This window comes from Lissotriton helveticus, chromosome 6 (assembly GCF_964261635.1).
Source record: "Lissotriton helveticus chromosome 6, aLisHel1.1, whole genome shotgun sequence".
Classification (NCBI taxonomy): Eukaryota; Metazoa; Chordata; class Amphibia; order Caudata; family Salamandridae; genus Lissotriton; species Lissotriton helveticus.
In genome coordinates, this window is record NC_136067.1 from 928,583,575 (window position 1) to 928,655,663 (window position 72,089).

The window sequence follows — 72,089 nt, forward strand, 5'->3', positions numbered from 1 at the left end:
AAAGTCCATTTACACTGAAAACCTGGGGTACTCCGCAACGTTAGAACGCGGGATCAATCTGCTGGCAAGATTGGCGGTGGGACTCGGGGCAACAACTACCACTGCCTGAAATAACTGGAAATGGAACTATACCGGCATTCCCGCCATGCTACAGGTACAGAGACATAGCTGCACATGCCCTGTGCTGAGTTTCACTGTATAGTGCGCAGTGATTTGGTGAACCGGCGCGGGACAGTCTATCCCAGGCCACATCGGATACAGCCAAAACAACAGAGAAACAGAGATGAGGTTGTGAGCAGTTGATGCTTGGCATACCGTCTACTACACTCCACCGCAAACGCACACAGGAGGTAACCGGCGTACTGCCTGATACACCTGCGTAGCCACCTGACTTTGCATTGATGGAGAGAGTATCCAGGGTTGCCTTGAGGCCGTGTTCAACTGGTTCCATCTGAACGGCCTCAAGTGCAACTCGGATAAATCTGAGGTACTCTTTTTTGGATGTAGTGCGGATCCAGAGTGGCAGGAATGGTGGCCAAAGAATATGTTTCCACCTTCAGGTTCATCTCAGGTGGCCAAGAACCTGGGTATTAAGATTGACAAGGACTTGTCTTTGCGTCCTCAGGTAATTGGGCTCACTGGCACCTGTTTCGGTCTGCTTCGGATGCTCCACAAGTTTCTGCCCATCCTTTCAGAAGATCATAGGAAGGTAACGGTACAGGCGATAATCGGTTCTAGACTAGATTACGCCAACATCTTGTACCTTGGCCTACCGGAGTATCTGCTACAACGATTACAGGTGGTCCAGAATTCGGCAGCCCGGGCCATTTTTGGTCTGTCAGGCCGGGCACGAACCTCTGGTCTCCTGCAAGCTCTGCACTGGCTCCCTATTCAGAAGCGAATAACTTTCAAGGCCCTGACCTTGGCTCATAAAGCTCTATATGGGTCAGGAGCCAAATACCTCCGGAAAAGGGTAGCTTTTTATCACCCTCCAAGATCTTTAAGGTCTGGATCTCTGTTTCTTACGGCGGTCCCTCGGATTTAGAGGGCCCGCATAGGTGGCCGCTCTTTCAGACTGCTGGCACCCCAGCTCTGGAATTCTTTACCACTGGCGCTGCGCAGTACATCCAATTTGTTGATGTTCAGGAAGGGCCTCAAAACTTGGCTTTTTTCTATCTAGCTTCGGTTTCTTAGGCGAGTCTGTATCTTTCTGCTGTTCTCTTCTCTTTGCCCTGTTTTTTTTAACTGTGTTATGTTTTCAGTATTTAGTGAAAAGCGCCGGGACACTCTTTGAGTAGCCGTGCGCTATATAAAACAATTATAACATAACATTATAACATAACATTGTCGTTACAAGGCACAGCACAATGGGGAAACCAGATAGGCAACAACCCAAACTTACGTTTGAAGCGAAGAAGACAAATAAAAGCCAAACTGAACAGGTGGACGAGGAACAAGACACGGAATCCACGGAAAGCAGTGTTATGGATAATATTCTCAAGGCTGTGCAGGAGTCGAGGCAGGAAATCAATGCTAAACTGGACCTATTGACGGGAAGGGTGGATAGCCTGGCGTCGAAGATAGACAAACATGGCGAAAGGCTGGATGCGGCTGAAAACAGGATTTCCACCGTTGAAGACGAATCACGTACCACGACAACCAAATGCGCTGGTATGGAGAAAGTCATGGAAGTTATTAAGGCCAAGTCGGAGGAGTTGGAAGCGAGGTCCAGAAGGAACAACATACGTATAGCGGGGCTGCCGGAGTCCACAAACACGGGATGCATGGAGCCGTATGTGGAAAATCTATGCAAAGACCTGTTTGGTGCCGAAAATCTGTCGCCCATTTTCATAGTGGAACGTGCTCACCGCTCATTAGCTCCGCAACCAAAACCAGGCGCCCCTCCTAGACTGATAATAGCGAGAGTCCTAAATTACCGTGACAGGGACACGGTCTTACGACTGGCGAGGGAGAAAGGAGTGATCCATCATCAGGGGAATAAACTGGAGTTCTACCCGGATTTCACAGTAGCAGTACAGCAAGCGCGCAAAGAGTTTAATGATGTCAAGGCCAAACTGCGGGAACTCCAAATACCATACGCCATGTTGTATCCTGCACGGTTAAAGATTACCTGGGATGATAAACCAGTGTTTTTGGCGACGCCCAAAGCTGCCATGGACTTCATAAAATCAACGGCTGGTAAAGGTAAAAGAAATAATCGCAAGGATAGACAGCAGGAATCGGAATGAAGGTAAGACTGTATGATGTCGCAGGTGATGACTTTGACCTCATGACTGCAATTACTGTTCTAGAGTCGAAAGTAGCTATCCTGTAGTGACTGAACGACCGCTGCCCACGCGAGGCGTCTTGCGGATGGCTGGGGGTGTTCTGCTTTGCCCTCCCCTGTATGCACGAACTTTGGACATGGGGCACTAATGGGCTTTCTCCCCGAGAAATAGAGGATGTTTAAATGGTTGACGATGCAGTAATGACTTTGCCAATCACTGTGAGCGGTCCCAGGTAGACACTTACTGCGTTGATGTGGAATGTTGATTATTACACCCTCATGGCCGTCAAACCCATGCATGTGAACTGCTATACGTTGAACCTGAATGGGGGATAGACGCTTATCTGTGGCACTGTGTGATTTGAACACAGTATATGGATCCGCCCCCATCCCACTGTGAGGATGGACTGTTGCACCCTCAGCGGACCTCTACTAGGGCAGTCCCCACATAAATATGTTGATTGCTGAAGTTTTCGGGGCACAATGTCTTCGGCAGGATTGGGTTGCTGAAGTGGGTGGGAAATGGGGCAGTTGGGGGTTGTTGTTTTTTGTACCAAGGGAGCAATTGAGATACACTGCTGAATGCCATAACACCGTACATGACAAGCGCAGAGATACTGGTGCCGTAAAATTATGTGATATTGTGCTGAGAACAAGTGATTTGAAATGTATTCCATTATGCACTTAGGTAGGCCTTAACTATGCTACTGACAGTCGGGAGGAGTCAAGAATGATCCAATTGTGCTGTGCTCTGCTGGGGAGGCGGGGGATGAAATGGGGTACATCATTCGCTAAGATGGTAGTACTGGACCAATGAACAGCCGTGACCTAAATCTGATAACGTGGAATGTGAGAGGACTTACTAATCCCAAGAAAGTTTGACAAATCTTTGCCAGCCTTGATAGACACCATATAGATATTGCTCTAATTCAGGAAACACACATGGACCCTGCCACTCGTAGATCTATAGGTGCACGCTGGGCGGAATCAGTTTATTCAGCTGCCTACTCTTCCTATTCTAGGGGGGTTATGATCCTGGTTAATAAAGGGACTAACTACAACATCGCGCACATGGTTATTGATACCAATGGTAGATGTGTTATTGTATCGGGAGTACTGAGAGGGCAAAGAATAACAATAGTGAACGTGTATGGCCCAAATGTTGATGCTCCGGAGTTTTATCAGGAAATATGGGACCATCTGCTGGGATTCACCGACACAACTTTGATCTGGGGAGGTGATTTTAATGTAGCCCTGTGTAATGCAGTAGATCGATCACAGTCCTCCATAGAACCACACAAAAGGGCCAAGGAAAAAATACGCGATCTGATGGTAGAATTGGCACTTAAGGATATTTGGAGAGAACAGCAACCCACAGAGCCTGGCGCGACCCACGTAAATTTAGCACACGGGAGCTGGTCGAGAATAGATTATTGGTTGGGAACCGACAATGCCATTTTATGGACTACAAACATTGCACCACTCCCGCGCACGCTATCTGACCACAACCCGGTAGCACTGTCACTACGAATACCTCATTACACCCCTCTGCCTTTTAGCTGGCGGTTTAATGCGAAGGCGTTACTAGACCCATTGTACCTCAAAGCCATAACTGAGGCCATTAGGGATTACTTTCGATTGAACGTAGATTCAGTAGACTACGCCTGTGTATTGTGGGAAGCATTCAAAGCGACACTCAGGGGAGTATGTATCAGCACATCAGCAGGTATACTCAGGGACATAAGGGCCCAGATAACTAGGCTAGAACGAGATATGACAGCCCTAGAACAAGAATACGCCCGAACAGGAAATGTAGACCTACTGGGGGAACTCAAGACTAAACTTACTGAACATCAGACATTTGCGGATGACTAACTAAAATATGTCACCAAACGACCCTTAGCTAGGCAACTTGGCAAAGGAGGCAGACCGGGTAGAGTATTAGCGAGGAAAATATGCACAAGGAGAGACTCGCAGGCAATCACACAAATAAAAGACAAGGATGGTACACTACATACGCACCTTGAGGGGATCCTTAACAGCTTTGTTGGTAACTATGCAGATCTGTACACATCTCGTAACCCAGCACCACCACAAGAAACGTTCAGATACCTACAAGATGTGACACTAGCGTGGTTGTCAGACTCAACGGGAATACCTGGCTCAGCCCATTACGGTAGAGGAGGTTACGACGATCATCCATGCACTCCCCAACGGGAAGACACCTGGACCGGATGGTTACTCTTGTGAATTTTATAAACAATTTGCTGATATGCTTGCGCCTCACCTGGTCGAGATGTATGGCGCGTTCGAACAGACAACACTGCCACCGTCACTACGGGAGGCGGTGATTGTTACCCTCCTAAAACCAGGCAAAGAGCCGGACCTCTGTGACTCTTATCGTCCATTGTCACTATTAAACGTAGATTCAAAATTCCTGGCCAAACTGCTGGCGGAGAGATTAAAACCCCTGATGACGCACCTGATACTACCCGATCAGGCGGGGTTCATCCCCACGAGAGCTACGTCGCACAATACAAGAACGCTATTCGCACTATCTCACTACCTCAAACCACATACCAAGACAGCGGCCGTAATGTTGGATGCTGCTAAAGCATTTGACTCAATTGAATGGTCCTTCATCCGCACGATCCTGCAGAGAATGTGATTCCCAGTGCGATTTATTACATGGGTCACACTACTGTACACGCATCCCGTGGCACGGGTGAGAGTAAATGGATACATTTCGGACCCCTTTGAAATAGCGAGAGGAACAAGACAAGGGTGCCCATTGTCGCCTTTGATCTTTGCCCTGGCGCTGGAGCCCCTCGCATGTATAGTCAGGCAGTCTCATAATCATTCAGCCTTGCACTTCCCTGGTAGGCCTCTGCATATCTCGCTATACGCGGATGACATGCTTTTATATGTGCGAGACCCTGAACAGAACCTAAGCCCGCTATTGCGGGAATACGTGCGCTTTGGGCGGCACTCAGGGCTGCAAATTAACTGGGACAAATCGTCAATAATTCCACTTACTGACTCAACCACTCCTTTTACCCCTGATTTCCCTCTAGACTGGCAGACGGAACCTACTAGATACCTGGGAATATGGTATAGCCGAGACCCAGAAGAGGTCATTAGGACTAACTATGGTAGGCTATGCGCGGAACTGGAAGACAAAGTAGTCCGATGGATACAGCTACCGCTATCGCTGGCGGACCGCATAGCAATAGTTAAAATGAATATACTGCCCAAATTTCTATATTTATTCAATAATATACCGATCATACCTCCCAAGGCGATCTTCACAAATATAACTTCTTTAGTGTTAAAACTTATATGGGCAGGTAAACAAGCTCGCATTGACCTTCACACATTGACGCTGCCCTACGAGAGGGGGGTATTTTGTGTGCCCGACTTTAAGCTCTACTACTTGTGTGCACAAGCCCAAATACGCATCACACTGGTACCACCCCACGACATACCTAACACACACAGCGGTTGAGGAGGGAGACGCGTCACCAATTCCACTGACCTCGATAGTAACACATAGGAGGCCGCCCCTTCACTCGAGGGATATAAACACGATAGATACCACAACTCATGCATTGAAGACATTGGGGAGGATGGCACACAAGTTACCGCTGTATGCACCAGCGCTTCCACTACAATATCATCAGGAGGTGTCAGTGACGAACGAACAAGTGGGTATGGATCTGCTGAAGAGCATAGGTATAGCCACATTCCGGGATTTGTATCACGAAGGAATATTCCGCACGGCAGACGATCTAACGTATGTAAGTAACCCTACGCTCCTATATAGATTCACACACTACAGACTGCAGAGGGCGATACGAGATCTTTACCCAGACTACCCAAATGAACGACCCACCTTACAATCCTTACAATTTATTATTACATCATCAAACACATCACACTTGGTGTCCAGATTATACAGGCTAGCCCAAAGCGAAATCCCGCATAGTTCAGAGAAAGCTATGCTGAGGTGGAATGAGTCTCTGCTGAAGCGCTGATGGAGAAGGAATGGTCAATAGCCTGCACATTACTTAAATTGCTCACCCCAAATGGAAATCTACGCATCACGCATCTGAAATATTTGCACCAAACATACCATACGCCAAAAAGACTACATAAATATGGGTTGCGGGATAACGCAAGGTGTAAAAGGTGTGGCCACGATGACGCGGATTTTGTTCACCTAGCTTGGTACTGCCCGAGGATACACGAATATTGGGTGAAGATGACGGCCGTACTGGGCAAAATGGTAGGACTGGACATAGAATGTACTGTTAAGGTATGCCTACTGGGCCTTCTGTCCAATGTCAGGGCGGGGAAGGGAAAATTCTGTGCGATTGCTCTGCTGATAGCTAAGAGACAGATCTCCAAATGCTGGGAGGGGAAGAATGTGCCTACTGTCACGACGTGGCTCAAGGACATGACATACTGCAAAGATAATCTGCTTACATATGAAGAGGAACTTCCCGGTGGCTCACGCCCAAAAGACTTCTGGTGTTATTTGCCTTGTGAGAAGGAGTCAGAGTAATTTACTTGAGCTGAGACAGCGGCCTATACTGAAGTGAGCTGTGGGAGTACTCAGCACAACTAGAAACATGGTAACTTAAGCTGGTACACCAAGGTTATCATACGCACCAATGGCTGAAGAGTGTGGAATTGCCCTAAGGTTCTCAATGTTACTGTTTGTAATGTTATGTTTAAATAACCTCAAACGAGTCGAAAACTGAAGCTTCTTGTAATAACGCAGACAGGTGGGTCCAAGTTCCGCGTTACATCACTATGGAATGGTTCAAAACATGCCGCTGGACCCATGGGTTGTCGCTAAATGGCTGTGTGCGAAGGAATGATGTGCTACTGCCACATTCCGCCGGCCTCCGGGTTGTAGGCCAATGGCGGTGAAAACTGTGATAATTTTATGCCAATAAAGATTTTGTTGAACTTCAACAAAAAAAAAAAAAAAAAAAAAGTATATAGGATTGAGAAGGCGGGATTTTCATTCTAGAGCCTGCTTGCCACTTTCCAAAATCCCGTCACAGGTAGACTGGACCTTTTTATCTGTCATAGAGTGAATTAGGCAATCTATTTACCAATAATCAATACTTTCAACAATTCCCGTTTGCCTCCCCAAAGAACCACTGACTAAGAACTAAGTTTGAAGATTTATCACAGAAACGAAAACAGCTGAAGATACAAACACCTCAACACGAGGTTCAGAAGATACACAGGCACTAATACAAACATAATCCTACGGAAAAGTCTTAGACGACTTATGAATAATACGAGAATCAATTCCAGAATCATCAGGCTAACAAAAATTGCTGTAACTTGAGTTCTGGTATGCATTGGAAAGAAAAACCAGGTTAATCTATCCCTACTCTATACTATGTGACATCCCTACTCAGCAATAGCCCATCCTAGCAAAAAGGTGTCAGCCGTGGTGACTTCCAAAGAAGCTCACTCACGTTCTCTTTAGTCTAGAGAAATCCTCAGTCCTAGCCAAACTCTTTGCCCATCCAACCACTCTCTCTAGCTCCTCAGCCCATCTGCTCTACCTCCACCCTCGGGGTGCTGTCCCTAATACAAAACCCCACCATACTGGCGACACGCCTTCAGGTACGCCCCTCTCGAAGGTGTTGGTTTCCAGAATTTTCCATTATGGCACCTTTCCATCCTTGTCTGTTAAAACGTCCTTGGGTCCCAGACTCTCCGTCGCTTCAAGTTGTATCTTTAAATTCCTCGGCTACTCCTCCATGTCTGAGTCTAGCATCCTAACACTCATACACAATGGGCCCTTCTAGTCTACTCTCTACTTGGTCCGGCACCTGCAAGGAAATACATGAAATCGGCTCACACATTCTTTAACATTGATTAATTTTAGCCAAAGGCCGCTTTTACAAAACATTTCTACCATTTAATGCTAAGCAAACATTTCCAGTCAGGCCTATACGATTTCCATGGACTGGACCTCTGCACGTTTTATAGGCCCAACATCCTACATGAACAATCCCTTTGTTCTTTAGGCCTCCTACTTTAAAGCAAAATACAATTATTACTTGATGCAAGCTTATCGCGTATATATATATAGAGGCAAATATGAATTTTAATAAAGCAGACCTAAACATACAATGATAATCTATTAAAAACAGCATCATTAGTGTTTCAAAACCCTTAACATTTGCTCTGCATGTAGGTCTAACATCAAATACTTCAGTTCACAACCCTACATTGCATTTGAACATGATTAATAAACCCTTTACATATGCGGGTGCTGACTACTTGTACATATGACGCATCCCTACAATTTTTCACTTCTGGGTAGCGCTCTCTCAGTTCCCCCCTTTGATGACCTGTGTCATCACCACCACCACACCATCCCTCAGGGTAAGAACCGAGCTAAACAGAACTTGTGGCTACTTGCCCTCGCTTAAGCATCTCCAATGCTCTCAGGCTGCGATATTGATCGTCCTGCAGTCTTTCCATTCTTCGCTCTTGCACTCTCATCGATCTTTGCAATCTGGTGGACCTATACCACTTGTACAGTCTCACCAAACCACACAGCCCAATCACATATGCCACAGCTATGATGAGGGGTTTCAGTACAAACCCAAGGAAACTCCTTCCCAGATTTGCAAACCAGTTTCCCACATTTCCAAATCCCTTGCCAACCTTCTCCTACACGTTCTCTTGTGTCAAATCCTCGATTTCATAATGAGTGGCAGTAATGTTACTGATATACTTCTCCAGATCCTTAGAATTATCTGGAATATATGTGCAACATTCCTGGACCTTCAAACGTTTACGGACTCCTCCCTCTTTCGCTAGAAGGACGTCCAAAGCAAGACGGTTTTGTAAAACCATTGTCCTTATCGACAACATCTCACCCTCAACCAACACTAGTGACTTTGCTGTATTCATTGACAGTTCATCCACAACAGTTGCCAACCGCCGTATCTTCACGTCATTCAGAATGACTCCCAACATGGGTATCACTGCTCCAAACACATCTCCCACTATCGCACCCGCACCTTCACCTCGCTTTACCCTCGTCTGATGTCCTCCCTCCAGGAGAGCAAAATCCTCGGTATGATAAATTTTGGGAAAAATGATCGCTAGGTAGCACGTCCCGTACCACTTTTCCGGCAACCTTACGTACGCATTCCTTCCACAGACAAAATACACAGTTGGAATCACCTGCACCACATTCTTCAAGAAATCTTTCGTATAATACTCCAGTGTGAAAGTATGTTCACACGTAGTATGACCCACATACACATTTTCATAATACGTCTGTGGTCTGTGAAGGCATAACTTCCCTTTCTACACTTCATCTAGAGCTATCGGACCATAACTCCCTTTTGACTTGTGCTGCTTCTCCTCATCCGTCCAATCAACCTTACCTTGCCCTGAATCTCGCAACTGTTTTTGCTTCGTGTATCTGTCCTCAACCTGTTCGATGAACCTTTTCTCTGTCTCTGATAACAAGCACGTCAAATTGTGTCGGTGAGCATATGCGGTGTCTATCTCTTGTGTCGGAATGAAAAAATATCCAAGTCTGTCCTCTGACTTATAATAGTCAAACTTATTCAAGTGTTTATAAGCAGGGTCTTCTGGTAACACAGCATCATAATTCGAAAAGAAATACTCAAAATGGTTACGCCCATAAAGTATGCTAAGCAGTATACTACACGAAATTCCATATGTCAATGGAAGGTAATGATATCTAATACCCTCATCTACTGAAGCCGGCAATTGCATACACACATAGCAGTCTTTCGCATCCATCGCATCAATGTATTCATACAACAATTTTGCATACGCATTCTGTCCAAAATTGCCCTTAGACAGATCTGCGTGTAACCTACGACTTTCTTCTGCTAGCAAAGCTTTTTCTACTCCTACTTTGACCTCTTTCTTGCTAGGAGTGATGGGTGTCGGTGTTCCCTCAACCTTCACTGCCTGCTCACGTGGTACTAAATAGGAAACTGCAACTACTATGACTATAAGGAGTATCACTCCTCCTAAAAGGGTACCTATTATACACTTAGCTCTACGAGTCGAGTTTCCAGCCTCCATGGTCTCAGAACAAGGTAGTTCGTTCCCAACAACGATTCAAAGTCTCTTTTCTTGGTTATTTGAGTCTCTCGAACCACACCTCTGAAAGCAGAAATCCCCGTTCAGCCCTTCTTTTTTCAGCAACAATAGGCAACCCTAACCTTCTCCGTTCTCTGTGGAAAGTCCCTAAATTTCTTCTTCTTCCACTCGGCTCTAGGTTATTCTCAACAGCTATTTACAAGTCTTTAATAATCAATGATGATATTTGCTCCAACTGCACAAAGCACATAATCCAACAGTTCCATGCGAAGGACTACCGCTTCATAAGATGGTATTTCTGGACCAAACGTAGGAAAAATCAGTCTATCCAGGATTAAATCACGTATCGTGCTTAGGTAAGGGGGATTTGGAATGGTAAGTGTCAGTACGCCTTCAATCTCAAGTCCAGGTACCAACAGTATCACTTCCAACTTAACATTTGGGATTGTACTGGTCACTGCCACTGACCTCACCCTCCCTGATCTCAGTACACCTGGCATTTGTCAGAGGGTAGATCCACTCGGGAGTGGCGTATCTTCGACAAGGTACTCTCACCCTCCTTGACCTCCTCGGACCTCTTTGCTCCGTTTCCTGTTCTCCCTCTTCCTGTTCGGAATCTTCAGACACAGGAGCAAGATCCCTTTCTGAGACCAATCGCACGTTCATACGCCTCCGTCTTTCAGGCCAATGAGCCTCTGCACTCTTCGCTCTTCTGCTTCTTGTTCGCACACCCTGTTCGTCACCACTTTCAGCTTGATCTGCGCTCAGATCACCTTCACAGCCACTTCCCTCTTCAGAGGCCGATTCAGTGTCACTGTTGTCGTGATCTCCTTCAGCTCTATCGGAGGAGTTACTAGCTTCTTCAGACACCCCCACAGCTTGACTTGTCCCCTCTTGCAGATCTTCCTCTTCGTCAGGATTTTCCTCTACAAGAGGAGCTGTTTCTTCCAAGGGTGTTGGCACTCGTCGGGTGTGAGAAGCATGGACCCAGTTTGGCAACCCTCCACACTTCACAGCAGTATTCGTCACCAAAATAACTTGGAAAGGTCCCCTCCAGCGCATATCCAGGCAGCTTTTTCTGACGTGCTTCCGCACCAGGACCCAGTCACCCGGGAACAGGTCGTGACAAAGGTCTCTGGAAGCCGGAATTTCAGCAGCCCGCACCTGAAGGGACACAGAATGGATGACATCAGAAAGTCCCTTGCAGTAATCAAGGATCAGATCATCTGTGATATTTAGCAAGACGGTTGTAGGAATAGATGGCAGTCTCATAGCCCTCCCCATCAATACTTCGTGAGGCGAGAGTCCTGTCCTCCTGTCTGGTGTACTACGCATGCTCATTAGTACCAACGGCAAAGCATCTGGCCATTTCAGGGACGTAGATGAGCACACCTTTGCCATTCGGGCCTTGAGTGTTCCGTTTATTTGCTCCACTATGCCAGAAGCCTCTGGTCGGTAACTACAATGCAGTCTTTGGTCAATGTTCAGTGCAGAGCAGAGCATTTTCACAACTTCGCTGTTAAAGTGTGTCCCTCTGTCCGATTCCAAAGAGGTCGGAACCCCGAAACGTGGCACTAGTTCCCTCAACAACAACTTTGCTACTGTGAGTGTATCGCACCTACGAGTTGGGTATGCCTCCACCCACCTGGAAAACACACACACAATCACCAGGACGTACCTAAGGCGATTACACCTCGGCATCTCAATGAAATCCAGTTGCATCCTATAGAAAGGTCCGCCGGACCTCCCAATGTGACCCATAGTAACTGGCGTTCTTTTCCCAACGTTCATTTGTTGACATGTAACACACCTTTGACACACTGCTTCCGCAGCCGTCCTGAATTTCGGGTTGTACCAAGTTTGTCTGAATACACGCATCATGGCATCTCTCCCCAGATGTACAGGACCATGTATCTGTCGTGCCATCGGACTCACCAGTTCATTCGGCAACACAGCTCTCCCATCAGCCGAAACCCATAAGTCCAACTCTCCTTTGACACAACCAGCCATTTCCCACACTCTTTTCTCGTAGTCAGACACCTGCTCCTGCATGCTCTTCAATTTTTCCCAGGTATCTGCCACCTCAAGCATCATGCTTAACTCTGTTCTTTCCTGCGCTCCCTCAACTGTTTGTTCAGTAAATGAGTATCCCTGCTCGGCACAATAACGTGCGACTTCATCAGCATAACGATTAACCATGGACACAAAATCAGTACTCTTTGTATGGGCAGTGCATTTCACGACGGCAATTTCGGCTGGACCTTGCAGAGCCTCCAGCAACAACCTGATAAATTCTCCATTCCTGATAGGGGAACCTGATGATGTCATGTAACCCCTTTGAGACCACAATTGACCGAAATCATGAACCACACCGAACCCGTATTGGCTGTCAGTGTATATGGTGATCCTAATCTTGTTGGCTGCCAGGCAGGCACGCGTCAATGCAATTATCTCAGCCACCTGTGCGGAGTGTACTCCTTCCAGGCAGGCCGCTTCGACTATTCCAGAAATAGTACAGACAGCAAACACTGCTCTCAACTGACCAGTATTGTCCCTTACACATGAGCCATCCACAAAGAAAACTTCGTCTGGGTCTACCAGTGGCTCATCGACAATATCCGGTCTGGGTTTGGTGCACAGCTCAGTCACATCAAGGCAATCATGGTCTTCCCAATCATCGTCATCCAAGTCATTTGGTAATGGCATCAAAGTAGCAGGATTCAAGACCGAACACCTCCTAAGGGTCACATTCTCCGCAGCAAGTATAACCTGCTCGTAGCGTGTGAGCCTGTTATTGGTCAGGTGTTGTGTCTTGGTCCTGGTCATCAACAATTCCACTGAGTGGGGCACATGTATGTGTAGTGGGTGACCCATCACAATGCTTTCACACCTCTCAATGCTGACACCTGTTGCAGCAACGGATTTAAGACATCCGGGCAATGCTGCGGCTACTGGATCAAAGGTAGCCGAGAAGTAAGCAACTGGTCTACGGACTCCTCCACGATCTTGTACTAAAACTGCCAAAGCACACCCTTCCCTCTCACAACAGAACAGTGAAAATGATTTGGTGTAATCGGGCATTCCCAGAGCCGGAGCGCGACACAAGTCCTCTCTCAACTCAAGAAAAGCCATCATACAATCTTTGTCCACTTACGTCCTTGTGCGTCAGTTTCTGCAATGGTTTCGCCTTCAGGGAAAAATTGGCAATTCACTGGCGGCAGAAGCCAACCATACCCAGGAACATCCTAACCTCTCTCTGGGTCGAAGGCACCATCATTTTCATGATCGCCTCAATCCTGTCTGGTGACACTTTCCTCTTTCCCTTTTCTATCCTGTGACCCAGATACTGTACTTCAGACAAACAGTACTGTAACTTGTTAGGGGATACTTTATGTCCATTCTCGGCCAAATGGTTCAACAAAGCAATGGTGTCAATTCTACACGCATCTTCTGTGTCTGACGCAACAAGGAGATCATCTATGTACTGTACCAGAACCGAGTTCTGTGGCAGCACCAGATTCTCAAGATTCCTCTTCAGTAACTGATTAAAGAACGATGGGCTCTCTGTATACCCTTGAGGGATACGACACCATGTTAAGACGCGGTTCTCCATTTTGAACGCAAAAAGAAATTGGCTTTCCTCATGCAATGGGATCGAAAAGAAAGCCTGACACAAATCTATCACCGAAAACCATTCAGCTTGGAACGGTATCTGAAACAATATTACTGATGGATTCGGTACCACTGGACAGCATGGAACAACTATGTTGTTCACCTTTCGCAAATCCTGCACAATCCTGAACTTCCCGCTAGGCTTCTGCAAGCCCATGATCGGGGAGTTGCATGGACTGCCCACGACTTCCTTCAAAATTCCCTGTCTAATCATGGATTCGATCACAGGTCTTATGCCTGCAAATGTCTCTGGGGTCAACTTGTATTGAGGTGTTCTTGGGAACTCAGCATTCGGTCTTACTTGAATCTTAACTGGCTCTACCCCTTTGATCAACCCGATCTCCTCTCCTGTAAAGTCCCACACTTCCGGCGAGACTGCATCCCTCAATTCCCAAGGGAGTTCCTCCACAGTTAAAGCAGGGTACAATTCTATACACACATGTGTATTTGCAACCTTGAAGGCAGCATCATCATCATTCGTTTGTAATTCTACTCCCTGTGGGGTACAGTAAATGGTACAATTGAGTTTACACAGGAGATCCCTCCCTAACAGACACACGGGACTGGAATCACACACCACAAATTGATGGTTATCCCTGAAACTCCCGATCTTGACTGGGACTGGTTCAGTCAGAGGGTTTGTCATTCTTCTGTTTGCAACCCCTACCACTTGGATAGTCTGTCCTGAAAGGGGCAAGTTAGGGACAACTGCGGACCGTACAGTAGAACGGGAAATACCCGTGTCAACCAAAAAGGTGGTGGGGTGTCCAGCTACATCGGCCTCTACAAATGGTCCCCTCTGATCTACCTCCAGCACTGCCCCGAGGGTGCAGTCCTCCTCCCCACTCAGGCACCGTCCTGTCACTGGATCAAAGTAATAATACTCATCCCCTTCCACTATGAAGGGCATCTGCTTGTAAACCCTGTTCCCTGTTGTAATCTTCGGTGGCTGGGGAACCGAAGCCCCCCCCTTTTGTCGTCTTGAATTTTGCTACTGTTACTCTCGGTTCCGGAGGGGCTTGGACTTCCTCCTCCTCCTCTTCTTGTACTTGATTGTCTGGGTTATGGGGACACTCGCGTCTCCAATGTCCGACCTCGTGACACTGGTGACACCTTGTCGTCTTTTTCAGAGTCACCAGGTCTATCCTTGGCCTTGGGCCCTCCTCGTTGTCCCTTTTCTGTCCCCCTGATTTTCTCCCCATTGTGCCATTGCCTGACTGACCCTGTCCTCCCGATTGCATTTGCACTAACATCAGTTTATCCTTAAGCTTCCTTGTCTTGGAGTCTATCTCGTCACTGCAATACCTCGCGTACCTCAAGATCTCGTCCAGAGGCTTGTTCTGCCAGCAAATTAAATGTTGCTGTATTATGAGACAGATATCAGGTCTCAGTCCCAGAACAAACTTGGACACAAACTGTCCCATGTCCTTTGGATCCATCACGTCCAATCCACTGTACTGCTTAAAAATCTACAAGAGCCGTTCATAATACTCATGGACTGTCTCCTTTGGTTCCTGTCTAGTCCGATCTATCTTCACCCAGTCAATGTCCTGTGGCGGTACCTTAGTCTTTAACCACGTGATCACCTGCTCATATTTTATCATCACCTTGGGTGAGGGTCCATTCGTGCTAGTGTCTCGATCTGGCTCCTCTGTGGGCCATTCGACACTGACCTTGCATGCTATCCACAGGTCCCCTGGAACTACAATGTCAAACAGTGTGTTTAGATCAATCCACAGTACCTTTGAGATCTTAACAAACCTCTCTACCTGTTTGTACCATTCCACTGGACTCTCTCGCAACTTTGGAAATGAGTTCGTAAAGGCAGCCAAATCTCCCCTACTCCAGGGTACATGTACATATCCCCCGGGAGCCACCTCCCGTAAGGGGTACGCTTCCGCATGCATCAACCCTCCTCCCGGAGATGTCTCGATAGCGCTTCATCTAACGCTCTTTCTTTTTGACCACCTTTCCTCCCATTTGTCCAATTGGGTCCAGGTTCGGATTCCCACAATCAGTTCCCTGATGTGGGTTTTTTTTTGTTATTTTTTTTTTTTTTTTTTTGTTCAAAAACCTTTATTTGAGCAAGCATAGAAAAATACAAGAATGGGCCTACAACCTCACGGGCTGGCCGCTAATAATAAGGCACAAGGCACAAATCAGAAGTGTACACCCGTGGTCAGGCACAAATCCAGCACAAAGCATTACTCCCAACATGTCACAGAGCATATTGAATTTTTATTTATACAAAAAGAAAAACAAACACTAAAAAGGCGAATGCACGGTGATCAAGGTCAGCCCAAAGAACGGAGGGGATGGTCTACAGTCAGGAGAACCTACCAAGAGCCCTGAGGCTCCAACAAGGTCGGGGGGGGGGGGGAGCAGCGGGGAGAATCGGAAATTCAAAAAAACAGTATGAAAGGGTTCCGGGAACGCTCGCCTAGGGAGATAGGACAACATCAGTAGTGCCCACAAGGGGAGGTGTGCAGATATCTCCACGATATTCATTCCACTGGCCCCAAATCCTCGTCCACGCCCTGGGTCTGCCCCTGGCCACATAAACCGTCTTTTCCCGAAACATGGACCAGTCCATGTTGTCCTCCCATTTCGAGACCTCAGGGGGCCTGGATGCGCCCCAGAGTTGCGCAATATCACGTTTCGCAATCATGTAGCCCAAGGTAGCCCACCTGGTCTGGGCCACAGAATAGTCAGTGGGCTCCCACACATTCAACAGACATCGTCGAGGCTCAGGCCGCAGGGCAACCCCAGTCACCTCAGTCATCACCTCATGCACAGCAGTCCAGTAAGCCACCACAACCGGGCATTCCCAAAGAATGTGTAAAAAAGTAGCACTCAACCCACAACCACGCTTACATAACCCATCCAAAGAAAAGCCCATCGTTACCAGACGCGGACCAGTGACATACACTCGATGAAGGATTTTAAGTTGCACCAAACGGAGACGGGCAGGAATGGCTACCTCCTTGGGAGAAGAGAGTGCCGACTGCCAATCCTCGTCGTCCAGTTCCAACCCATCGCCGACCCAAGCCTCCCGAAGTCGGACCAATAAGTCCGCCCGATTATTGATCAGCTTCTTATAGATCAGGGAAATAGTGCTATCAGGCAGGTGCCCATCAAGGACACGATCTTCGAGGGGGGAAGACTCAGGCAGGGCCATATCAGGAGTCAAGACTGAGGCGAGGGCGTGCCGGACCTGCAGATAACGAAAAAATTCCCTACCATTCAAACCATATTCCTCCTGGAGGGCCTGGAACGATTTCACACTACCTTTCGAACATACATCACCCACCTTACTTATACCAATCATATCCCAGCGGTCGAAGCCCTTAGTAGACCAGAGACACCCCAAACGTTCCGAGGCATAAAGCGGCGTCGCCAGCGTCATTCGATCTTCCCATCCCAAACTCACATTCGCGGCTCGCCACACAGTTACTGCACTCCTGGACGGGCCCACAAGATGGCGCCCGGCTGATCGGGAATAAAGCGCTCTATTAAAGTCCCCACCCGGCAGCTGGAGTCTATCCATCTCGAATGCAGGATTTCGACCCGGTGAAAACATCACGTGATTAATAGCAGATAGCTGGGAAGCCCAATAATATCGCTTGATATCGGGGAGCGCCATGCCCCCGTCGTACCAAGGGATGGTGAGTTTCGCGAGGGCAATACGTGGACGCCCGTCCCAAATCAATTGTCTTTGAAGACTCTCGATCTCTCGGAAATAGGTCTTGGGGATAGCGTCATAGGAGTTCTGGAGCGCGTAGAGGAACCGCGGCAAGGACATCATTTTAAACAGGGCCGCCCTGCCCAGAGGAGACAAAGGAAGCTTACGCCAGCGGGCCACGTCTAGTCGCAACCGAAGCAACGGGGGGAGGAGGTTACGCTCAAACCGGAGCGAGGAGTCCAACGTAATAAAAATCCCTAAATGTTTGAAGCCAGACTGGACCACCTGGATGGGAAGTCTGCTCGGCAAAGGGGGTAAAACACCCGAAAGAACATACACGCAGGACTTGGCCCAGTTAATAACGAGGCCCGAGTTGGCACCAAAGGAAGTGAGAACGTCAAACAAAACTGTCAGAGATTTACGCGGGGAGGTGAGATATAAAAGAATGTCGTCCGCATAAAGCGAAACGCAGTCCTCAAAATCCGGAGACCAGTGAATCCCCTTGAGCGAAGGCTCCCACCGAAGCCAAGCAGCCAATGGTTCCAAGGCGAGCGCAAAAAGCAACGGAGACAAGGTGCATCCCTGACGGGTACCTCTACCAAGGGTGAAAGGGGCCGAAACTCTACCATTTACCACTACTTGTGCCAGAGGTTCCGCATATAATAACTTGATCCAACCAATAAACTCAGGCCCGAAACCAAATTTCTCAAGAGCCGCCCAAAGATAAGGCCACTCCACAGTGTCAAAAGCCATTGAGGCATCCAACGACGCCAAAATGGCCGGCTCCATCAGAAGCCCCGCCCTCGCAATCGCGCCGTGGAGACGACGCAGGTTCAGAGCCGTGTTGCGATGCGGGATAAATCCGGATTGATCTGGATGGACCAAGCCACTAATGACCGTCAGGAGGCGGGACGCCAGGAGTTTCGCCAACACCTTGGGTTCAACATTTAGGAGGGATATGGGCCTATAGGATGAACAAAGGTCTCGCGGTTTGCCATCCTTGGGGATGACAACTATCGTGGCCAGTCGCTGATCATAAGGGAGAACACCCCGTTCCCGGGACTCCAGAAACATGGCGCGAAGATATGGCGCCACTCTGTCGGGACGTAACTTGTACAGTTCAATTGGCAACCCGTTCGGGCCCAATGCTTTGCCCGAACGGAGGGAACGGATGGCAGTGGCTATCTCATCAACTGTAAAGGGGGAGTCCAACGCTACACGATCCAAATCAGTGACACTGGGCAGAGCTATATCACGCAATAGAAGGTGAGAGTCAGCCACATCTCTCACAGACACAGGGGTATACACCACACGGAAGTACTCAGCAAAACGGTCAACTATTCCAATCGGGTCCGTCACACTCACACCACTCGAAGACTGAATCACGGGTACCACACGATTAACTCTCTCCTTCTTATCCAGCCATGCCAGCAATTTACCCGCTTTGTCACCCACATCATACAAACGACCCTGTTGCTCCCGAAACATCACTTTAGCAGCATCCGTGACCACAGATTTATATGCAAATTGTTTCAGACCCAGGGCGTGGAGTTTCGCAGACGTGACACCAGATTCCAAAGCATCCTCCAATGCAGAAATCTCTCCCTCAAGGTCCACCACCTCCCTATTTCTCGCCCGCTTAGCTTCAACAATAAGGGAGAGGGCCTGCCCACGAATCACCGTCTTAAAGGCCTCCCATAGGGACACAGCTGAGGAGACCGACCCCTCGTTATCCAGAAAATACGTGTCCAAAGACTTAAGCAAAAGGCTGCGGGTCTCGGGGGAGGTAAGGTACCACGGATTGATGGGAGCTACTCTGCCCACCGCCTCCACTCCAACCTCAAAACGAAGCCAGAGCGGAGAGTGGTCAGAAATACCCCTGGGTAGGTGTACAATCTCACGAACCGCTGGCGACTGAGCCGCAGGCATCAGGAAATAATCCAGCCTGGACAGACTCCCATGGGCCCCCGAATGAAAAGTGTATTGAAGCTGAGTAGGATGCAAAAGCCTCCAGCAATCCACCAAGCCAAAGGTATCCAAAAATCCACCCAACCACCGTTGGGCCGCAGGAGTTTCTCTAGGGGGGTGGCGATCGTGAAGACCGGAGAACACCGAATTAAAATCACCAGCCAAAAAGAGAGTACTATCAGGGAGGTCCAACAACACGCGGCCCAAATCTGAAAAGGTAGAAGTCTGCAAGCCGGGGGGCACATAAACAGTAAATAAGGAGAGGGCACGACCCTCATAGCGACCCACAAGGACAGCATATCGCCCCCGATCATCCTGAATCACATCATCAATAGCTAGGGGGAGGGAAGCCCGAACAAGGATACCCACACCCCTAGAACCCGAGGTAAACCCAGAATGTGCTACGAGGCGATAGCCCCACCTATTCATTGCATGACAAACATTGCCTACCAAATGAGTCTCCTGCAGGAAAACAATATCAGGAGATAAACGTCGTATACATTTCAACACCACACTTCTTTTGATACGATCTCCCAGACCGTTAACGTTCCACGAAACAAATCTCAACCCGCTACCCCCCATCCCACCCAACAAAGCCAAAACCCCCCACCAATGAGCATGACACCAGAAACATCATCAAATACAGGATAAAGTCGCCTCGAAAACAAAACACACAAACAACGAACTTCCCAACCACCCACCCCCAAAATAACAAGAAAACACCCCCCACCCTGCACCCCTGCAAAAAGCTAAAAAGCCACCCCAACCTGCAGTGTGCCTGTCGCCCAAGAACCCCTATTCTACACAAAGACCCCGGAGGAGGAAAGGCTCCGTCCCACCCGCCACCCCGATCAAGACCAATGACGAGAAAAAGAACATACATCAAATCACATAAGCGGTAGAGGAACAAAGGCACACATTCCTGGAAGAGTTACTCAAAACAGGGCATCCGGCATAGACGAAATGTTCAGCTCTCTACACCACCTTCAGCACCGCCCGGGTGGGCATCGGACTCAGTCTCAGGAGGTCGGTTAGGCAAGGAGTCCAGCCAGTCATTCACAGCATCCGGCCGATCAAAGAAGAAGGTCCGGTCATTATACTCAACCCGCAGCCTGGTCGGAAAGAGCATAGCGTAGCGCATCCCCATGTCCCTAAGACGCTTCTTGGCACCACGAAATCCCATCCGCTGCTTCTGGACCTGTTGGGAAAAGTCCGGATAAAAGTTCACCGTGGCATTCTCAAAGGCCACCGGGCCCTTCACCCGCGACGCCTGCAGGATAGCGTCCCGATCTCTATAGTGGAAAAGCTTGGCAACAATAGGTCTCGGCGGGGCGCCTGGCTTACCCTGGCCCCCCGGAACACGATGTGCACGCTCCACCGTGAAGAATTTACTAAGGCCAGACGGAGAAAGGTGGTTCTGGACGAGGTCTTCAACCAGGAGATCAACCGAGTGGGGTTCTGGGTTCTCCGGGACACCAACCACGCGAACATTACAGCGACGTGCCCTGTTCTCAAAATCTTCCAAGCGCCGGGTCATGAACTCGTTCACCCTACGGAGATTGCCAATCTCCGTCTGTACCTCAGAGACGTCCGCCGTGAGACTGGATGATTTGATATCCAACGACTTCACCTTTTCGTTCGTTTTTGAGAGATCGGCTCGGATTAGATTCAAATCGATTGCCACGGTGTCAATTTTGTGGGTCAAGGTCTCGTATTGTTGGCCTATCGACTCCCTCATGCCAGAAATGGCGCCCATGATGTCCTGCAAGGAAGGCTCCGTCGACGCATCCACAACGTGGTCAGATGCACAGGGACCGGGCAGGGCAGCTCCGGGGGACCCCTTAGAATGGGTATAACGGTCCATAACGTTGGATTGGACCGGACCCCCGCGCAGAGGAGTCTTCGTCTTGCGCGTCTCCCGGTCCCCTCTGCCCGCCATCCCGGAGATGCGTCACAGGGAGAGTCACCAGGGCCAACGGACCGGGCACCAGAAATGGAGGCCTCGGGACCAAAGGACCGTAACAAGAGTATCACCAGAATAGGGGCAGCCAAATAGGAGAACAGTCCAGCCAAAGGCCCGACAGCCGACTCGTGTCCTGGAACCAGCTCTGGCCCGACCCTCTCGCCGATGTCCCAGTCAGAGGCAGAATCGAAACTGAAACTTAAGAAGGGGACCCACAAGTCCAATCCCCCTGCCGTTGTTGTTCAACTCCAAGACGGCCACCGAACCTCACCCAGTCCCGGGCGCACCTCAAGGGCGGAGCCCAAAAGTTCAATTCACCATAACTCAGGCACCCGGGGTCAAAATAAATCTCTGGAAGGTCCAGGTAGATCAGCCCATCGTCCTCTATACAAATCCTCGCGAAAAATCAGGATTCATGCAGGATATTATGCCGGGAGCGGCGGGGGTCCGGGGAGCGCTGTGCTCACGCGGCCATCTCGGATGCCCGCCAAGCTCCTCCTCCTGATGTGGGTTTTTAATCCGATCACCCTCTTTTCTTCTAGGTCTTGGTCTGAGTACTGCAACCTATGGCCACCCTGTAATGCTTTTGTCTTTGTCAAATCCACAACATACTTGTTTGCTAATTCAGACAGTTTCTCATGTGCTGTCCTAGCCCTTCTAGTGACATCTTTTGCCACAAACAGTTCATCTGGTTCATAAAGTTCGATTCTCTCTAGTGGCAATGTACCGTCCACTATTTCCTCCACTTCTGATTTTAGTCTCAACACATCAATCCTTCTTGCTTTTATAGCCGTCCTCAATGTTCCTTGGCTAGAATTTCCATTTGAATCCCTCCCGCCACCGTCCTGACTCACTCATCTGTTTTCTTCAGGTGTGTTCGGGGGAACCCTTCTATTTTCCCAACCCTCATGGTACCACTCCTGTCTATTTTCGCCAGGAGTGTGGTGGGACACCCCCCTACTTCCCACACTCCAGCGCTCCCATTCCTGCCTGCTTTCGCTAGGCGCACAGTGAGACACCCCTCGGTTTTCCTGGGTTCCATTGCCGACATCCTTCCTCGACCTGTCGCTCTGGGTATCTACAATCGTATCCCAAGTTCTCAAGTCAGGCCTTAATTCTCTAATGGACATTGGCCGGGGTCCTCTCTAGTCCGTCGGTCCTCTCCTACCCCCCTGTTCTCCAGAGGAATCTGCCGATGCTGCCAAAGGGGTGCTCCTTTCTACCGGCCTTGGCCATTGGCACCATCTGTCCGCCACATTACTCCTTCCTTCTCTAACACTTCTCTCTCTCTCTGGTTGTAGCGGGCCCTCGCTCTGTGTCTGCTCTGGATTGTATACTGATACTATGGGACCTATGGTGACAGGCACCGTAAGGGCGTCTGGCAATCTCTGTGAATCAACACCCTCTTCGGTGTGCACCTTTTGCACCGTGAATCTTCCCACTACTCTCGTTGTGGGAGATGGTGGAGGTGCCTTTTCTCCCTCTGCCGGGCCAAACTTGTCCCCTAAGGAGCTCAAACAGCTCTCCGTTGGGACACCACCGTCAACGTCGGGGTCTTCCTTTTTCCCCGCCGGTGTTGACCCCCCCCCATCTCTGGATTATATGGAGGTGGTCTCTCCGACAGCAGTCTCTCTATCAGGCTGTCGTCTGTCTCACTGTCCTAATCTTTGGTACTCCTTCTCTGCGCATCCCCTGCATTGACCAACAACGGGTACAACCTGTCTCCTTCGATGGTCTGCACTCTCCACCTCTTGGCTAATGCATCCCATCTCGCATCTTGAACCGCCCTAACTGATCTTTTCACCCTTTCTTGTCTCCTATCTCTATTCCTTTCATGGGCTGCCCTGATCCACGCATTTAATGCTTCAAACTGTGTTGGTCTGGGCAAAGGCCGCAAAGAAGCCATGATCGCTTTCAACTGATACAGCACCTCCAGTCTAAATGTTCCATATTTAGGAAAAGTAAATTCCTCCTTTCCGTCAGTCATCTTACACCAGTTCTCAAGCCACAATATGGTATGCAACCCAACATTCGTAGCCATATAATAGGCTGGGGTATCCGCGGGTGGAGCCTCTTCCCCACCCCGAGATTCTAACTTCTTTTCACCTCTAAAACAATCTCGCAACTTTTAAGCATTTCATGATGAAAAACGGCAACGTTTCTTTGTTTACAGCGCTCTTTTACTTCCCGATGACAATCCACCAATCCCAGCGCGACTCCTCACTAGCCGCCCTATCCAAGCGCGGCTCCTTCTGACGTCACTCGCCTCCGTTTCGCAGCAGCTCCCCTCCCCTCTCCGCTCTTCTCTCGGTCACGCATGCGTCCCACTCATACACTGGAAATGATCACTTCCGACCAAGCAACCACCTCCTTGACTGTACGTCCACAGTCTGACTGTAATTGTCACCGAACTGGCAAATGTCTGTCCGCGAACGACCGGACAATCGCCTCAACTGATAGGTTACAAACACACGGCAACTTCTGACCAGCGTCCGTTACCCACGCACTCACACATTCGTTCCCCCTATCCCGGTCCTGCGGGCGGTCAATGGTACCTCATGACCCCCTTAACAATGGTCGACAATCACAATGGGTGTTCGATACACCCGGACCACTTAAACTCCCCTTGAGTTTAAGATTTTCTCTAGTTGCACGCAGTCACAACCTGGTCTCCTTTCACGCTACAGGCACTCAACTCCGCAAGACAAGACAACACAACAATACAACATAGCACCGCAATCTAACATGCATGACCCTTTTTCATACTCACTCTCTTCCGACCTGCTGCTTTCTGGGGCACCGTCACTCTCCGTCAGTTTCCATGGAACGCCATCCTCCGTCCGCGACTTTCTGGATACTCGTCATTGGTTCTCTATGGGCCTCGGGGAAATCTCACCTACCCTAGATTACCCTTACTCCAGAAGATAAACCATCCTACTCTGCTACCAACTGAGAAGGCGGGATTTTCATTCTAGAGCCTGCTTGCCACTTTCCAAAATCCCGTCACAGGTCTACTGGACCTTTTTATCTGTCATAGAGTGAATTAGGCAACCTATTTACCAATAATCAATACTTTCAACAATTCCCGTTTGCCTCCCCAAAGAACCACTGACTAAGAACTAAGTTTGAGGATTTATTACAGAAACGAAAACAGCTGAAGATACAAACACCTCAACACGAGGTTCAGAAGATACACAGGCACTAATACAAACATAATCCTACGGAAAAGTCTTAGACGACTTATGAATAATACGAGAATCAATTCCAGAATCACCAGGCTAACAAAAATTGCTGTAACTTGAGTTCTGGTATGCATTGGAAAGAAAAACCATGTAATCTATCCCTACTCTATACTATGTGACATCCCTCCTCAGCAATAGCCCATACTAGCAAAAAGGTGTCAGCCGTGGTGACTTCCAAAGAAGCTCACTCACGTTCTCTTTAGTCTAGAGAAATCCTCAGTCCTAGCCAAACTCTTTGCCCATCCAACCGCTCTCTCTAGCTCCTCAGCCCATCTGCTCTACCTCCACCCTCGGGGTACTGTCCCTAATACAAAACCCCACCATACTGGCGACACGCCTTCAGGTACGCCCCTCTCGAAGGTGTTGGTTTCCAGAATTTTCCATTATGGCACCTTTCCATCCTTGTCTGTTAAAACGTCCTTGGGTCCCAGACTCTCCGTCGCTTCAAGTTGTATCTTTAAATTCCTCGGCTACTCCTCCATGTCTGAGTCTAGCACCCTAACACTCATACACAATGGGCCCTTCTAGTCTACTCTCTACTTGGTCCGGCACCTGCAAGGAAAAACATGAAATCGGCTCACACATTCTTTAACGTTGATTAATTTTAGCCAAAGGCCGCTTTTACAAAACATTTCTACCATTTAATGCTAAGCAAACATTTCCAGTCAGGCCTATACGATTTCCATGGACTGGACCTCTGCACGTTTTATAGGCCCAACATCCTACCTGAACAATCCCTTCGTTCTTTAGGCCTCCTACTTTAAAGCAAAATACAATTTCTACTTCAAGCAAGCTTATCGCGTATATATATAGAGGCAAATATGAATTTTAATAAAGCAGACCTAAACATACAATGATAATCTATTAAAAACAGAATCATTAGTGTTTCAAAACCCTTAACATTTGCTCTGCATGTAGGTCTAACATCAAATACTTCAGTTCACAACCCTACATTCCATTTGAACATGATTAATAAACCCTTTACATATGCGGGTGCTGACTACTTGTACATATGACGCACCCCTACAATTTTTCACTTCTGGGTAGCGCTCTCTCAGTATGAAGAAAGTAGCAGCAACCATATATACAGCAGAGCTTTGTATGTGCATAGATGTTAGGGAACTACCTAAAGTTGCAAGTAACATTTTTAAATTGCTCCTGGGAGTGGGTCATGGCACCCATTTGGTGTCCCTGTGACTCGAGCTTAGTATTAAATCCATAGCTGATGCTGTTGCTCTCTGCCTCATATTGTTTGGCCTCCAGCTATGTATGTTCCTTAGGTCCATATGGAGGTTGCATTGCATCCTAGTTATGGAACTAGGATTTGGCCATTTTTTTGGAAAATCCCAAGCTCATCAAAGCTGATATGATTGGATCAGTCAAGTAGGACCTTTGGCTCTCAAAATGTAGGTAAATTGTTTATGATATCAAATATGACTCTGTGACATTTAAGTATCTTTTCTGGAGAGAACATCCTGGATTTGCATCCTATGAACATTGGATTTAGTCTGAGCCATGACTCATTTTAAACTTTAAGTTTAGCCTAGGCGCTCTTCCAACAACCTTTCCATGGGGTCAAATGAAAATCAAGTGGTTTCCCTTGTGCTTGTAGTCTGGAGGCATTGAAGCTTTTTTGCATTGTATGCAGTTCTGTACTAAGACATTAGCTGTCCTCAAAGAATGGCAGCCCCCATGCCTAGGGACGGGGGGCCCTTATTGGCACCTCGGGCAGGAGGCAACAAATTCCAGTTCGGAGGTCAAAGGGGGAAGAGGGGGCGTCGTCAGGAGACAGGGAAGGTCGGAGGGGCGTCACCAAGGTGCGCTGGTGACCCTCCTAGAACAAAAGGGATAAAATGCCGGGGTCACGAGGGGGAAGCCCTCTTTGCCCCTTCCCCACGGTGTCCGGCGGATTGGAGCTGCAAACGAGTTAGGCGAAGTGGCGGTTGTCGACGATCGGCGGTTCGGAACATTCATGTGAGGGGGCCATATCTGCGTAGGTTGAAGGGGCGGCAACGCTGTGCGAGCGCACAGAAACACAGCTGATTTATTGCGCATAATATTGTTAATGTATTTTAGTGTGGCGTGGTAATGAGGCATGTGGCGGGGTGCTCTCTCGGGAGGGGTCAGGAGCGCTGTGCGGGGAGTGCGGTGCGCTGCGGGCACATGGAAATGCATCCTGGCACGAGGCAGGCGCTCGTGTGGTTGAAGGCATGCACTGGAGAGGCCCGGGGGCACGATAGTGAAAAAAGCGGAGGCCCAGCTCGAAGCGGCGGTAAGCAGTGAGGTCTCTATGCTAATCGAGGTGAAGGGGCATTATTTGGAGCTGCTTTCAATGCAGATTTGGCAGACCTTTATTGCTTAACCTGATTTAAGCCAGGCCGATAGATAGGAACACCGGGGCGATGAAGAGGTGAGGCAGTGAGTCAGGACCCATGTACACTCGTGGTAATTGGCACGCGCAGCTTGGAGCGCGGATGCAGTGAGGCGGCCCCCTCCCCCTGCGCCGATGCAGTGAGGCAGCCCCCCACCCTATTTTCATTCTCTGTGACCAGAGGGAGGGGGTTTATGCTGAAGGGTGGATTCCAAGCACAATATCGGTGTCAAGGGGATGGAGACACAGGCTCACCTAATGCATGAGCACATTGGGACAAGTGGGAGGAGCCTAAGGATGTGAGGGGCTCGCGCATGTGGACAGGGGGCCTATACTTGAATGATATGAGCAGGGGGTGGTGCATGGGACTGATTCGACCAGTAGGGACGGTGAGTACCCCGGAGGGAGAGGGTGTGGTTATGCATGGACGATCCGCCTAGGGACGCAGGTGGGCACCGGTTAGTGGGTATTCCCAGGGCCCCAGCCGGAAAGGGGAGCAAGGCAAGCGCGTCACACAAGGCCCGTCAGGAGGGCAAAGGGGAAAAACGCAGTGGGCATGTTGTAACTCTCTTTTGCTTTATTTATAGGACAGGATGCCACCAAAGTGGGCGGGTGGTGCTAAGGAGGATCCCACTACACTGGAAGAATTTTGATCGCTGTCAGAATTGTGGGAGGTCGCAAAGAAAGGTGGTATTGACTGGGCCCTACAGATGTTGACTCAAGGGGCCTGAGGGAGTCCACAGCAAGAGGTTCCGTCATCCAAACACACAAGGAGGACGCCCAAATGTTTCAGAGATGCACAACAGGAGAAGGGTCGTTGGAGCGTGGGCAAGCACTTCAGGTGAGGCGGTGGCAGAATCACTTCTGATAGAGGGGCTCCAACAGAGCTCAGCACCCTGTATAGCATCAGCATCAGCGACAATATTGGCAGCTGCGGCTACTGCCGGCAAACACAAGGAGATATGGCAGTGGCAAAAATACCTGCCACGCAGGCTCCCGCACCGGTAGTAGCTTATCAGGGCAGTGGGGTGGCGCAAGTTTGAGTCCAGTCAGGTGGAGTGGCACAATATCCCATGGTGATTGTGGCAGCGTCACAAAGTCCAATCAATAATGCAGGATTGCCAGGGCCAATTCCACCCGCACCGCTGGGCACCCAGGGAGTGGTGGTATCAGTACAACATCCCTTAACACAGAGCCCGGTGATTTTTGGTTCCGCGTCACAGACTGTGCCCCGTCAGTGGGTATTACATGGCATGTGCCAGCAGAAACTAGGGAGAAGATTTTCAGGGGAGAATTTATAGATGTATTTGACCTGATAAATGCAGGCATGGTACCTGGGTAGAACAGGGCAGGCAAGGAGGGAGAATTTAAGCAAAAAAAGATTGAGTGGAATGGTCTATCAAGAATTGGGTTACTGGGTTCGCTATCTACGCAGCAATCATGGTAGAGCGGTTCCCAGGGTTGGCGGCACAGCTGATACGCTACATGGAATTCCAGGGCATGGCTCGGTTGCAATATGACAACAAATTTAGACAAATGAAGGCGGTAAGGCCAGAAGTGGCATGGGATCAGAGGGAGATCAATACCGGTTACCAACACCACTCATTCCTTTCGGGGGAACAAAGGGGGTGGCGATAAAAAACAAGCTTGCTGGCAATTTAACAAGAATGAATGCAGTAGGGGAACGGCATGCAAGTTCAAACACATATGCTCGTTCTGTGGATTACAAGGCCACCCCGAGAACAAGTGTTAGAAAAAGGTGGGGAAACCCAAAGAACAGCACGCCCCTGCCCATGTACAGGCCAAGGGACACCCTGCCCAGTCATCCTAAGAGTTTGCATGTCCTGGCCTACCTGCTCAGTAGATATGAGAAGGGGCAGGAGGCCCAGCTGTTATATCAAGGTTTAAATTTGGGTTTCATATCCCATCTAGTGCTCTGCCTTCGACAGTTCGTCCACGCAACCAGCGCTCAGTTATGCGGAACCCAGAGATGGCTAGGGAGAAGATCATGAAGGAGGTAGCGCTGGGGAGGGTGGCGGGGCCTTTTCGGCATCCGCCAAGGCAAGACCTGGTGTGTTCGCCTTTGGGCTTGGTGCCAAAGAAGGAAGTGGGGAAATATCTTCTGATTCATAAACTTTCAAGTACACCTGGTCTGTCAGTTAATGACAGGTTGGATCCAGAACTCTGTGCAGTGCGTTACACCACATTTGACACCGCTATTCAGAAGCTGCATAAACTGGGGGAGGGAGCGCTGATGGCCAAAGCGGAAGTGGAGACTGCCTTTCGCCTCCTGCCTGTGCACCCTGAGGATACTAAGTTGTTAGGTTTCACAGTTCTGTATGGATCTAGCAACAAGTTATTCCCTGAGCTCTACAACAATATAAATTACAAAAACAAAGTTTAAACTTTTACTTTATACACATAGGTGCAGTAGTAAGTAAATAGTCTCAGTATTCAACATAAAAGATGATGTATACAAATTAGTCGTTGTAGTATACAAATTCAAATTTCCAGTAAGTTGAGTCGATCCAAAATGTTTTATTGTAAATATTCCAAACTTGTCGTAGCCAACACGTGTTTCGTCTGATGCTATAAATGCATCTTATGACTTCATCAGGGCTACAACCCAAACGGAATAAAATAAACAGCGTCAATACATAACCAATTTTTTATCAAAACCTTCACCATCACCAAATAGTCACTGAAATTGGGAGAGATTAAAAAGAAAAGTCAAGATCCTCCTCTATGTGCATATTAATTCAAAGTAAAGAAATAGAGGTAAACCAATCTAAGCAAAATAAAATCACCAAAAATGGTTATGTGTGTATCAGCAAATCATTCAAAAAATAGAATAAATATATAATCCAAGTGTACCTTAAGTACTCAATTATGTTCCTTGAGTTGAAGTAGAAACGGTCACTTACAGATAAAAGTCTGCAACAAAAGAACACTGGCATGACCGGCATACCAAAATATCACCTGCCTAAGACCACATTGACACCTTATGAAAGTACATCATATCTATAGTATTAGTAATTTAGAACATGCTATAAGCAAATATCATAGAGGGTGTCCCTCATTGTACTCTCACCTCGATAATATGACGTTTCAAATTATAATTTATTATCAATATCGGTCCATTTGTTGAATAGTCCAAATAATGAATGCATGCGCGGTTGGGTCATTATCCTCCCACTCCTAAATCAAAAATGCAAACATAAATACCGCTATTTATAAAACCCTTACAGAAACATGATTAAACATCTATGCCTAATATCACAATGTATCACAATCCGTATAAGAGGTGATAAGTATTATTCTCACCTCAAAAATCATGGGATGGTCTCCTCTCGTCTAGTAAAACGTATATCTCCTAAATGTATTTCCAAACTTCTTCCAATATGTTAACAGAAAAACACGAGTACGTGTCCCTGAAAAATAAAACAAGGACCCGATTATAAATATCTACAACCAAACATAATCTCGCTATGAGATTATAAACAGAAAACCTTCCAAGAATCGGTGCAAACTTGAAAAGTTTCTGTGTCATACCTGCTCCCAGTATTTCCGTATCTCACTATCTCAAACTGGCGTCCTACTCGGGCGCCATCTTTATGTAGGGAGTGAAGTCAGTTACAAGTCAATAAGCGCCATCTTATATATTGTTTGTATCGGCAAGATAGAAAAATATTTGTCAAATCTCCAAGTTGATACAAGAGTAAAACGTCTCTATATCCTGACTGCCAGGCGTTCCACTCGATCGCCAGCTTGATATATACGATAAAGTCCGTTTAAGAACAGTAAAGGCCATCTTGTACGATGGTCGTAACAATACCTATCTTAATAATATAAATAAAAAAGTATTTCTCTTTATAGGACCCATAAATTCCTGTTTATACAACAAGAAATTAAACCATATCTGATTGTATGTATTATCAAACCCAAGTATGAAAATCCTAAAACAACGTGAATAACAAAATTAATCTGAACTCTATACCAGGTTCGAACCTTATTCCAACATAACCAAATGTTGCGTCTCTGCAAGCTGAGCTATACTCTACCTTCCGTTTGTACTATCTAAACCTGTAGTTATTAGGACCTGATTCCAGTATAGCTGTATCAAAATAAAATAGATGCGATATGAAAAAAATATATATCAATGCCAGTATCTTGAGTTCAAAGTCGAGTCTGTCAAACCATAAATACAGCCACTCAATATTGTTAGTACCAGGGTGATTTCATAGGAGTCGGGCAATAACGGGTATATAATAATAAACACATAACATATCATGTTCTTATTAATTCTATTACAGTACAGTGTTAACATTGTAGTCGGACACTAACAAATATATAGTGATAGAAACATATAATTTCATGTTCTCAATTAAATTGCATTCCAGTATACGATTTATAACATACCAAATAGTCACTGTTCTTCTCTGCTTTAACACAAATTACAATCTTTATAACACAAGCGTTAATATAGTGAAAAGATTCTCCAGAGGTAAACTTTACAAAAGCATTACTAGTTCAATACAGTAGCTCTAATCATTTAAAGAAATAAACAATAAGCAATTTACAATATCAGTAGGTCATGTACGAACATCAAACAATATCAATGTATAGTCTAATGATCACATACATATAAAGACTCCAAATTTCTATGACACTTTTAGGAGATCTTCTCATTAACTTGTTGTTCCCTTATTCCATTGAGCCTAATCCCTCAAAAAGTATTGAAGCCCTGAATCCAAATTTAAACCCTCTTCTACTGCTTTCAGTTTCATTATCCATCTCGCTTCTGTACGTCTTAACTTGATCACCCTATTGCCACCTCTTCTATCCATATCTAGATTACCCTGACTCCAGTTGTGCGCCTGATCATTTTCTGGTTACCATTAATGCAATAATCTGTATGGATCTATGTATGCCAATGGGGTGTTCCATCGCATGCGCGGTGTTTGAAACCTTCAGTCATTTCTTGGAATAGGCAGAGCAGGTCATAGTGAAGTCACTTGAAGTGATGCATTAGTTGGATGATTTCCTGTTTATGGGTCCACCCGGCTCACCAGCCTGCGGGAAGGCTCTGCTGGGCTTCCAGAGGTTGGCGGAGGCACTGGGGGTACCACTGGGGGAGACATAACTGAAGGCCCGTCCACTTGTTTAACTTTCCTTGGTATAGCAATTGGAGGGAGTAGGTCGCCTCCCGCATGGGAAAGTGAGAGCTTTTGAGGCATAGATGAATGTCTAGCTGCGCGCAAGGTCACTCTACATCAGTTACAGGTCTTGGTGGAGCAGCTGAACTACGCACTCCGAGTGATACCCATGGGTAGGGCCTTTTCATGTAATGTCTGGCTTAAGGGCTAAACATCACCCTACTAGGTTATCAATGGAGGTCAAAAATGACTTGGACACATGGAAGGAATTTCTGACGGGGTTCAATGGCACAGTAATCTGGCAGCAACCGACCCAATCAAGTGTAGAGTTAGAACTTTACACAGATGCAGCTGGCAGCGTAGGGTTCGGGGCACACTTAGGATCAAAGTGGTGCATGACACATTGGCCGGCAAATTGGGTCAAAACTGGTTTGACTCGCAATATCACATTTTTAGAGCTGTTTCCCATCCTGGTGGCTGTGCATCTCTGGGGTCCCTTAATTTCCAATAAGCGCATTTCCTTTTGGTCGGACAGTATGTCGGCAGTCATGGCAGTGAACAACCAGAGGGCTAGATGTCCGTGGGTGCTCCGTGTACTTAAGGAGCTGGTGCGGGGTTGCCTGCTGCATAATGTATACTTTACTGCCAAACATGTGCCAGGGGTAGACAACACAGTAGCTGATGCCCTGTCTCGTTTTAAGTTGACAGAATTCAGAGCCCGATGGGCACCAGCGGAGAGTCAGATGACGTTCTTTCCTGAACAGCTGTGGAAACTTGCTGTCCCGTTGCCCCCGATCTTATAGTGGCTTCCATCGCGCCCAAGACCAAGAGTATGTATAAGAGGGCGTGGCAGGCCTACTTAGCAGTCCTGAGGGAAGCCGGGATAGTAGAGCAATTTACCCCGCAGAGAATGGAAAATCATTGTCTTTTGGAAAAGAGGCAGTTGTCGGCAATTGCTTTCTTTTAGGGTCTGGGGGATGGGGGATCCCACAAAAGACCCTAGAGTAAGATGTGCAGTGAAGGGTTGGGAACGGTTGGCCCCGGGGGTGAAAGACAGCAGGAGACCTGTGGACTCTAGTAGGTTAATAAATATATTACCACAAGTATGCAGGTCTCCTTATGAGTCGCAGCTTCTGTGACTGGTGTACACCTTGGCTTTCTTTGGGGCTTTCCGGATATCAGAGCTAGTACCGGCTTCAAAAACAGATCAAAAATGGGGGATTAGACGGGCTGACGTGCTAATTTCAGAGGGAATGCTTCAAGAGAAGGTGAGGTCATCATAAATAGACCCTTTTGGAAAAAGGGTCTGGGTCCAACTGAGAGCAGTGCTTTGGCCTGTTTATTGTCCCATGACACTAATGCAGGATTTCATGCAAGAACATCCTAGGGAGGAAGATGGTAGGCTGCTTTTGCACGCGGACGGTCTCCCCTCACGAGATTTCAGTTTATGAGCCTATGCAAGCGATCGCTGGCCTTGTTGGGGGAGGATACGGCCCAGTTCACGACTCATTCTTTTCGGATTGGGGCGGCCACGACAGCAGTCGCATTAGGCCTCCCCATGGAAACCATCAAGTGGGTAGGCAGATGGCATTCGTACTGTTTTGAAAGATGCGTGAGACCGCAGTTAGCTTAAGATAGCCATGGGGGACAGCGCCCCATGGGGTGTAAGTCGCCCACTGAAACCTTATTTTCTATCATGTCTTTCAATTTATTTAACTTGAATACAGTGGTCTCGAGGCAGTGGATGCAGGTATGCTGGTGCAGCCATTCTTATATACGGAGAGCAAGGGAGTTTTTTTAAAACTCCAGAGAGGAAAGAGCGCAGCGGATGAAAGGTATAGATCACCACTGGGTAGGAACAGGAGGGCAGTATTTAAAGGATGTCATAGCCCATCTGCGGAAGGCCCTAGATATGGGCATGCCCATCCCAGACGTGCTGGTGATACATTCAGGGGGTAACAACATGATCCCGGCAGGCTGGAGAGGGGTAAAAGATTAACTCTTTTCTACGCACTCTAAGGTTAGGAAGGCCTTCCAGAAGGCCACAATATTTTGGTCAGAAATGATCTCACGTCGGGTCTGGGCTAATATCGCACCAACAGTGGCAGTGAATTGGTCAGTGAAGAAATTGAACCAGGAGGTGGCAAAACTTTTGAGAATTTCACCCATACGGGCCATCAGGCATAACTTGATACAGGCAGCAAAAGTGGAACTTTATTTGGCGGATGGATTGCATCTGTCTGAGGCAGAGTTGGAATTGTTCATCCAAACCATCTTGGGGGCCATTGCCTTAGATGAGGAAGGGGTAGTGGCATTTGGGGAATGGCGAGAGCGCCAGCAAGCTTCTCGCCCTGTGGTGTGGCAAGAGAAATGGCAGGGAGTCCGGATTGGTGGGGACTGTCTGATCCTGGAACAAAGAGGGTGGGCTGTCTATGGGTCTCCGGGTTGGCAGGAGAGGGGGTTGACCTGCTGGTGGTCCTGCACTCTCCGGCCATACCCGAGATTCCGGCGCTTGTGGTAAGAAACTTTGAGGGGGTTGGCGCGCAAGAGAGTCGTCAAGCAGTGCTCTGGTGGCCGCGTCTAGGGAATAGACGGCGGGTAGTTATCCCAAAGCGGAGCTGAGAAGAATTGGTTTTGGCCAGCTGGGGCAACATGCAAAAGAATTGGTTGTGGCCTGCTGGCGCAACATGCATCAAGTGTGGTTCTGGAGATTCAGAATGTAAATACAATATATATCAACCTTTGGATGAATTGTATATTTCACAAGCCTATTGCCTTTATCAATGTGTGTTGATTTGAAATTTTAATAAAAGGGTCGAGAGTTGACTGTGCATCAACAAAGTAAAGATTGTATTTATCTGAAGTTAATAAAGACTACGCAGTGAAGACCACTTACTTGCCTGGTTTTGCTTTGTAGGGGGGAGGATAACGAATGGGAGATTTGGGCACTATGGATGGGGCAAATCGCACGCGGTATGTCCACTATGGCAGGCCCCCCCCACACCTAGGGATGGGAGGCCCTTAGCGGCACCTTGGGTGGGAGGCAACAACTTCCAGTCCAGGGGTCAAAGGGGTGAGAGGGGGCATCGCCAGGAGACCGGGAAGATCGGAGGGGTGTCACCAAGGTTCGCTGGTGACCCTCCTAGAACAAAAGTGATAAAAGGCCTGGGTCACAAGGGGGAAGCCCTCTTTGTCCCTTCACCGCGGTGTCCGGCAGATCAGAGCCACAAACGAGTTACCCACCTACCCATCCCGTAGATTAGGGGTTTGTTGGAGGAGTGGCAGGGTCCCGGGCAAGAGAAATGGCAGGGACTCCGGATTGGCTGGGACTGTCTGATCCTGGAACAAACAGGGCGGGCTGTCTATGGAGGTTCCGGGCTGGCGGGAGAGGGGGCTGACCTGCTGGGGGTCCTGGACTCTCCGGCCCTACCCAAGATGCCAGCGCTTGTGGTAAGTAACTTTGAGCGGGCTGGCGCACAAGAATGGTGCCAAGCAGTGCTCTGGTGGCCGTGTCTAGGGGATAGACAGCGGGAAGTTATCCCAAAGGGGAGCTGTGAAGAATTGGTTGTGGCCTGCTGGCGCAACACGCAAAATAATTGGTTCTGGCCTGCTGGCGCAACACACATCAGGTGTGGTTCTGGAGATTCAGAATGTAAATACAATATATATCAACCTTTGGCTGAATTGTATATTTCACAAGTCTATTGCCTTTATCAATGTGTGTTGATTTGAAATGTTAATAAAATGGTCGAGAGCTGACTGTGAATCAACAAAGTAAAGATTGTGTTTATCTGACGTTAAAAAAGACTACGCAGTGAAGACCACTTATTTGCCTGGTTTTGCTTTGTGGGTGGTGGTGTAACGAATGGGAGGTTTGGGCGCTATGGATGGGGCGAATCGCGCGCGGTATGCCCACTACTGTTGATACCCTTATTGAGGAACCACAGTGACACACAATTTACTGAAGCATTGCAATGTGTTATAGGACCAATTAAACATAATCTGTGTTGCAGTGGCAACTTATATCTGGCCTGCCTGATCACTTACCGGTAGGGATGTATAGCGATACTTCTCATGCTATGACACGGTCTAGAATTTGGATCTGCTTATTGTAACAGGATTCTAGAGTTATACACGTTAGCAATGTCTCTTGCTCCCGGCAATCTCATCTGCTATTGTTATAAGGAATTTAGGCATGTTTTGAATTGTATTAAATACACCCAGTTTGAGGGTACCACATACCTACATAGCACCTTAAGTCAATACTCTGTTCCATCCTCTTGTTTTGCCAGGTCACACTCCTGAGTAGGGAAGAAATTAGGTCCTTGGGCTTGAAACCTACTATCGTTTGAGAAACTCAGTCCTCACCACGTTCTGAAATGTAGGCCATTGTACTACTTAGAAGGTATCTTTTCTCATGCACATGTTTTCTGTGTTAGTGTTTGGTTTGATTATTTTTCACAATGTTTTCTTCTCTCACATCACTTGGTGCAGAAATATTGCTTTATCAAAGCACTATTTTCTTGGGTCTTTGCCAAAGCTTCATGTTGACTGCTATTTATAAACTAAATTATAGAGATGTGCTCATATGAGTTTCCATTGTTCCCACAGATTGTTTTTAAAGTTCCAAACAATTGTTATATAGAGCCCTTTTGCACCACGTATAAGAAATTACCCGGATATTTTGGATCACAATTGACCACCTAATGAATAACTGATCTGCTGCACCCTGACGAAGGAATTGTGGGTTTTTGACTCCACTCAGAAACGTGCGTCGACGCTTTCTTTCTCCTTTTTTTGCTCTATGTATCTTTGAAATTAATTATGATATGTATTGATATGTTCAATCTAGCTATGTCATGGAGTATGATTATGGTGTGTATGATTGTTAGTTGTGTGCCTTTTGAGATATTTATTTAACTTGCTCTTTGGGCTCACCATTTGTTGAGATTGTGTAAATAACTTGAAAGCAAATGAATATAAAAAATAAAACAAAAATATTTTTGATAAATAAAAAGATGAATAACCAATGTAGTAGTGGGCAATTAATTTTTTGATGATGGATGTATCACCCGAATATTAATTGAATGTTAAGGAGAGGTTCTTTGTTGTTGTTGTTCAGGGTGGCATGGTTGCCATCTCTAAATCACATAGGCGTTACCAAATGCTTCGAGGGAGGGGTCAGACGTCTTGCTTTGGGACAGTGTGACAAGCCACATGTTCATGAGAAGAACTGTGCACAACATCATGTTGGCCTACATGTTATACCAATCCTTAAGGACAACATTTCACGTTCTGCTAAGCACATCCTGTGATCTCAACAGGTATGGGGACCAGGGCTGGCTTTAGGGGTAGGTGAGCTGGACCCAGCTCCAGGGCACCTAGATTTAGAGGCATTCACAAGTAGCTGATCCTGCCAGGTGCTATAATAATGTTTTCATTCGAGACCACTGATGCTGTTCATTTCTCTTGAGGCTTTCTAAAGTCTACTTGTTCTCTTAACTTTCCTAAGTCTCCTTCTGTTTTCCTTTCTCCCTCTCCCTCTTCCTTTTGCCTCTCATCCTTGTCCCCTGAATAGATGATTCTTGTAAGGGGAAGAGGGGAAATTGTGTGTTCACAGACACATCACTGCTATTGGGAAGTCAGTCAGTACCTGCTCTGTCATCAAAGAAGCCCCGCCCCCACTAGGTTTACCTACATCAGCAAGGGGAAGACAGACAACAAAGATAAGGTCTTGGCAGCAAAGATGTCAGGGTGCGAACTTTACATAGTGCCTACAGCAAGCAAACTTGCCCCCAGTGATCACTCCACTATATCTACCATTATGCAGCCTGCAGGAATATTGGCATGCTAAAAGTTAGTGTTTCCTATGAGTATACCATGAAACTCTGTTACTCACATTGGTTTTTTTTTTTTTACCAAAAAGCTGTCTATAATGTCAATATGGACTTCATGACTACATTAAAACCCTGCATCAACTAAGCTTTAGCAGATACAGGAAATGGTGCAGTTTCGTGCTGTGGGGGTTTTAATCAGTGCTTTCCCTGACTCAGAGCTTCATATGACACAAACACTACAAGAAGGGAATTGCATACTTCAGGTTGATGGGCAGTCTTGAGTTGAATCAGGTTACTAAGGAGAGGAGTGAAAGCTGTCCCAGTGAAAACTCTAGCGATAGGCACGTTTAAAAAGCAGTGTCTTCATATTTTCTAGAATGTGTGGTTTTTATCTTTCAAAGATTTGGATTATGTGTTCCAGAAAATTTGTCTTGGAGAACTAATTCTGATCCTTTGAAAAATGTCCTTAGTTTCTGTGGTGCAAAAAGAAACCCAGTGTGGGGCAGTGGCCTTGGGAGACAGCATGCCCCACAAAGCACTGAGGTGGATGTATAAGGCCTGCAGGTGGCTTAGATTTGGCATGTATGATTCTGAGTTTTGAAGTTGAAATTTAATCTGGCCACCCTTTACTTTATGGAGTTTCATCACCAGTGCTGAAGCCATAAATGGAGAATTTACCTAGACTACAATTGCTAATGTATTGAGCTGGTAACATGGATGCACTGAGGATGGTTGGCATAAGACGAGCAATGTTTCTGACCAAGAGATGAGAATTGTTGTCCCTGACCCTCAGAGACATCTGGGGCCTTATTACAGAAAGTGCCACAGGGCCCAACAGGAGTATGTGCCCACTTTGCGTGCCCCAAGTCACTTTGGTATTACAGAAGGGGCCCCAGACTCTTGTGCCGCCCCTCTGTATTACTGATAGAGCTCGTGTACATGTAACGCCAGCGCTATCCTGTGAGGGCATGGCTCAATTCAAATGAGGGGATAATTGTGTCACTCCATGTTACAGATGAGGGGCCGAGGCAAATGTGCCTTTAGGAGGCACACTAAAAGTGCTCCTCAAAAATGTGACACATTGTCAGTGCACCCCCTAGTGGCAGCTCTCTGGCAGGGTGAAGGGGTCCCATGGACTCCTGTGGGTGCAGCCACTCACTTCGGCCACCTATGCAAGGATCTCTCTCCCCTGTTTAAAGTGTAGGTGGCTGCCACTTGCACAGAGAAACAGGGAGCGTCTTGTAAGCAGGTGCCTCATTATTTAAAAAATCGCTCTACCCCCAAGGCAGCTCCAGTTCGCGGCTGTCCTTAGGCAAGGTTATTCATCCTAATAGGGTGCACTTTCTCTGTATGTGCCCAGGACGCCTTTTTAAAGGTGCACTGTGGTGCAAATAGGGAAAGTGCACGCTATTTGTAAAACAGGCCAGATTACAAAGTGAAATGCTCTGGACAAAAATCAGACCAATTTCTGGTGTTCCCTTGTGTTCTGAGACTGTCTGAAGATTTTAGCAATCAGCAATATACTTGGAAGAGGTAGGTGGAAATAAAGAAAATGATGTCAAAAGATGTGCTATGAATTTTGACATCGCATTACCAGATGTTTTTATCTTCATTTAATTTATACAATCCCTTAGCCTATCTTTATAGAAAATATTTTGAAAAACTCACTTATTTGCCACCATTCCTTCAATGGTGTCTTAAAGAGAGGGTGAACTTCGACACCTATATGGAGGGTGATTGTAGCGGCTGCTACCGACCAGGGGTGATGAGGCAGGTGGGAGGGGGAATGAGGGAGGGGGAATAATTAAAAAACAGCACTTACCTCTTTACCGCCCACCACTGGCCACTGCCTTTTCTTTCTCTGTACTCCTCTCGGCAGGAAGCATACTGCCACCCAGAATCCCCTGGCCAATCACAATGCTGCCATTGTCATTGGTCTGAATGCCGTGGTTCGGCACTCAGACAGGGGATGGAAGGCTGTGTATGTTCTCCACTCAGTCTGCATTAAAGCCTGCTTGGAGAACATGCAGAGTGCAGCCGACTAAAGCATCACGGTGGTGCCAACACTTCTCCTATGTGATGTGGGAAGCCCATCCCTGCCATCCTGGCTTCAGCTGTAAGCTGAAAACAAAAACAAAATGATAATAACAAACATTATTATAATTTTATTTTTTGTAGTCAGCTTGCAGCTGAAGCAGTGGGGTGACGCTCCTCCGCCATAGTGGAGCAGCTGCCACTGGAGGGTGAGACTTGCCTGGGGCATCACAAAAGAAATGGAATTTCGAATTATGACTGTATCATAAATTCTGATTTTTATGTTAATTAACGTGTAACTTGTGCTGTAAATTGCAAATTTGGGTGCTCTCAAAATTCCTTTGGGTGTTGAAATCTTTCCCCCCACACCTTGCAAATGAAATTTGGGTTCACCTGCCTCCTTCAGTTAGTCAAACTGGAGGCAGATACTTACATTCTCATGCCGCCACTTTCTGATGCTACACATCAGAAAATGTCACCATTGAATTTCTTCTTAAGGTCTTCATTTACGTTTAGATTCCCAATTATGTGATAGAGAATAAATCCAACATTGAGCCTCAGGAAGCAGTTCTTGAACCATATCTGTCATAAAAAGAATAAAGGATTTGAACATTACAACAAACATATACATGTAGATTTGTGTTTTGCTGAATGAAACATTGTACAGATTGTGCACAATCCTTTTTTTTCTGGGAGACATAGAGAAGACGGTAAATAAAATACTATTGTTTTTCTGCTCATGACAGAATCATCATTTAGTGGAAGTTATGTGTTGCATGGTGCAGGGAGTTACCAGAGCCAGAATGACTGATTCTGGCTTGTAGTTCTTTCTCTGCACCGAGCAGCTGAGAAGACACCCATATAGGAAAGAACCATGTAGACACAGGATTACTGGGTCATTTTCTGCAGGTGTATCCTTGATTCCAGGACCGTTCTCCATTTTAGGTGTTAAATCAGAGTTGGGTGGTTGCAGTGCTCAATTTGTAAATAACGTAAGTGGTGGGGCTCTTGCTATGGAGGTCACTGCAACTTGCACCACCCATTAACCCTGCTAGGCTGCCAATGACAGTATTAACACAACTACTAACCTTCACACTCCTACAAGTGTGTCAGTTCTGGCCATTACAGGCCTCCCTAGCTATAAGAATGGCTTGGGTAGCAGGTATTAGTCATTATAATGTATATCTAAGTAATAAAGAACAGTTTTTGTGCTTATCTCTAAATTAGAAAAACAGCACCACCATGTGGCAGACTGTCATAAGTGCTGGGTTTGAAAATTAAGTTCAGGTGCCAACCTCTGGAAACCACCAGCACAAATTAAGCACTGAAAGGTTGGGAATGGGTTTCCCGAAGCCGGTTTAGAGCATCAGGAAGGTGTGGGCAGACATGGAAGGCACACTTGTGGCTGTGTGGAGCATTCTATGCTATACCCATGATGACAGAAATGGTTGAGTGGGGTGTTAAGAAAGGTATTGGTGAAGGTGCCTTTAGCCGTCCTCATGTGTTTTTGTCAGGTGGGAAAATAACTCAGTAAAATCAGGCCTGCTCCAGTAATTGTGGGCCGATTGCATGTGACCTCCTTCTGGCCACATGGAATCAGCCAGAGCAATATCCAATCAAACTCATGATAGGCCGCATTATTCCATTGTATAGAATTTGATTTGATGTAGCCGAAATTTTATTTAATATGTGGGGGTGCTTTATATTCACACATGTAGAGCAAACCCCCATGTAATCCTTTGTCATGTTAACATAAAGTGTCAGGATTTTGAAATATAATTACGTAAAACGTGATGTATTTAGGACATTGAATAATAAATGTGAAGATTTAATGTAGAGAGTACATGTAATTAGCAGAGAACACTAGCGTGAAGAACCTGTGTTGTACAACGAACAATCATTCATTATTAGATGTTTTTATGAATCATTTCATGTTCCATGTAGGTAGGAATATAAACTGAACGTGCCTTATTTCTTATGCAATTTGTGAAGCTTATATGCTATTTCTCTTATGCTAGGTGAATCGTGTAGGCCTGAAATGCAATTTCCCGAGAAGTTCTCTCTATAGAATTAAAAGTTGAATTTCATATGTGCTGTGGATTTCGTTCTTACTCACATTTGTGTTGCAGGTTGAAGGAGCGCTCTTGTTAGCTAGAATAATGTCTTTGCTTTATTAGTCAGATAAGGAGGAAAAGGGATACATCGCAAACCTAAAGTTGATAAGGGGAATTGTTATATTTTCACACTGGAGAAGGCCTGGGAATCAAGGTTGACATTTTGCAGTTCAGGAAAAGTACCTATGAAACTGTGGTTGAAGCAGATGGCTTGAGCCACAAGTACTCTTGGTAAGATACCTGTAATATTAAACATTGCAAGTAGAGAAAGGAGTCCACTCCTTCCCTGGCTTTAGAAAGAGAGCATCTCAAAACGAGCTCTGTCTTGATAGCTGTTTGCTATTCAACACACCGATGGTGGAGAGACTTCTTAGGAAGACTCGACATGCTGACACCTTTTATTTATTTCTTTGTGGATGCTTAAGTTATATTCATCGACCGTCGATGCAGGGAAATTTGGACTCATGCATTCTGATCCTCTGCTTTCTATTTCTTGAGTTAAATATTTTGTGCATGTTGCATCAAGTCAACTTTATTCGCAGATTTTTCTTTATGCTGATTCCAATGTATTTTTACTCCCTTGTTTTGAGGTGTTTCTATGCCCAGTTATTTTTGGCTTTAACCTTATGTAAGTGTCTGTAGTTACTATGTGTCCAGAGAAATTCCTGTTGAATTGATTGGTGTTATTAACTATTTTCTCTCCTCTACGCTCACATGCTGCTAAAAAGAACCATTGGATTGTGATTCTAGTATAGGTCCAGAACTTATGGTCCGGCCATTTCAGTTGGTAGCAGAGTAGGAAGGTTTGCACATGAAGCGAGTTGAGAATCCAGAATTAGTCTAGAAAAGAGGAAACCTGGAACCCCAGAACTCCAAAATAAAGCTGAATGACCGAGAATGGAGAGCGAAGACGGGAGGAGTTTAATGGTGTGGCGAGATCAGCAGAAAATGGAAGAGTGAGTATCACTCGGTGTTTGTCTGTTAAACTCTGGGAATTAATTGATTGTGATATATCTGGTGGAGTTGGTGTGAGAGTCAAGTGAATGTAGTTTTGGGTTGGACTTGGTCCATTTTGAGTTTCAGGTCCTAGAGTGGCTTAAGATCTCAGGATATATTAAATGGTGTAAAAGACACCACGGTCATTGTGATTGTATGACCGAAGAATTGAGGAGTTGTCATGAGATGTCATCAACAGTTCCACCTAAGACAGGGATCTTTGCATGAATGGGATGTATGGGAATCGTTTAGTGGACCTTGTGTACAGAGGTAAACTATACTGATTCAGATGACCAGCGCAGGTCGAGGCTTGGCGTGTGTGAATGTTCGTGGATAACTGAATTCTACCAATCGTTTTAGATGGCAAACAATTACGGAGTTTAAGATGAATGAGTGATGATTGTGCTGCGAACTTTACCTAGACCAACACAGTTTGAGGCATTAGACACATGAATAAGGGCAGCACATGCAAAGGGAAATATATCAAGGGAAGAGGAGGAAAGCTTTGAGGTTATATAATGCAAATAACAAGGACCCCCTGTAATTCTTCTAGAACTCCTAGGACAGGATAATTATACAATGGGAGGAAAATTCCTAGGCAATAGAAGGATTCAGTCTAAATTAATACATATTCAACATGACCAACATGATAACACGAACTCAGTGTAGGATAGAACAGACTTTTTTAAAACATATCAAAGATCTTTTTTCTTCATATCTATATACAATTCGACATAAAACAAGGGATAGAACAACAACAATTTGATGCATGATAGATCAAGTACAGATATGATTACCATTTGATATCACATTCGCAAATCAGAAAATTAATCAAAAGATTAAAAAATAAAGGGCACACAATCCGTATTCATAATAAATTATAATTATTGTAAACAGATAATGTGAAGTGGCTAGAAGATGAAAGTTCTCAACGCGCGTTTCGGCACTGGGGGTGCCTTCATCAGGAGGGCCACACTGTTACCTACAGGGCAATAAGAAAATTTGATTTTTATCAAACAACAATATTTTAAATCACATACGCTGAGTTCAATGACCTATAGAAACACATTTTACTCACAAGTTGCCAATAAGATACCGTGTCTAGAGCTGTAAAGGATTTCCATAAACTAATGAAGATCGAAACAATTAGTCCAGTATTATAAGTCACACATAGAGTGAAAAGACAAAAAGTGTTATGAATGTATACTACCAGGAGCAGCAGAGAAGATGAAAAACAATACATGGTTGACAGATATATGACACCAGAATCAGGTAGTCAAAAAGACTCACGCTAGATGAGAGATGTTTAAGCTTACTATCTGTAGAAGTAAGCGAACTTCAATCGATGGACTTTTTGGGTGTCCCCGGCACTGGACCTGAATGTAAATATATATATATGTGGGAATAACCAAAAACTCATATTAACGTACACTGGAGCCTAATTACTAAACGCATAATCGAAGCTTTGAGGGTATGTCAGGAAGCACAATGGGATGCACAGCTCATGTGCTGGAATGTGGATACTACAGAAGAAGAAAGGTTGTACCCATAGCTGGTAGGAGAGGGAGATTCTCAGACTTGGGATAGAATGGAAAATGGAAATAACTGGAGTGAAACTTCTTCTTGGATGGGCTGTTATTGGAGCGTCCACCACTTTTCAATCCACACTCAGAGGAGGGAAGGCGAGAGTTGGCGAATACAGGGAATGTGGGAAGTGTGTCAGCATCTCAAACAGGTCCTAATGCAGGAGTTGTGGGAAGGTTTTCCGCAGGAGGAGGGGGGACAGGAGTGTTTGCCTTGGGAGGTATGGAACAAAACGGAGTCAGCGCCTCTTCATGGTTACCGGAAGCTATTACAGTACCGGTCACCACTGGTCCTGTTGTCTCTGTTTATAACTCGAGCTCAGTGGGAAACCTTAATCAGGAACAGTCCACTCAGTCAGAGGGAACTGGATTAGGAAGGTCACGGAACATAAATTCGACAATCTCTACTGCCTATTGAATCTAGTACCCTTTTACCACCGAGCTTTCTGGAATACGCATTGGTTCCAGTACTATAAGATCCATACCCATGACAAGTACCAGCTCAGTCTTGAGGATGTGGGAAACAGCAGTGAGGGTACTAGTGGGCGTGACTTTTGAAACAAGTACAAGTCAGGGAGTTGCCAGAAATCAACATGTCCTCGATGCTACAGACTTAGAGACTTGGTTGAGAGATCATATTAACAGTAAGGAAGGTCAGAACAGTACATCGAGTCAGGGAACCATTAAGGCTGCAGTCAAGGCGAAATTATTGGCTGTGGTGAGGTTGAAAGCTGAGGTAGATGAGATTATCAGCGAGAATTTACCTTTGGAGAGAATAGAGACCTATGAGCCAGATGACCTGTTGATTATAACCAAAGATGTCACCCGCAAGGCGAGACAAGCACATGAGAAGTTGTCAGAATTAGACATGCCTTGAACAAAAATGCTAAAGGGAAATCATAGGCTTAATTATAGTGACGGAATTGAAAACACACATCCGAGAGTTGGTTGCAGGAATATGGGCTTGAAGTATGCTTGATAAGTAGGAGGAACGGTGGTCTAAGAAGAAAAATGTTAGAAAAGTGACATGAGAAACACCACCTCCAAGAGGGGGAACATAGGGAGTTGATGTGTATCCACTATAAGAGGTGCCTAATGGAGGGTTTGTGCATGTCCCTTGGAGTAAAGGAGACCTAGCTGCAGTCACAGATGACTTTCATAGCTTGAGGGAGAAACCTGCTGAATGGTATAAGCAAGTTGATCGCTGTGTTAAAATTTTGAAAGTGTTGTGGCTTGACATAAACACTTTGTTTGAAATTATGATCCCTAGTATTCTGTGGTCTGCATGTAAAATCGCTATTTATGGTCCATCGCATTTGGATATGAAAAAGTACGATCAGGTGATCACATGGTTGCAGTCCAAAATGGCCCTACAAGACATCGATTGGGTCAAGATAGATGGAACAACCCAGGTGCCTAAAGAATCAGTCCATGGCTACTATGAGAGGCTCTTGCAAGCCTTCAAACAGTAGAGTGGGTTTGATATACTTGATCCCAAAGACATAGGACAATTTGTCTCATAATTTTGACAGGATTGAGGCTGGAAATCAGACTCATGATCCAGCAACATTTGATCTGCTGGCAAAAAAAGTTTGTGGATGAAATTCTATGGATGCCAGATATTGGAGCGATGAGGTGGATTCCAAGCATAGGAGGATAAAGGAAAAGCTGATGCTGGTCCAAATGTGAAGTGCACAAAAGAGAGAGCAGGTGCAGGCAACAGGAGGGACAGTAGGTCATAATCAAGGGAATGTCCAAGGAGGTGTTCAGGGCACATCAGATTCAGCTGGACAAGGAAGAGGGAGAGGTCTCCACATATATCCCAAAACAGGGATAGATGTTGCTGCTCTGAAAAGGACAACTGCCTGTCATTTTTGTCACAAGATCGGGCTTTTGAAGCACGAGTGTCACTTAAATTCGGCGAATCAGTTACAGGAGGGAGAACTTGTGCAAGTGACAGACGCGGTAAATCAATTATCGCGGTGACAAGGTCAAGATCCATTAATGCGGGAGGGATCAGAATCAGTTAGTACAAGTGCCGCAACCTCTGAGAATCTCATAGGGCAATCGAACATACCATGATATGCCCTTTATGGAAGCGCTAGATGGATTTGATCAGGACCCTTCCCAATGACCGTGCCTGAGGGTGGTGGAAGACGGTACTCTTGGAGCACTCTTAGAGGTAGACCAGAATGGACCATATGTAAGGCAGATGTAGATGGTCATCCGATTACAATTTTGATTGATACTGGTGGTACCCGTTCTACTGTGAGATCTGCAGTAGTCCCAACTCCACCCCTCTCAGGAAAATCAATCCAAGTTGTAGAAGTTGCCAACAAAAGAATGACAAACACTTTGGCGGTAGATGTACTGGTGAAGATCAGAACCTTCCAGGATCATCACCAGTTCGTGGTGTGTGATTCGAGTCCAGTCTGTTTATTTGGTTTTGATCTCTTTTGTAAATTGAATTGTACCATCTATTGCACGCCAAACGGAATTGAGTTGCAGACTAATGATGATGACATTGCTTTCAAGCTAGCAAATCCTTTAATAATAGTGGGCTACGGATGTATGACGTTACAATGCATACTTTTACAACGCCTACCTTTACATCGTAGGTTTTACAACGCATACCATTACAACGCATAATGCTTTTGGGCGCTGGATAGTGAATAGTTTAATTTACTATTCCAACTCCAGTCCCCGTGGATAGTAGGGAAGGTGTTGGATAGTACATTAAACCTATTCCCTATCCTAGAGCGCCCCCCGGCGCTTTGCGTTGTAAAAGTTTCATTGTAATGGTAGTTCGTTGTAAAGGTTTAGTTGTAAAGGCTGTATACCGTGGAGGAGATGTCGCTGGACTTGAGAGACACCATGTCTCTGGTGGTATGGGACTTCAAGGTAGAGGAAATTGGACTGATTCAAGGAGTCAAGCCAGTCCGCATAAAGATCAAGCCTAATGCAGAATTTCCAAGAACACCTCAGTACAACCTGACCCCGGAAACGGTGGCAGGGATTACACCTGTGAATGAGCCCATGACTGCACAGGGCATCCTAAAACAGATCATACGAAGTCTGTGCATTTCGGCTATCATGGGAATGCAGAAACTGAGCGGAAAGTACTTCATAGTTCAGGAGCTTAGAAAGGTGAATAACATTGTGATTCCATATTGTCCTGTGGTACCAAATCAATCTGTGATCCTATTTCAGATTCCTTTTGAAGCTGTCTGGTTCACTTGGCTCGGTATATGTCAGGCATTTCTCTCCATTCAATTGCATGAAGAAAGACACATTTTTTTGCTTTCCGTCTGGAAAATTGGGTCTTCACATGGTGTTGTATCCCTTAAGGGTATACTGAAAGTCCATCCATCTTCAATCAGGTCTTGAAGAAGAATCTCAAGAGCTTGATTTTGCTGTGAAACTCAGTGTTAGTTCAGTATTTTGATGACCTCCTCATTGCATCCGAAAACAGGAGGCTTGTAGGAACAATACTATTGCCTTACTTAATCATTTTGCTAACAATGGGCATAAGGTGTCTCCGAGCAAACTTCAGTACTGTGTGAATGAAGTTCAGTACTTGGGTCATCAAATTGAGAAAGGCAAGAGGAAGGTGTCACCAGAGCGGGTAGAAGTGATCGTGAAAATAAATCCGCCCACTACCCAGAAAGAGGTCAGAATCTTTTTAGGAATGGTTGGCTACTGCCGACAATGGTTTACGAAATTCTCTTTGATGACGAAGCCCTTAAAGAGGGGCTGAACCCACGAGTATGTGGGTGATCAAGCATCTTGGGATAACTATTGCCTACTTGCCTTCTTGGAGCTGAGAGAGAACCTTTTTTGTCACATGCCAGCTTTAGGAATGCCTGATTACAACAAAGTGTTTTCATTGTTCTGCCTTGTAAGGTAAGGTTGTGCTCTTTCTGTACTCACTCAGACACACTGAGGTATCCATAGACGAGTGGCCTATTTCTCATCTACATTAGATCCTGTAGCTTCAGCATTTCCTGATGTCTCAAATCTGTTGCCGCGATAGGTGTCAGCACTGAATGATGTGAAAGCATTGTGATTGGTCATCCACTTAATGTATATGTACCACACTAATTTGAACTGCTGATGAAGAAGAGCAAAACACAGCATTTGACAAATAACAGGCTGACAAGATATGAACAAGTTCTGCTTGCAGCAGAAAATGTACGTGGCCCAGCAGGATGACAAGAGGCCTCGGCTCTGATGCGCATCTGAGCCAGAGAAATATATAAAAATTCTGGATGACCAATAAAGTCTGCATGTAGGATTTTGAGACATGCCTAGTTAGACTGAGTGTACATGTTTCACCCCATTTTGATATCTCGATGGACTTTGTAGGCCAAAGGGAAGTAAAAATGCACTCTAATGCACATTATATATGATAAAGCATCACAACAGAAAAAAATAGGTAAACCAAACTGGCTTTCCACATGTGTACATGTGGTCACATGTAACTAGCCAAGTGCCCCTTATCCTAGGTGCAACGCTTCAGCCTTATCTTCAAAGGCGGACACTGGTGGTAAACAATCACAGTCTCTTTAACAGGTGATTACAATGGGTGAAACACATGCAGTGAGAGGCACCTACAGTAAAAAGTCCAAAGCTGGGTGATCAAAAAGCAAAAACTTTGGGCTACTGGGCATAATGGGCGGAACCCATTTTGCAACACACCTGCAAAGCCTGTGGTAGGCACCATTGCAGGCTTTGAAAGTGCAAAAGCTAAATTCATAATGTCCTAATGGAACATTATGAGGCATGCATGGGTTTGTAACTCATAATATAAATGGCGGCTGGTGACCTTAAAAACTGGTGAGGTGTAATCTTTGGCTTGAATTCTATTGAGCGAGTCTAACTTCTCAGTGGGTGCAAAGAGGGCTTGATCGGTCCCACTCTGACTCACTCACTTTCACTCGGTCTCATTCTCGCTTTTACTCTCTCACTTAGTCTAACTCATTTTCCGTTAGTGTAACGTGGTCTTACTCAATCCTATTCATTCTCACTCATCCTCACTAACTCTCACTCAATCAATCTCACTCTGACTAACTAATCACTCAATCTCACGCTGACTCCCCTAGCCTCACTTGTTTCCACTTAGTCCCACTCATTCTGAATCACTCAGTCTCACTAATTTTCGGACTTAGTCAGTCTCACTCATTCTCTGATTCACCCAGACTGTTCCTGCCCAGTCTCAATCATTCTCAGTCAGTCTCAATTAGTCACACTCACTTTCACTCATTCTCAGTCAATCTATCCTACTCTTGCTCATTCAGTCTCTCTGACTCACCGAGTCAGACTGTGACTTATAGGTCTTACAGTTACACTCACTGTCATTCTCCCTCACAGTTACACTCACAGTCATTCTCCCTCACTTACCATAATTTATTCACAATCATACTCACTCTTCCTTCCACTCATTGTCACTCACAGACTCTCCCCACTCCCTCCACTGATTCTTTCACCTACACACACACACACACAGAATCATCCAACACAATCATCCCACATGCACGTGCTGTTCCTCACAGACACCCTCTCACTCACAAACATAGACACTTACCCATATGCACAGCACGCACTATTTAAAAGATTTAAAGCTTTTTGCTTACCTCACTGCAGGTCACATTTAAAAGATTGCTCATTTCAGCTTCTGCTGCTAGTGCATGAAACTGAAACCTCAAACCTGTGCAGTCGCAGAATTGCAGTTTTGGTCTCTACTCTTTCACTCCTATCCTTTCCCATCTCAGTGGTGAGTTGGGAAAGGGTGGGGTGAGATTATCTATTGGTATGTAACTATTGGCACTGCAGGGCTTTAGCCTGCAGCGTCCATGTCTACCTTTAGCTGTGATGCCTAGCACATCAGAAATGGGGGAGGCACAGAGGAGTGCCAGAGCCTCAAGGTCAGGGAGGGAGTTTCCCCAGCCCTGGTGATCCATCCCTGAAGGCTGGTGCTGGAGCCTTTGTCCACCTGCACTAGCTATCAAACAGACTGTTGTCAGACCAAAAGAGATCAGATTCATACCTTACCAAGAGTGAATAATGTACTATAAAAATGGGTCAGAAAACAAAGGGTGACAGGCACCCCAGCCCTTTCAGAGGAGCCACCACTGCACTAAACAAACACATTGTTACTTCCTTGCGTCTAGCAAGGAGAAGTGTCACTTTTTGTGAGTGTTATTACATTTGTAAATCATTGGTGGGGTAACAACACCCGAAATGGGATGATATCCACTTGCAAAGTGGAAGTTCTCTGTTAGGGTCAGCTTCCACTATGTAAACCTGGGCGGTGCGCATCAGAGCGAGCAGACAGTGATCCATTATACAAATTTGGATGCATTAATGGAGAACTACAATTACTCAGAGGCCCTTATTAACTGTTTTTGCAGCTGTTCAGGAGCTTTTGCAGCGAGAATCTTTCCTCATTCGTGCATATGAGGCTAAACTTCTGAGATTCCTTGTCAGCAACTATACTGTGCTGTAACAGAATGGTACATCTATCGCACAGCAAAAAAAGTATCAGATGATGTATTGGAATATTGTTGTCAGCGTTTCAATGCAAATTTTGGGTTGTAAATATTATCCACAAAATTAGTTCCTATTTTTCTTAATATTAGAAAATTGACACCTAATAGGACAATATTTTTGTAAACAATATTTAGGATAAAATATTTGTTAGGCTATACTTCTGTATACATATTCTGACAAATAACCCAATTGGAGCTCTTCATTTCACTCTACAAATTAGCAACTGTTTTGTGACCTGATTTTTATTACATCACATTCCAGGGAAGGATAATAAATTTGCATTTCAAACATTCATAATATAAAACTATGCATTTATTCTATGGTGGGGTGATTATTACAAAATGTGTATAACTGCTGATGCAGGCTCTTCTTCCATAATAATTGATTGTTATTCACAAAGTTCAACTGATGTTTCCCTGTACTGACAAGTACCCTTTCAGAGGAACTCATTCTGCCAGTATTAAAGTCAACAGATTAGAGATAACAATAGTGTATCTGCTATAGCAGCTTTCAGTGCTATTGTCCTTATGTTTAATAGAAAAAACACAATTGGCTGTGACTTCACAAAAGCAATTCCTGTGGAGCAAGATTTGATTATAAAGTGCTACTGTGCCAGCAAAGGTTGCTGTCCAAGGGAGTTTCTTAATAGCAGCAGTTACCCTCTTGACCTTAAATATTCACTGTTTTATTGTAAACGGTACACCTCTGCCTCAAACTCGTAATAGCGTGGCCCAGTCCCACTAGACAAATATCACATTTTTGGATTTAAAGGTGGAAATGTTGCATTAGTTGCTATGAAAGATCAGAAAAGGCAGAATGTAAGGCTGTACATCATTGAGCCTCCAGGAGAGAGGCAAACAGTTTATGAAGGCATTGATATCAGAGGCAAATTTGAGACATTCTACTAGTATCCATAGGCAGAATTATACATTTACATTTCTAATGCGATAAAGACACTTGTTTAGCGTGAAAGAAAAATAGTGAGTCAAGCAATTTTGTCTAAGCTACTTCATTTTAAACACTAAGGGCCAGATGTAGGTAAATCTGATTTACCGACTCTAGAATACCGAATTTTACCAATTCGGTATTCTAGATTCGGTAAATCAGATGTAGGTAAAAATTCGGTAATTTTTACCGAATCTGTATGATTCGGTAATTACCGATCCGGTATCGACCGATTCGGTAATTGCCATTGATTCCTATGGGCCTACAGGCCCATAGGAATCAATGTCAATTACCGAATCGGTAAATACCGATTTGGTAAAATTACCGAATTGTCAAGGGGGACAGGGTGTCACTTTGACACCCTGTTGCACCCCTTATTTTGGCATGTGTGCCATGTGACACACATACATGCCCTTAGGGCATGTATGTGTGCCACATGGCACAGGTGTACATGCACAGATGTGCATGTACACAGGAATTCGTTATTTACCATGAAATAGTATTTCATGGTAAATAACGAATTCTTAAGGGCCTGTGGCACTGTTTTTAAGTGCCACCTACATCTAGATTTACCGATTCGGTAAAATTACCGATTCAGTATTTTACGGAATCTGTAAATTTACCGAATCGGTAGATTTACCGATTCTGTAAATTTTAGGCCCCCTACATTTCAATCACCAAATACCAACGGCCGAAATCGCCCGTTACCGACTGGTATTTGGCGACCTACATCTGGCCCTAAGGCCCCTATCACGATGTCGGTCGGACTTGCGTCCGATTGATACCATCTTGGTTTGGGAACCGACCGACCGTATTTCGATGCCACGGCACATTTCTCTATGGGAGCCTGTGCAGTGGGAGTAAACTGCCCTCAGCACAAGCGCCCATAGAGAAATGGGAGTTTGTGTATATCACTGCACCGTGTGGCATGCACCTCATGGTGCCTGCCACACTGTGCAGGGATTTACAGGGGTGCAATTTAGGTGCGTCCTCGGTCCCCAACCGAACTATGCATGGACAAGGGGGCCCTGCTAGGGGCCCCCAAAGTCGCATTCAGACAGGCTTTCCATGTCAGAAAGCCCGAATAGGGAAAGCCTGTTGGAAACGGACATCATAATCCCGACGTGGATACGCTCTCCGCACAGGATTATGTTTGATTTCCGACAGGCCGACGGTCTCCATGAGCCCATCGGAAGCCAGCTGGAATGACCAGCCGGTTTGCATTCTGACCACCATAATTCTAATACGACGGTCGAATTTCAAACCAAGGATGTCGGTTAGAGGCTTTCCGACTGGCATCCTAATGCGGGCCTAAGGGTCATATTTATCAAGAGGTTTGCATCACGTTTACACCACACAACGTGGTACATGCGCGACACAAACCTAAAATTCAATTTATCAAGCCACGCAAGTCCACTTTGTGGCCCTGAGTGACTTGATAAATCAGGACTAAGGAAATACAGCGCAAATCGCTGCATTGTGTTGCTCTGCCTTGGAAGGCGTTCTAAGGGTGTTGCTTGGGCATTCCAATGGTTACCTCAGGGACTATTTTTATGCAGGGATATGCCCCTTCATGCACAAAAGCAATCCTGCTTGCAAGGGTGCCTGTGTTGGTGCTAGGCGCACATTATGCACCACTGCTAGGGAAAGGACAGGAATGCGGTTCATTGGGATAAATATGGCGCATTCCTGCCCTGTTCCTTTAATGCAGCACAGCATATTAATCAATGAGTTGCGTCACCCTTGCTTCAGGGCGACACAACTACTAAGTTATATTTATCTAGCCAGGCAAGACCGTCTTGCCTGGCCCTGCTTGACTTCATAAATCTAGAGTAACGCGACACAGGGCAAAATGTTGCATTGCGTAACTCTGCTCCATGGAGGCATTCCATGGGTGGAGCGTGGGTGTTCCCACGCATTTGAAAGTCCATGGGTCGCACACTACTCCACCCACCAGCGGGTATACCCCAGGAGCATTAGTTCTTCAAAGCGAGTGCGCTTGTCGTAGAATTCGAAGTGTATAAGCAAAGTTGCAGCACCAACTCTGGACACCGGTGTTTCAGGATTATTTTCCTTCATCAGCAGAGTATAGGTAGTTTTCAGGGGTTTGCTGTGCAGGCTGCCAAATATTATCAGGTATGGTACCTCTCACGGCGCATAGGTGCGTTATCTGAGCTCGTCAGCCCAATGGCTCAAGTGAGCCATATTTAAATGAAAGTCCATGGGTCGCACACTACTCCACCCCCCAGCGGGTATACCCCAGGAGCATCACGGTAAATGCAGTTCTTCAAAGCGAGTGCGCTTGTCGTAGAATTCGAAGTGTATAAGCAAAGTTGCAGCACCAATTCTGGACACCGGTGTTTCAGGATTATTTTCCTTCATCAGCAGAGTATAGGTAGTTTTCAGGGGTTTGCTGTGCAGGCTGCCAAATATTATCAGGTCTGGTACCTCTCACGGGCGCGTAGGTGCGTTATCCGAGCTCATCAGCCCAATGGCTCGAGGGAGCCATATTTAAATGAAAGTCCATGGGTCGCACACTACTCCACCCTCCAGCGGGTATACCCCAGGAGCATCACGGTAAATGCAGTTCTTCAAAGCGAGTGCACTTGTCGTAGAATTCGAAGTGTATAAGCAAAGTTGCAGCACCAACTCTGTACACCGGTGTTTCAGGATTATTTTCCTTCATCAGCAGACTATAGGTAGTTTTCAGGGGTTTAGTGTGCAGGCTGCCAAATATTATCAGGTCTGGTACCTCTCACGGCGCGTAGATGCGTTATCTGAGCTCGCCAGCCCAATGGCTCGAGGGAGCCATATTTAAATGAAAGTCCATGGGTCGCACACTACTCCACCCACCAGCGGATATACCCCAGGAGCATCATGGTAAATGCAGTTCTTAAAAGCGAGTGCGCTTGTCGAAGAATTCGAAGTGTATAAGCAAAGTTGCAGCACCAACTCTGGACACCGGTGTTTCAGGATTATTTTCCTTCATCAGCAGAGTATAGGTAGTTTTCAGGGGTTTGCTGTGCAGTCTGCCAAATATTATCAGGTCTGGTACCTCTCACGGCGCGTAGGTGCGTTATTCCCACGCATTTACCCATGAATTTTGGCACATTATCAGGTTTACCATTAGTGGTAGACCTGGGAATGTGTCAAAATGCTACACCTTCCCAGGTGAGGCCTAAAGAGGAGAAATATCTTTTTTCTGCTTGTTTTTTCCTGTTTCTATATGTGTGCTGCAGAATATGTTTTTGTGCCGGAGGGACGCCTTTTTGTACAAAAAACAATAGTTTTTTTGTACAAAAAGGTGTCCCTCCTGCATAAAAACATTGATCGCAAAGCAGGCACCCTTGCACCATGGTGCAAGGTTGTGTGCATTGGCACAAGGCATTTGCATGCCAGTGCAAGGAAAGGACAGGAATGTGCCCTACAATGTAAAAGAAAGAAAATTCCTGCTCTTTCACGCAGTGCAGCGCAGCATGGTGGCTTGCTGCGAAGCACTGCATGAAAAAATGCTAAATCTGCCCCTACATTTATTAACACTTCGTGCCTAATCTGCATCACAAAAGGGATGCAAACATGGTTCAAATTGTTGTGCTGGGATTTATTTCCCAATGCAAATCCTGATTTGGGTTGGAAAGTTGCCTGAAAAATCCAAAGTAGTGGTATATAAACAATACATATTTAAATTTCAAACTAAACCACATTCACTGGATGATGTCGTCAGTGATGTCATCAGTGATGTCATTTGAGATGTCATCAGTGGGCGTGATTTGCGTAATCGCGTTATGCAAATCCCTGCAAAACGGTAAAATTCTGCGAACTTTCGGAATCGCTTGTTCGCGATGCTTTTTTACAGTTCGCAATCGCTGTTTGCGTGCTCGGGGGGAAATATCTCGCGAACACGCATTTGAGAACGCGAACAAGCAAAAAAGTTCACGAAGTCGCGGAACTCAGAATTTGGGGCAATTTCACGTTCTCCGCAGAACGCAGAATTACCCAAATTCTGCAAATTACGCGAACGGAACAGAATTTGCCACCCAGGCCTAGTCATCAGTGATGTCATGAGTGGTGTCACTGACCATGTCATGAATGATGTAACCAATGTGTGGAGGCTAGATAACCTCTCACAAAAACGTGCGCACAGGTTGACATGAAACAGTGTAGTTTCTTCACTTAGTTTTATGATTCACTTCCAATAAATTGTAGTCCAAATGTTTTATCTTGAAATCATTCCAATGTTTATTTTTGATCGTTTTTACTTCCTTATTCCATTTCATAAGGGTTAAAGATGAATGTTTCTTCAAACAATCGAATTACATCACATTACTCTTCCGCCCAATGCATTTCGGGTCGGTCAGAGCGACCCTTCGTCAGGGGCCTATAAAATAAATTGATACAGGACCTTAGCGATCAATGTAGATGAATATATGTACAAGCATATAGTATATTAAAGGTCAGAAAAAAAACATTTAAATAAACAATTCTCCAGAATTCCGAAGGAGTGTTAGTAAAAAGAAGTGTAAGACCTTGGAGCATATCATCGAATAACGAACACATTCTATGTGCGAATAATAGCGTAATCAGTGAAAAAATCGAAGGCAAGTGTTGACCAATTTTGAGTATGAGGAAATTAACAGGAGAAATAATCCACCAAAGAGTGCACTGAGTTCAATTAAAAAGTGCGGTGAAAGTCACGATAAAGTGAGGAGAAACTTACTAAGAGTACACAATAAAGATTCACGCAGTCACGTCTTCATTAGTTAGGTTAGTGTAAGTGGAGGTTAGTTTTGAACCGGACTATGTGGTCACATGATGTGAGTGTGTGAGTTTCAATGGACATAGACAACCTGCTATGAATAAAGCATAGTGTGTTAAAAAAGGTACTGAAGGAATTTAGGGGTACGTCAAAAATGTGATGTTAGTGTCAATAATCTTATCATAGTGTATTGTATAAGATTTAGGAAATATTCATCATTAAAACAGTCGTAGGTAACAGCTATGCTACCATACCACGTGATCTCTAACTAAAAGACTACAATAGAAAACGAAAGCAGACTCATCGGTCCGTGTGATCGCAGTATGTGAAATGAAAAATACATAGGTAACGATATGAGAAAAACAATGAGGTGATATAACGTTGTGACCTAAATTGTAAATAAATAAAGGTTATATGCATCATAATTATTAATAGCGGAAAATCATCTACATGTTCAGCTTTCATAATCAAAATTAATATGCAGTATTATTAACGCTGATGGTGTTAAGTGAAAGTTTTCAGTGGTCAATATCAACATATATAGAATAATTGAAGATGTAAATACAAATTAGTAACAGTTACATGAGGGTTTTTTTTTTAATAGTCCTTACTCCGTGCTGTCTATAGAAAACATGAGTATTCAATACGATCATTCATTCCTGTTGGGTGTAAACAGTTCAGTTTTTTTATCCAGAAAAATTCAGCTTTCAGTCTTTGTTTGGGTGGGTCCATGTCGCTGCGTTGTGAGACTACCTCCAGAATGGTAAATCTTAATTGAGATATTTGGTGTTTTGCTTCCATCCAATGGGTGGCTATAGTGGATTTGATATTATGCGCTCAAATATTGCTCTTGTGTTCCGTTATGCGCACTTTGATTTTTCTTTCGGTTTGACCGACATAAATTTTTCCGCAAGGGCATTTGATTGCGTATATGCAGTTTTTGGCGTCACATGTACTAGTGTGTCGTAATTCTATTTCATAGCCTTGAGTAGGATGCACAAATCTGTTACCGACCATAACGTTATTGCAATGAGTGCAATTTAGGCATTTTGACATTCCTTTGTGGATGAGTTTTTGATCTTTTGTCGTTGTGAGAATTTCTTTCAAATTTTTAGATCGCTGAAAGGCGAATGTGATTCGATCACAGTAAAGATCTTTTAAATCAGGTTCCATATTGATTAGCTCCAGTGTTTATTGATTATTCTTTTAATCTTTGGAGCTTCTGTTGAATATTTTAATACACATACTGTTTTCTTTTCAGGGATCATTGTTTTAGGCGTCAGAAGTTTTTCTCTAGGAATGCTTTGTACTCTTTTAATTGATTCTTGGAGAATGTCTTGAGGATAGCCTCTTTGTTGATATTTAGTGATTTGTTCTTTTACTGTAGTTTCTAATTGGTTCGGTTCTGATGTTATTCTTTTCAATCTGATTAGTTGAGATGTTGGTAGGTGTTTTTAAAGAGAATATGGATGAAAACTCTGGTATAAAAGGCTGGAATGTCTGTCTGTTGGTTTAGTATGAACTTCAGTTGTGAATTTAAGATCTTCAAAATTAACCTTCACATCCAAAAAGACAATGGATTCATGGTTGATGTTATGAGTGAATTTGATTCTTTCATTTCGTTTGTTCATGATGGCGATGTTTCTTTCGAGTTTGATTTTTTCTCCCTTCCATAAAACAAAAATGTCATCAATAAATCGTTTGAAGATAATTAAATTATCTTGCCAGTCAGGGTTATTCAAAATGAAGTCATTTTCAAATTTTGACATATAGATACAGGTATATGAGGGGGCCCCATTGCAATAACGTTATGGTCGGTAACAAATGTATGCATCCTACTCAAGGCTATGAAATAGATTTACGACACACTAGTACATGTGACACCAAAAACTGCATATACGCAATCAAATGCCTTTGCGGAAAAATTTATGTCGGTCAAACCGAAAGAAAAATCAAAGTGCGCATAACGGAACACAAGAGCAATATTCGAGCGCATAATATCAAATCCACTATAGCCACCCATTGGATGGAAACAAAACACCAAATATCTCAATTAAGATTTACCATTCTGGAGGTAGTCTCACAACGCAGCGACATGGACCCAACCAAACAAAGACTGAAAGCTGAATTTTTCTGGATAAAAAAACTGAACTGTTTACTCCCAACAGGAATGAATGATCGTATTGAATACTCATGTTTTCTATAGACAGCACGGAGTAAGGACTATTGAAAAAAAAAACTCATGTAACTGTTACTAATTTGTATTTACATCTTCAATTATTCTATAAATGTTGATATTGACCACTGAAAACGTTCACTTAACACTATCAGCGTTAATAATACTGCATATTAATCTTGATTATGAAAGCCGAACATGTAGATGATTTTCCGTTATTAATAATTATGATGCATATAACCTTTATTTATTTACAATTTAGGTCACAACGTTATATCACCTCATTGTTTTTCTCATATCGTTACCTATGTATTTTTCATTTCACATAATGCGATCACACGGACCGATGAGTCTGCTTTCGTTTTCTATTGTAGTCTTTTAGTTAGAGATCACGTGGTATGGTAGCGTAGCTGGTACCTACGACTGTTTTAATGATGAATATTGCCTAAATCTTATACAATACACTATGATAAGATTATTGACACTAACATCACATTTTTGACGTACCCCTAAATGCCTTCAGTACCTTTTTTAACACACTATGCTTTATTCATAGCATGTTGTCTATGTCTATTGAAGCTCACACACTCACATCATGTGACCGCATAGTCCGGTTCAAAACTAACCTCCACTTACTCGAACCTAACTAATGAAGACGTGACTGCGTGAATCTTTATCGTGTACTCTTAGTAAGTTTCTCCTCACTTTATCATGACTTTCACCGCACTTTTTAATTGAACTCAGTGCACTCTTTGGTGGATTATTTCTCCTGTTAATTTCCTCATACTCAAAATTGGTCAACACTTGCCTTCGATTTTTTCACTGATTACGCTATTATTCGCACATAGAATGTGTTCGTTATTCGATGATATGCTCCAAGGTCTTACACTTCTTTTTACTAACACTCCTTCGGAATTCTGGAGAATTGTTTATTTAAATGGTTTTTTCTGACCTTTAATATACAATATGCTTGTACATATATTCATCTACATTGATCGCAAAGGTCCTGTATCAATTTATTTTTTAGGCCCCTGACGAAGGGTCGCTCTGACCGACCCGAAATGCATTGGGCGGAAGAGTAATGTGATGTAATTGGATTGTTTGAAGAAACATTAATCTTTAACCCTTATGAAATGGAATAAGGAAGTAAAAACGATCAAAAATAAACATTGGAATGATTTCAAGATAAAACATTTGGATTATAATTTATTGGAAGTGAATCATAAAACTAAGTGAAGAAACTACATTGTTTCATGTCAACCTGTGCGCACGTTTTTGTGAGAGGTTATCTAGCCTCCACACATTGGTTACTTTATTGAAGACGCGAATAGGCATCGTGTGACAAACGTCTGCGCCACCCATTTAAAACTCAAAATAACTCTGTAAACATCATGAAAATGAGTGCATAGGGATCCATAACTTTTTCATGTCATGAATGATGTAATATGTGACATCATCAGCAGTGCATTGTGGGCGCGCGAGTTATAGCTAGCAGAACTAACCATAACTGAGGAATTTCTATGGTTTTGTATGAGTGAAATGTCCAGCTAACTATAACACCCCTGAAACCTATGTTTTTTTCTGTGAATTTCTAAGGTTTTTTAAATGCTAATTTCTAACTATAACGTCTCTGAAACCTATGGTTTTTTCAGTGAATTTCAAAGCTTTTTTAAATGCTAATTTCTAAATATAACGTCTCTGAAACCTATGGTTTTTTCAGTGAATACCAAAGGTTTTTTAAATGCTAATTTTTAGGTGTAATAGTAGTTATACCTATTTTTTTACTGACTTTTTACAGTTTTTAACTGTTTATTTATATATATTTTATTCATTAAATAACATTATATATTTTTCTGAAAATTGCAAAAAAGTATGTTAAAAAAAATTCAAACTAAAATATTGTTTCATTTTTTTATTATTTTAATCTATTTATATTATTTTCTTTTTATTTTTTTTCCAATTTTTTTCGGAGTCGCGCACCCAAAGCGTACACATCACGGTGGGTGCGAGGATTCTAGCCACCATTTTAGAAAAGTCGTGAAGGATCTGGGTACGGTGTGTGACGGCTGCTTGTTTTTCAGTTACATCATATACATTTAATATTACATGATATGCTTCGGTGAGCAGTCGGTGGATGCAGTTTGTGCTGCGCAACGCAACCATCATTGTTAATTTTTTTTAGGGGGGGGAATGATAAGTAATTCCAAAAATGTCCTGTTTTATTCGTTCTTTTGTTTGTTAATTTTTCGAAAAAACACCCGAAAAAATACAAAATTGTTCAAAATAATAAAAACAATACAAAAGGAAAAAGAAGAAAAAAAGTTCTTATCAGAACTACCTTATCTGGTTAATGAAAGAACTATAATTTCAAAGTAATGTGTGAAAGTTTTTGTTGAATATATGTATACAGCGTGATTGACTGAAAGAATGCATTAGTGGTGTATGGTGAATTTATAGGTGAAGATTTATGAGGAAGTACTGCAGCATGACACTGCAATCTCTTTAACTGCACTGTGGCACTTCCGAAGCACAGGGATGTGAAATATGTACATGAATATGTTGCAACTCTGTGCTTCCCGCTGCACAAACTGCAGCCATGCGGTGACACAGGCACCCTTGCACCATGGTGCAAGGATGTCTGTGTCATGCGGAGATTGCTTTTGTGCATGCAGGGACACCTTCCTGCACAAAAACAATCAGTAAAGGCATTTTCCTCTTTCAATGTATGCTGTGGAATGCAGCATGCATTGAAAGAGGAAAAAACTAGGAGAAATAAAAACAGTTCTCCTTGTTGCGCCTTGCTACATCAACTCTAGGATGGTGCAGCATTCACACGCATCTCCAGATTTATGATTTCTCATAAATAAAGAGATGTGTCTTGTTCTATAGGTGTTACGTGGGAACACCCACAGCAACAACTATGGAACGCCCATTCAAGGCAAACTTCTGTGTATGAAGGGGACATATTTACAAGTAGAGGAAAAACCACGCAGGGTGATTTTACCTCTCCTTGTAAATATGAAGGAGTGCCTGGCGCCATCACTACGCTACAAAAAGTGACGTACTGGTGGCGCAGGATGCTTGTAAATCTTCCCCATAAGTGCTTAGGTAGTGGCAGACTGATACAATGAGAGCATAGTGCTGAATGGGTGATTGAAGAATTGCATGAGACTGATAGGTGGTATTCTACACTGCATGGGTACTACTTCAGTATTTATTGGAGTGGACAAATAGTATGTATCTGCTAAGAGATTTGTAGGGATTATGAACAGAATATTGTATGTGTACTTGTGTTGGTGCCTATGTCATTTTATAAGAATACTACTAGTAACTGGAATGATGACAGTGCTGCAAACAGAGTGAACCCTTAATTTATAAGTGCTTACGTAATGGTGGAGTGATAGGAAAAGTAGATAGTGGTAGATGAGTGATTAAAGAAGTGTATGGGACAGACTGGACGATTCCTATACTGCATGAGTACAAACTGGGTATTTAGAAGAGTGTATCAATAGTATGTAGCTAGTTAGAGGTCTGCTTGGATAGTGCACAAAATATTATAGCTGTACTTGTGTTAGTAGCTAAGCCATTCCTTAAGTTCATGACTAGTAACTAGAATAATTATAGTATTATAAACAGAGTGTACAGTGAATTTATAAGTACTTGCGTATTGATGGAGTTATAGGAAAAGTAGATAGTGCTAGATGGGTGATGGAGAAATGCATGGGACAGACAGGAGGATTCCTACACTGCATAGGTACTAACTGGGTATTTAGAAGAGTGTATCAATAGTTTGTAGCTGGTTAGAGGTCTGCATGGATAGTACACATAATATTATAGGTGCACTTGTGTTACTGGCTAGGCCATTCGATATGTACATTACTAGTAACTAGAATGATTACTGTGCTGCAAACAGAGTACATGTTGGATTTATTAGTGCTTAGCTATTGGCAAGGTGATATCATAAGAAGATAGTGCTGGAGGGCTGAATGGAGAAGTGCATGGGGCAGACAGGAGGATTCCTAGACTGCATGTGTACTAACCGGGTATTTACAAGAGTGTATCAATAGTGTGTAGCTGCTTAGAGGTGTGCATGCATACTGCACATGATATTGTAGATATATTTGTGTTACTGGCTGGGCCATACAATAACTAGAATGATTACTGTGTTGCAAACAGAGTGCATAATAAATTTATGAGTGCTTAGCTATTGACGGAGTGATAGGATAAGTAGATAATGGTGGAGGGGTGATAGGAGAAGTGCATGGAACAGACAAGAGGATTCCTACACGGCATGAGTACTAACTGGGTATTTAAAAGACTGTATCAATAGTATGGTATGTAGCTGGTTAGAGGTCTCCATGCCTAGTGCACACATTGTCGTAGCTGTACTTGTGTTAGTGGCTAGGCCATTTCATAAGTACATGACTAGTAACTAGAATGATTTCAGTGCTGCAAAGAAAGTGCATGGTGAATTTATAAGTGCTTACGTATTGGTGGAGTGATAGGATAAGTAGATAGTGGTGGATAAGTGATTGGAGAAGTGCATGGGACTGACAGGAGGATTCCTAGGCTGTATGGGTACTACCTGGGTATTTACAGGAGTGTACCAGTAGTATGTACCTGGTTAGAGGTCTGCATGCATAGTGCACAGAATATTGTAGGTGTACTTGTTAGTGGCTAGGCCATTCTATCAATCAATCAATCAGGAGTTTGTTAAAGTGCGACTACTCACCCGTAAGGGTCTCAAGGCGCTAGGGGTGGGGGGGGGGTTGGAGGGGTGCAGGTTCCATTCCATCAAGGAGGGGGTCTGTCGAAGAGCCAGGTTTTGAGGTTTCTTGCGAAGATGGGGAGCGATGTTGACTGTCTGAGGTGGAGCGGAAGGGCGTTCCATGCTTTGGCCGCGTGGAAGGAGAAGGAGCGGCCTCCCGATCTGGTCTTTCTGGTGCGGGGGACCACAGCGTAGGAAAGCTGGGCTGATCGTAGGGTCCTTTGGGGTGCGTGGATTTTGAGTCGGCTGTTCAGGTATGCTGGTCCGGTGCCGTGGAGGGCCTTGTGTGCGTGGGTGAGCATCTTAAAGGTGATTCTCGCCTCGACGGGGAGCCAGTGGAGTGTGCGCAGGTGCTGGGAGATGTGGCAGTGTTTTGGCAGGTTGAGGACCAGTCTTGCGGCGGCGTTCTGGATGTTCTGTAGCTTGCGGATGAGGTTTTTGTTTATTCCGGCGTAGAGTGCGTTGCCGTAGTCGAGTCTGCTGGTGACCAGGGCATGAGTGACTGTCTTTCGGTGTTCGAGGGGGATCCATTTGAAGGTCTTACGAAGGAGGCGGAGGGTGTGGAAGCAGGAAGATGAGACAGAGTTGATCTGGCGGTCCATTTTGAGCTCAGAGTCCAGGATGATTCCCAGGTTGCGTGCGTGGTCTGTGGGGGTTGGCGGGTTTCCGAGGGCGGTGGGCCACCAGGTGTCACTCCAGGCGTCGGGGTTTGGGCCCATGATGAGTACTTCTGTTTTGTTGGTGTTTAGTTGTAGGCAGCTGTTTTTCATCCATTTGGCGACGGCTTCCATGCCTTCTCGAAAGTTGCGTCTGGCGGTGTTGGGCTCGTTGGATAGGGAGAGGATGAGCTGGGTGTCGTCTGCATATGACACGATGTTGAGTCCGTAGGTTCTGACGATGGGGGCAAGTGGAGCCATGTAGACGTTGAAGAGCGTCGGGCTGAGGGAGGAGCCCTGGGGGACTCCGCAGGTGATAGGTGTGGGGTCCGAGAGGAAAGGGGGGAGTCTGACCCGCTGCGTCCTGCTGGAGAGGAAGGAGCAGATCCAGTCGAGGGCCTTGTCCCGGATTCCTGCATCGTAGAGTCTGCGTATTAGGGTGCGGTGGGAGACTGTGTCGAACGCCGCTGATAGGTCGAGGAGGATGAGGGCTACTGTTTCTCCTTTGTCCAGTAAGGTGCGGATGTCGTCTGTTGCGGCGAGGAGGGCGGTTTCTGTACTGTGGTTTTTTCTGAAGCCGGATTGGGAGGAGTCGAGGATGTTGTGTTCTTCAATGAATGTGGCGAGTTGGCTGTTGATGGCTTTCTCGATGACTTTCGCTGGGAACGGGAGCAGGGAGATGGGTCTGTAGTTTTTGAGGTCGGTGGGGTCCGCTGAGGGTTTCTTTAGGAGGGGGTTGACCTCGGCGTGTTTCCAGTCGTCGGGGAATGAGGCGGTCGCCAGGGAGCGGTTGATGGTCTGGCGGAGCATGGGTGCGATGGTGTTGGCGGCTCTGTTGAAGATGTGGTGGGGGCAGGGGTCCGTGGGGGCCCCTGAGTGGATTGACTTCATTGTCTTCAGTGTGTCTTCGGTGGTGAGTGCTGTCCAGTCATCAATCGCTGGTTTCCGGGTGTCGGGGTGGTTGGTGAGGGTTCAGTGTGTTGGTTGTCTTCGTCGAAGTTGTCGTAGATGCTCTTGATTTTGTGGTGGAAAAAGATGCTGAGTTTGTCGCAGAGGTCTTGTGAGGGAGGTATGTCGGTAGACTCGCTGGTGGGTTGGGCGAACTCCTTGATGATGCTGAAGAGTTCTTTGCTGTAGTGTGCGTGGGTGGAGATTCTGTCTTCAATCGCTTTTTTCCTCGTTTCTCTGATGAGTTGATGGTGGGCGTTGGTGGCGGCTCTGAAGTTGTTGTGGGCTTCTGTGGATTTGGTGTTTCTCCAGGCCTTTTCGAGGCGGCGGCATGTGCGCCTGGACTCTCGAAGTTCGGTGGTAAACCATCTGGCTTTCTTGGCACTGGTATTGTTGTTTTTCTTGAGGGGGGCTATGGTGTTGGTGCTGTCCGAGATCCATCTATGCAGGGTTCGGGCTGCGGTGTTGGGGTCGTCGTTTTCCGCGATGGTTGGGGTGGAGTTGTTGAGTGAGGAGGTGAGCTGGTCATCGGTGATTTTGGTCCAGTTTCTTTGTGGAAGCAGGTGCTGGTGTCTGTGGATGGTGGGTGTTCTGAAGGTGAAGTGGACGCAACGATGGTCGGTCCATGGGAGTTCGGTGGTGTGGCTGAAGGTGATGGAGTTTCCTGTAGTGAAGAGGGGGTCGAGGGTGTGTCCTGCTGAGTGCGTGGGCTCGGTCACGATCTGGCGGAGTCCAATGTTGTGGAGGTTGTCCAGGAGGGATGTGGTGTTGGGGTCCAGTTGATTGTCGAGGTGGAAGTTGAGGTCTCCCAGCAGGGTGTAGTTGGTGGATGCGATGGCCTGAAGGGAGATAATGTCCGTAATGGAGTTGGCGAAGGGTCGGCGGGGTCCAGGAGGTCGGTAGATGAGGGTTCCTCGGAGGGCGGCGGTGGGGCTGGCCAGTATCTTGAAGTGAAGGTGTTCCATCAGTTCTGTGGACTCGTCAGAGAGTGTGCTCAGGCGGAGGCTGGATTTGTGGATGATGGCGATTCCTCCTCCTGGGTGGATGGGGCGGTCCTTCCTGGAGATCTTGTATCCTTGGGGGATGGCGATGGCGATGTCCGGTCCCGAGGTGGTGTTGGTCCAGGTTTCGGTGAAGAATGCTACGTCTGGGGTTGTGCTGTCGAGGAGGTCCCAGATTTCTGTGGCGTGTTTGTGGAGGGATCGGACGTTGAGGAGGATGCATTGCAGGGTCTTCGGTTCGGTTGTGTTCTTGTGGGCGGGTTGTGCTGGATCCGTGTTCTTGGCGGTGCTGCAGGTGTGCCGGCAGCGGTGACAGCTGAAGGGTCCATGGGTGTCGGCTGGTGATGCTAGCTTGCAGTTGTTGTTGCACCCTGGGTTGAGTGCGTGGAGTGCTGCTGGGTCGTAGCATTGGCGGGGCGGAGGTCCAGGGTTCCTGGTGCTGGTCGCGGACGGGTCGCAGACGAGCGCAGACGTGCTTGCCTTTGACGCACCTTCGGTGCACCAGCGGCGCGCCCGCAGAAAGGTGAAAGATAGAAAGGGGAGAAAAGGGAGTGAAGGAGCAGAAAGAAAGAAAGGAGACAGAGGTCCACTGGACCACCAGGGATGAGGCGCAGGGAAACCTGCGGGTGGAGGAGGGCCTCGATCACCAACACTCAAGAGTGCAGGGGCAGGGGCACCTCACTTAATGGTGGAGCTGCGAGGGTGGGAGAGCAATTTCACTGACAATGAGTCAGTGGTCTTGCTCGCCTGTCCCCGCAGTGGCCGCCATTAAGTAGGGGTCGGGGAGGGCTGGACAGCTGGGGGGCGGGAGCGGGGAGGGGAGCTGGATTGGGCCGGTCGTGCTGGGGGGGGAGGGGCCGCGGGGGCAGCAGCGGCGGGGAAAGGTAAAGGGAGGAAAGAAGGGATAAAGAAAAAAGGGAGAATAAGCAGAAATAAGGCACAAAAGAGCAGAGATGCAGAAAAGAGCAGAAAGGAGAAAGATAGAAAGGGTAAAAAAACGAGTGAAAACGGGTGAAGGAGCAGAGGGAGAGAAAGGGAAAATGGGCAAAAATAAGGCACAAAAGAGCAGAGGTGCAGAAAGGTGAAAGATAGAAAGGGAAAAAAAACGAGTGAAGGAGCAGAGGGAGAGAAAGGGAAATGGGCAGAAATAAGGCGCAAAAGAGCAGAGGTGCAGAAAGGTGAAAGATAGAAAGGGGAGAAAAGGGAGTGAAGGAGCAGAAAGAAAGAAAGGAGACAGAGGTCCACTGGACCACCAGGGATGAGGCGCAGGGAAACCTGCGGGTGGAGGAGGGCCTCGATCACCAACACTCAAGAGTGCAGGGGCAGGGGCACCTCACTTAATGGTGGAGCTGCGAGGGTGGGAGAGCAATTTCACTGACAATGAGTCAGTGGTCTTGCTCGCCTGTCCCCGCAGTGGCCGCCATTAAGTAGGGGTCGGGGAGGGCTGGACAGCTGGGGGGCGGGAGCGGGGAGGGGAGCTGGATTGGGCCGGTCGTGCTGGGGGGGGAGGGGCCGCGGGGGCAGCAGCGGCGGGGAAAGGTAAAGGGAGGAAAGAAGGGATAAAGAAAAAAGGGAGAATAAGCAGAAATAAGGCACAAAAGAGCAGAGATGCAGAAAAGAGCAGAAAGGAGAAAGATAGAAAGGGTAAAAAAACGAGTGAAAACGGGTGAAGGAGCAGAGGGAGAGAAAGGGAAAATGGGCAAAAATAAGGCACAAAAGAGCAGAGGTGCAGAAAGGTGAAAGATAGAAAGGGAATAAAAAAAACGAGTGAAGGAGCAGAGGGAGAGAAAGGGAAATGGGCAGAAATAAGGCGCAAAAGAGCAGAGGTGCAGAAAGGTGAAAGATAGAAAGGGGAGAAAAGGGAGTGAAGGAGCAGAAAGAAAGAAAGGAGACAGAGGTCCACTGGACCACCAGGGATGAGGCGCAGGGAAACCTGCGGGTGGAGGAGGGCCTCGATCACCAACACTCAAGAGTGCAGGGGCAGGGGCACCTCACTTAATGGTGGAGCTGCGAGGGTGGGAGAGCAATTTCACTGACAATGAGTCAGTGGTCTTGCTCGCCTGTCCCCACAGTGGCTGCCATTAAGTAGGGGTCGGGGAGGGCTGGACAGCTGGGGGGCGGGAGCGGGGAGGGGAGCTGGATTGGGCCGGTCGTGCTGGGGGGGGGAGGGGCCGCGGGGGCAGCAGCGGCGGGGAAAGGTAAAGGGAGGAAATGTTGGGGACCTTATTTAGGTAATCGATTACCCCGTTGACGAAGAGGCAAAACAGGGTCGGTGCTAAGACACATCCCTGCCTTACCCCTCTCCCAACGGGAAATCTTTTTGAAAGGCTGCCCATCCTCCCGCACCTAACCTGTGCATAGTTGTTTGTGTGCAGACGAACAATGATATCTAAAAGATCGGGGGGATACCCAGGTTGGAGAGTACCATCCATAGTTTACTCCGCGGAACCAAATCAAAGGCTGCGCGGAGGTCAACAAAGACGGTATACAGCGTGCCGCCCTCCACCCACACCGTCTTCCAGAAGAGGAGGGCCAGGCGAAAGATTTGGTCCGTGGTTGAAACCTTACTCCTGAACCCAGCCTGGAACGTACTTAGGATTGAATGATCTGTCATCCATTCCATCAGGCGGTCAAGTATCAGCCTCGCAAAGACTTTTTGTGAAACGTCAATGAGGCTGATCGGCCTGTAATTGGCCGGGAGCAGAGGAGAGCCCTTCTTGAAGATTGGGACAATCTCTGCCCCCAGCCAAGTACTAGGGACCGCCATTCCCCCAAGAATCGCATTAAAAACTTCCAAAAGGTAGGGTCCCCAAACCCTGGGTTGATGCTTAAATAGATCTCCTGGTATTTTATCTAGCCCGGGAGCTTTACCCGATGGCAGCTTAGAAATTACATTCAAAACCTCCCCCAATGAAAATTGCATTGCCTCGGTGTGCTCCGTAGTGTTAGAGTGCGGGTTTCACCCATCAGAAAGTGGGAGGTGATCAGAAAGTCGGGTTTGATCAGTTGGTAACCCATCATGGGGGTTGACCAAACCAGGGATAACCTCTTCATAAAGGCTGCGAAAGTAGTCCTCCCACACCGCAGCCGCTATATTGGCCTCCAAGGCTGGAGTCGGCTCGGCAGACCCTGTTCTCACTATCTGCCAGAATTTATGAGCATCTCTGGCCTGAAGAGAGGCCAGCATATTTTCCCAGTTGGAATGGTCCCATTCGACCTTAGCGTGGTGGATTACTTGCTTCAATTCCACCCGCCTTGTCTTGATTAACCCTATGTCCCTAGGGTGCTTCAACACAGCGAGGAGGTCAGCCTTTGCCTTCCTACAGGCTGAGTTGAACCAAGAGGCTCTATGCCCCCTACGGGGCCCTTTCCGAGCAATTGGATTTAGAAGTTCCGCAAGGGTGTCCACCAACTCCATATGGAGGGTGCCCAGCTTGTGGAACAAATTTCCTGGGGAAGGTAGAGAAATAAGGCCCCCGACGCGTTCGAATGTGGGGAGGATCCGTGCATAGAGCTCGGAAATGTGTGTGGGATTATCGAGGAGCTTGGCCCACCTCACTCTGCGCCTGTCATTAGTTAAAATTAGCTTTGAATCTAAGGGTGCCTTTGCCAGCTGATCACCCATGGGACCACTGGGCGAGACCATCGAGAGAATCAGCGCATTGTGATCACTGTCAGTTCTTTGCACTACCGCAAAGTCAAAAACCTTGTTCCAGTCAGATGTCTGAACAAGGATGTAGTCTAGGTGAGACTCTTGCCCTGGTTTGTTAAAGGTGGATTTTGCAGGAGTGTCACCCTTAGTTCGGCCATTGCGAGCCCTCAGGGAGTTGCTGAGGGTGAGTGCCAAGATTTGAGTTGCTAAGGGTGACCATGGCTTTGCTGGGGGGCCCTCTAATTGCGGAATTTCCCACTGGTCATCCTCCTCCAGAAGTGCTCCTTCCAAAGTTAAAGTTAGCGGCTCGTACTGACAGTTAAAATCACCCGCCAGGAGAATCCTAGCACCCTGAGGTATTGTGGGCAGAAATAGGGAAAGCTCATCGATGGTGGGTGAGGGCTTAGTTATTGCCATCAGTCTGGAATACACATTGATTAGTGCGAGTTGAGTATGGTTTGGCCATTCCAACAACACGCACTGAACATCCAGGGAGTTGGTTTTAAGGACCCTAGCCTGACAACCCAGATGCGATGCCACCCATATACAGAGACCCCCCGAAGGCCGTCCCTTCCCCTTCCACTTAGCTGGAATTGCGAAGGCTGCATAGCCGGATCGCCATTTATCCTCCCCTGCCCATGTCTCCTGAAACAGGCATACATCCTGTGTGTCAATGAAGGACCCCCACTCAGGGGAGTCTAGTTTGGCCTGAAGTCCCGCCAGATTCCAGGAGAGAATGGACAAGCAAGATGCATGCCCATCAGGAGAAGCACCCGGGGAATCGAGCGTGGTAGCAGCAGAGGTGTCCACCAGCTTGATGGGAGGTTCAATAGGTTGGAGTTCCGGACAGGTAACACCCTCAGCGGGGGGAGAAGGGAGACACTATAAGGTTCCCCTCGTAAATCTAGTTAGCATATTTAGCCCCTGGGTCGAGGATGACATAGTTTGTGTTGGAACTACTTTGGGACTGTTATAAGCTGTGCCAACAGGGCCACTAGCGTTTAGTTGGCCACCCGTGCCCTGTTTAGACTGTGATCTTCAATCACAATCGCCCATACCTGTGAACACATCAAACCTGTTTGCAGTCTCCAGGGGTGTAAAAGGTCTCAAATAATCCATTCTCCTATTGGTGTTTCCATTGAACCTAGGTGGTACCATGTTCCACCCAAAGGGATCAACAGCAGGTAAAGGGTGTGGTACGTGAAGCGAGTGCCTGATATTGTACGGTATTGGAGAGATGGTCTGATAGGGTGCCTGACCACCAATATAAGTGGGAGAGAACACTAGGGATCTGGGGTAGAAATAAGTCAAGGGACGAGGGACGATACAATTGCTGCCGCTACTTAAAGGCCAGCTTAGTATATGATTGACCGCTCGTGAGTCTCTGAAGTTGACAACAACTAGGTCTCCCTCAATGTCCTTGACCCTGCTGCCCAGCTATGGGAGTCGCCGAACGTGCACAATCTCACCGCTAATGTTGTGTGTGAGTGGTCTAAATTGGCTAAGCCAGTGCATAATGTCATTTTTCAGCTGGGGAAATCCTTCCCTCTTATTGTCTGGCAGTGTAGGGACCCCTGTCAGGACAACCACGAATGGGGCAGCTTCA